The sequence below is a fragment of the Coregonus lavaretus genome (genome assembly GCF_964263955.1).
Source record: "Coregonus lavaretus genome assembly, contig: HAP1_SCAFFOLD_47, whole genome shotgun sequence".
Classification (NCBI taxonomy): Eukaryota; Metazoa; Chordata; class Actinopteri; order Salmoniformes; family Salmonidae; genus Coregonus; species Coregonus lavaretus.
This window is the reverse complement of record NW_028161510.1, coordinates 2,049,653-2,121,741: the sequence shown is the minus strand read 5'-3', so window position 1 is coordinate 2,121,741 and position 72,089 is coordinate 2,049,653. Positions and strand designations below refer to the sequence as shown.

General features: G+C 42.8%; 4 protein-coding genes across 4 annotated transcripts; 2 read left to right on the top strand and 2 right to left on the bottom strand.

The window, feature by feature from the left end:
* Positions 1–22,593: 22,593 nt before the first annotated feature.
* LOC311120515 (uncharacterized protein) lies at positions 22,594–24,147 on the bottom strand (the record flags this gene model as incomplete). Its single annotated transcript, XM_084195100.1, has 1 exon — positions 22,594–24,147. The coding sequence occupies exon 1, from the start codon at positions 24,136–24,138 to the stop codon at positions 22,594–22,596; it is 1,545 nt and encodes a 514-aa protein (XP_084051226.1). The 5' UTR covers positions 24,139–24,147.
* Positions 24,148–28,956: 4,809 nt separating this feature from the next.
* Positions 28,957–32,403, bottom strand: LOC311120568 (vascular cell adhesion protein 1-like). Its single transcript, XM_084195158.1, has 5 exons — positions 32,200–32,403; positions 30,853–31,113; positions 30,393–30,737; positions 29,939–30,178; positions 28,957–29,804 (listed from the first exon to the last, which is right to left on the bottom strand). The coding sequence occupies exons 1-5, from the start codon at positions 32,252–32,254 to the stop codon at positions 29,731–29,733; spliced, it is 975 nt and encodes a 324-aa protein (XP_084051284.1). The 5' UTR covers positions 32,255–32,403; the 3' UTR covers positions 28,957–29,730.
* Positions 32,404–33,412: 1,009 nt separating this feature from the next.
* On the top strand, positions 33,413–44,308 carry LOC311120514 (uncharacterized protein; the record flags this gene model as incomplete). The annotated part of the gene is made up of 2 exons (XM_084195099.1): positions 33,413–33,710; positions 40,909–44,308. 2 exons carry the CDS (start codon positions 33,413–33,415, stop codon positions 43,521–43,523), a joined length of 2,913 nt encoding a protein of 970 aa, XP_084051225.1. The 3' UTR covers positions 43,524–44,308.
* A 4,297-nt stretch (positions 44,309–48,605) lies between these two features.
* LOC311120539 (uncharacterized protein) lies at positions 48,606–69,332 on the top strand. The gene is made up of 3 exons (XM_084195122.1): positions 48,606–48,819; positions 65,956–66,164; positions 66,846–69,332. Exons 2-3 carry the CDS (start codon positions 65,972–65,974, stop codon positions 68,705–68,707), a joined length of 2,055 nt encoding a protein of 684 aa, XP_084051248.1. The 5' UTR covers positions 48,606–48,819; positions 65,956–65,971; the 3' UTR covers positions 68,708–69,332.
* Positions 69,333–72,089: the final 2,757 nt, after the last annotated feature.

Sequence of the window (72,089 nt, the reverse complement as noted above, 5' to 3'; positions counted from 1 at the left end):
CATCTGGATTTGGGGATTTTCTCCCTTTCTTCCTTGCATATCTTCTCAAGCTCTGTTAAGTTAGATGTGTTGCGGCTGTGAACAGCAATCTTTAAGTCTTTCCACAGATTTTCAAATGAGATTCAATTCTGGGCTTTGGCTGGGCCACTCAAGGACTTTCACATTCTTGTTCTGAAGCCATTCCAGCATTGCTTTGGCTGTATGCTTGGGGTCTTTGTCCTGTTGGAATGTAACTCTTCGCCCCAGCCTAAGGTCGTTTACACTCTGAAGCAGGTTCTCATTAAGGATTTGCCAGTATTTGGCTCCATTCATTGTTCCCTCTATCCTTACTAGTCTCCCAGTCCCTGCCGCTGAAAAGCATCCCCATAGCATGCTGCCACCACCACGCTTCAATAATAATAAATAATAATATGCCATTTAGCAGACGCTTTTATCCAAAGCGACTTACAGTCGTGCGTGCATACATTTTTGTGTATGGGTGGTCCCGGGGATCGAACCCACTACCTTGGCGTTACAAGCGCCGTGCTCTACCAGCTGAGCTACAGAGGACCACAAAGGTAGGGATGGTGTTAGATGGGTGATGAGCTGTGCCTGGTTTTCTCCAGACGTAGTGCTTTGCATTCAGGCCAAAGTGTTAAATTTGTCTCATCAGACCACTAATCTTTTGCCTTATGCTCTCAGAGTCTTTCACATGCCTTTTTGCAAACTCCAGGCGTACTGTCATGTGTCTTTTTCTCAGGAGTGGCTTCCGTCTGGCCACTCTCCCATAAAGCCCAGATTGGTGAAGTGCTGTAGAGACTGTTGTCCTTCTGACAGGTTCTCCCATCTCAACCAAGAAACTCTGTAGTTCTGTCAGAGTGGTCATTAGGTTCTTGGTCACCTCCCTGACCACATGAAAACGGGATATATTTTTTACATCACTGGTTAGAGGACAACCTGCAGAAGACAGCCAGACATGTTTCAGTGTGTTGCATTTTGATTCAGGTGGGTCGCCATCACGATAAGTGTAATGCAACACTTTTTGTTAATCCCTCCTATCGATATCACCTCGAATTGAGGTTAATTATACATCCTTTTTACCTCAGATTAGCGACATTAATGTAAAAGTTTATAGTTATCAAGATGGCACAATCTATTACTTAAAACAGATCAATATCTCTGGTTTTGGTCTGCGGATTTTGTCATACGCGCTTGGCGGTCGCAGGATTTAGAAAGCTGCTGTCATTTTCAAACTCAAATGGCATGAAAAATGCGGGACACTGTTGCTTTGTTAATTAACTTGTTGTTTAATTCTACATAGGATATCAACACCGACAAGGGTGGCTATTACTTGAGGCCAGTGACTTTTATACAGTGTCCCACATTTTTCATACCATTTGAGTTTGAAATTCACAGTAGCGTTCTGAAACCTGCGACCGCCAAGCGTGTGTGACAAAATCAGCAGACCAAAACCAGAGATATTGATCTGTTTTAAGTCATCGATTGTGTCATCGTGATAACTATAAACTTTTACATTAACGTCACCAATCTGAGGTAAAAAGGATGTCTAATTAACCTAAATTCGATGTGGTCAAAACATGAGCTTGCGTAATGTAGCTGTAACATATATATACACTGTCCACAAAAAGGAAAGTCAGCGCAATATGAAATAATCAAATATGTCAAAAATAAATCAAAATGTAAATTTAGGATGATAGTATATGTCATAAATGATTGCCACAATAACATATTTCTCACTAGTTTAACCATTTGCAGAGTAAAACAAATTTTTGTATGCCTAATTTAACCGGGCTCTCTAGAAAGAGCTCCCATAGTGACTGTGCAGCAGCCCGGTCATTAGTCTTCCTCAATAGGAGATAAAAAACTATTGTGTCTACATGGATGATGCTTCCTGTAACTAATCTTACTTCTGGTAAAACTTGATGCATTTTTTGTTGTTCTCTGAAGAATAAGGAATGCCAAAGTTCATAGGAGCTTTGTATTTAATATTATTAAAAGCAAAATAGGAGCTTTGTATTTAATCATATTAAAAGCAAAATACTGTGGAATGTATTAACAACATATGCATTCAATTTTTATTAAATTGAATAAAAGCATTAACTCTTACTATAACATTGAATTACAACATGAAAACTCTCACTATAACATTGCCAAAACATTCTAACATTATTTAATTGACAATAGAGGCCATTTTAAAGTGATTCTCTCAGCCATCTTAAGATGAATGCACTTACTGTAAGTCGCTCTGGATAAGCGCGTCAAACGACTAAAATGTTGAAGTAAATACAACCCATCACAAGTGTGTGAAACCCTCAACATGCCATCAAACACACACACACACACACACACACACACACCTTGGGCCGTTACTCTTCTCTATCTTTACAAATTATTTGCCATTTGTCTTACAAGAAGCTAAAATGACTATGTATGCTGATGACTGCAGACTCTACACATCAGCACCTACAGCCAGCGAGCTTGAGGAGATAATTACAGAATAAACTGGACTTAAATACATCTAAAACTAAAAGCATTGTATTTGGTTCAAACCATTCTCTAAGACCTAAACCACAACTGGAGTTGGGTGTGACCATTGAGCAAGTTGAGGAAGCTGAACTCCTAGGAGTAACATTGGATGGTCAGTTATCATGGTCAAGTCATATTGACAAAGTTGTTGTGAAGATGGGGAGGGGTATGTCTGTTATAAAAATATGTTCTGCATTTTTGACATAAAGATCAACTGTACTAGTTGTTCAGGCTCTGGTCTTGTCCCGTCTTGATTACTGTCTGGTAATATGATCAAGTGCATCAACGAAAGACCTAGCAAAGCTGCAGCTGGCTCAAAACAGAGCAGCACAACTTGACCTTAACTGCACATACAGAACTAACAACAACATGCATGATAGTCTTTCATGGTTGAAGCAGAAAACAGGTTTTTAGACATTTTTACTTTTTTTAAATAACGGAAATATCACATTGACATAAGTATTCAGACCCCTTTACTCAGTAGTTTGTTGAAGCACCTTTGGCAGCGATTACAGCCTTGAGTCTTCTTGGGTATGACGCTAACCTGTATTTGGGGAGTTTCTCCCATTCTTCTCTGTAGATCCTCTCAAGCTCTGTCAGGTTGGATGGGGAGCGTCACTGTACAGCTATTTTCAGGTCTCTCCAGAGATGTTCAATCGGGTTCAAGTCCGAGCTCTGGCTGGGCCACTCAAGGACATTCAGAGACTTGTCCCGAAGCCACTCCTGCGTTGTCTTGGCTGTGTTTTTAGGGTCGTTGTCCTGGAGCAGGTTTTCATCAAGGATCTCTCTGTACTTTGCTCCGTTCATCTTCCCCTCAATCCTAACTAGTCTCCCAGTCCCTGCCGCTGAAAAACAACCCCATAGCATGATGCTGCCACCACCATGCTTCACTGTAGGGATGGCGCCAGGTTTCTTCCAAACATGACGCTTGGCATTCAGGCCAAATAGTTCAAGCTTTGTTTCATCAGACCAGAGAATCTGAGAGTCCTTTAGGTGCTTTTTGGGAAACTCCAAGCGGGCTGTCATGTGCCTTTTACTGAGGAGTGGCTTCCGTCTGTCCACTCTACCATAAAGGCCTGATTGGTGGAGTGCTGCAGAGATGGTTGCCCTTCTGGAAGGTTCTCCCATCTCCACAGAGGAACTCTGGAGCTCTGTCAGAGTGACCATTGGGTTCTTGGTCACCGCCCTGACCAAGGCCCTTCTCCCCCGATTGCTCAGTTTGGCCAGCTCTAGGAAGAGTCTTGGTGGTTCCAAACTTCTTCCATTTAAGAATGATGGAGGCCACTGAGTTCTTGGGGACCTTCAATGTTGCAGACATTTTTTGGTACCCTTCCCCAGATCTGTGCCTCGACACAATCCTGTCTCGGAGCTCTACGGACAATTATTTCGACCTCATGACTTGGTTTTTGGTCTGACGTCAACTGTGGTATCTTATATAGACAGGTGTGTGCCTTTCCAAATCATGTCCAATCAATTTAATTTACAACAGTTGTACTCCAATCAAGTTGTAGAAATATTTCAAGGATGATCAATGGAAACCGGATGCACCTGAGCTCAATTTCGAGTCTCATAGCAAAGAGTCTGAATACTTATGTAAATAAGGTTCTGTTTCTAATTTGTAATAAATTTGCAAAAAAATCTAAAAACCTGTTTTCGCTTTGTCATTATGGGGTATTGTGTGTAGATTCATGAGGAATTGTTTGATTTTTTATGTCAATTTTGGAATAAGGCTGTAACGTAACAAAATGTGGAAAAAGTCAAGGGGTCCGAGTACTTTTCGAATGTACTGTACATACCACACCAGACACGCCACTATGGGTTTCTTCACGGTACCAAAACCAAAAACAGATGTAATGCGTTGCTCAGTGTATAGAGCAGGTCATTGTGGGATGCTACGATAAGACGCCACCAGAGGAAAAAGCATGTTTAGCTTTAAAAAAAAAAGAGAATAAAAAAACATATTGTATCACAGCGTCTCTCGTCTTTCTAAAGATCTCATTTACCTGTATATAAGAATATGTATATATGAAGTGTGTAAATAGTATGTTTGTTGTCTCTTGGTGTCTTATGTTCTAGTCTATTACTGTTCTATACTCTGTCATGCATTTGGAAGGAAGGGTAGCTGCTGAATATGCTGTAAATAATAGACCCCAGGAAGAGTAGCTGCTGAATATGCTGTAAATAATAGACCCCAGGAAGAGTATTTTTATATTTATTAGGGATCCCCATTAGCTACTCTTCTTGGGGTCCAAACATATTAAAACACATTACATATACATATAAAACAAAATATAAAACAGTACATCATATAACATTATTACACCACTACCTATCTACAATGCAAAATGTTCAACGCCACCATACAACAATATCACAATGTATGCGTATGCATGTGTCTGTACCTTTGTCTGTGTCTCTTCACAGTCCCCGCTGTTCCATAAGGTGTATTTTTACCTGTTTTTAAACAAACCTGATTCCACTGCTTGCATCAGATACCTGATGTGGAATAATGTTCCATGTAGTCATGGCTCTATGTAGTACTGTGCGCCTCCCATAGTCTGTTCTGGACTTGGGGACTGTGAAGAGACCTCTGGTGGCATGTCTTGTGGGGTATGCATGGGTGTCCGAGCTGTGTGCCAGTATTCCAAACAGACAGCGCGGTACATTCAGCTTGTCAACACCTCTTACAAAAACAAGCAGTGATGAAGTGAATCTGTCTTCCACTCTGAGCCAGGAGAGACTGCATGTGCTGTAGCTAATGGGGATCCTAATAAGCTAAACTCAAAGCAGACCCCACGGAGACCACACCTGTAATGTCTCTCTCCGGTGTGCGTTCGCTTGTGCATCTTCAACTGTGAGTTTGTGTGTGTTCAGTCAGGTACTCTGCTCGAGCAAAACTTTTCCCACATTGATCGCAGCCTGTGAGTTAGCTTGTGTCTAGTCAGTTGTACTGGCTGACGGAAACTGTTTCCACATATAAACACAGCCATATGGTTTCTCTCCTGCGATTTCAAAAGCCTCACGTTGTTATAACTCTTTCCACAGAGCATTGGAAAGGCTTCTCTCCCGTGTGTATGTATAGTCAGTGGGCGGATTGGGTTATGCCAAGCACCGGTCTATGGACCGTGACGTGAACGGGCAAAAGCGGTGAGGGTGGAGCGCCCTTCTCAAATCCAACAGTAATCTGCACCGCTCGCTCATGTTGTCAACAAGGCAGCATGGTGCATCGTCCAGAAAACATATATTTTCCATAAAATCTGTTTAAATGAGTTTTCAATGGGAAGGCAGATAGTGATTTTATCAAAAGCAATCACTTTTGCATGTGAAAACACAGAATTCTACTCATTACTCCATGAGCTACGTCACTTTTGTTTTGGGGCAACCCAGGCGAGATGATCGAATCCCCTCATTGATCAAAGCTATAAGATTTCTCTCCTGTGTGTGTTCTCTTGTGTCTAGTCAGTTGTACAGTTTGACGGAAACTCTTTCCACATATAGCACAGACATATGGTTTCTCTCCTGTGTGAATTCTCTGGTGTATAGTCAGTGTTCCTAAGGTGGTGAAACTCTTCCCACATTGCTCACAGACATATGGTTTCTCCCCTGTATGTGTTCGTTTGTGTTCAGTCAGGGAACCAGCTTCAGCAAAACTCTTCTCACATTGATCACAGTTATACGGTTTCTCTCCTGTGTGTGTTCGCTTGTGTATAGTCAGTTGTCCTGACTGACGGAACCTCTTTTCACATATTGCACAGACATATGGTTTCTCTCCTGTGTGTATTCTATGGTGTATAGTCAGCGCTCCTAAGGTAGTTAAACTCTTCCCACATTGATCACAGACATAAGGTTTCCCTCCTGTGTGTGTTCGCTTGTGTTCAGTCAGGGAATCAGCTCGGCCAAAACTCTTCCCACATTGATCACAGCGATAAGATTTCTCTCCAGTGTGGGTTAGCTTGTGTTTAGTCAGTTGTCCTGGCTGACGGAAACTCTTCCCACATTGAATACAGCCATATGGTTTCTCGCCTGTGTGTATTCTCTGGTGTCTCTTTAGGTCTCCTAAATGAGGGAAACTTTTCTCACATACGTCACAGCTATAAGGGCGCTGGATCACTTTCAACCCTGGAGCCTTCCCAGATGATAAGCCCCTCCCACTGAGCGAGCGACCGTTAGGGCTGTCCCCTGTGAAACAAAAGACATGAAGTTAAGGTTCCTCATATGTACCAAAGTATTTAACAATAAACTAGTGTTGAAGTATCTTCCCTATTCAACACAGATGAGCTGCTATACAACACTGAATAGAAACGTTTTGCAAATATGGGTCAATTAATAAATATATTGATAAATCAATGAACTGTTACAGAAGCAGATTGTAGTTAATCCACACACCATTGTTCCTACTTGATGACATCGAATCTGAATCTCCCTCTCCATCGTTGTCCTCCACGTCCCATTCTTCATCGCAGTCTGTAGCATCGTCATCAGACTGGCTGGGACTCATGGGTGCCACACTAGATTCTTCCTGTATCTTTCTGATGTCCTCTTTCAGTTGGAGTAACCAAGACATTCCCTGCTCTTCCGATTTCACTGAATCTGCATTTTCCCACATTTCCTCCATGATTTTACGTCGTAACGAGCGATGGTTCTTTCCTTTAACTTGGGAGCCATCTATTCCACAGCGTTCACACAGGTATCGTAAATTGCCCTCAGTTAGACGGTGTAAACTCTGTTCGATTTCTTCCAACAACGTTTCCTTCTCTCCACTCATGTTGTCCTGCTGGTGGGAACAATGACAATGCAGTCAATGGCAAGACAGCAGGAAGTCCATACACTTTAGATGACCTGTAGTAGAAGAAGACAGCAGGAAGTCCATACACTTTAGATGACCTGTAGTAGAAGAAGACAGCAGGAAGTCCATACACTTTAGATGACCTGTAGTAGAAGAAGACAGCAGGAAGTCCATACACTTTAGATGACCTGTAGAAGAAGAAGACAGCAGGAAGTCCATACACTTTAGATGACCTGTAGTAGAAGAAGACAGCAGGAAGTCCATACACTTTAGATGACCTGTAGTAGAAGAAGACAGCAGGAAGTCCATACACTTTAGATGACCTGTAGTAGAAGAAGACAGCAGGAAGTCCAATGTTAGTCTGGAACCCAGCGGGAAATGTTAGTCTGGAACCCTGCATTGTGGCACAAGGAGATGAGTTGATAAATGGCTGCTACAGGTTGTCATCTATCAACAGGAAGTTGATTCCCAAGCTCATTGTGGTTTGTCTTTTTAGAAGGGCTATTGTCCCCGTTTCATTGATTTCAATACAATATCGATGTGAGTGATTAATTTGCGCGCTATTTATTACAGTAGAACAAATTAATCAATTTCAGTCTGAAGTGACCGCTTAGTAAATATTGGCGCGTGAGCCGTTTTTAAAAAAGGTACTAATTTAGGAAAATACAAGTAATCTGAACAAGTGTGACACGTGTGAGTAGAGAGGAATTTGTATGTCTTGGTCTTCAACAGATCACCTTATTTCAGCATATTGAGGAATTTGGACATTTAAAACCGTAGCCCCAATATTAGACCTCTGATTACTTATTAATTAACGAGACGTGGTCTATAGCGACAGTGTTGGGGATATGGTCCAATGACTGATTAACGAGACGTGGTCTATAGCGATAGCGTTGGGGATATGGTCCAATGACTGATTAACGAGACGTGGTCTATAGCGACAGTGTTGGGGATATGGTCCAATGACTGTAGCCCGCCTGGTACACAAAAACACAAAAAAAAAAAAAAATAATGTATGCACGCATGACTGTAAGTCGCTTTGGATAAAAGCGTCTGCTAAATGGCATATTATTATTATTATTATTATATGGTCCAATGACTGATTAACGAGACGTGGTCTATAGCGACAGTGTTGGGGATATGGTCCAATGACTGATTAACGAGACGTGGTCTATAGCGACAGTGTTGGGGATATGGTCCAATGACTGTAGCCCGCCTGGTAGCGGCATGTGACCCGCTCCGAAGCTCATTTCTACACGGAGGGAGAAAGCATGAATTTGCACGTCCCATATAATGTGGGAACGATGAGTCGAAATCCACTTAGCCTATTGTTTTCTGGCACATTCATTTATTTTCTTTGTCGTGCAGGGTCTGACATTAACAATGGGCCAGTAAAAAAACGGGTCAGTTGGGCCAGTGTTCTGGTCAGGGGGTGCTCTGGTCAGGGGGTGCTCTGGTCAGGGGGTGTTCTGGTCAGGGGGTGCTCTGGTCAGGGGGTGCTCTGGTCAGGGGGTGCTCTGGTCAGGGGGTGCTCGCGCCCCCACTCGCCCCGAGACGTTGGCAAGGCCCCGCCCAGGTCCAAATACATTTTCCAAGGGCTGGAAAAACCAAGTCCTGCCCGTCACCTGGACGGACATGGAAGTGACCGCACCCATAACTACCAGGACCAGCACACACCGCTAATAGCATGAAACTACCAGGACCAGGACACACCACTAATAGCATGAAACTACCAGGACCAGGACACACCACTAACAGCATGAAACCAAAACATAAATAGTGAAAAGCAAAACATACATGAATCCCATCTCTACCCCTGATTGTAGGATGCTGTGACACCAAGCCCCTCCTCCTGACACCAAGCCCCTCCTCCTGACACCAAGCCCCTCCTCCTGACACCAAGCCCCTCCTCCTGACACCAAGCCCCTCCTCCTGACACCAAGCCCCTCCTCCTGACACCAAGCCCCTCCTCCTGTGTGCACTTCCCCATTTACACCAGAGATCTGTATATAATGATGAGATGCTCATGTCTCCGCCATAACAATGGGAGTCGTTGTCCCAAAGGTGTTAAGACAGGCGACAAGCTTAGGTTCAAAATAAACCCATAGAAACGTATTGGGCTTATTTTGGACAGATTTTGGCGAATGTGAAACCGTCTCCCAAGCCCCTTCTCCTACCACTCACAACAACAAAGATGAGATCACTTCTTTGTCTCTGACAAGCGGTTTCAACTCGCTATTTGCATTTGAGCTTTGGTCCAACAGACTCGGTCATATGGACACAGAAACACATTATTTTACTGTAATAGAGGAGAAGCTAACCTTTTGAACCATAACCTGTTTATGTTTTAACTCAAATGTCGAGCAGAGCAGACACTACTAAAACAGATTTACCAATGAACATTCATTCTGGAAAATGAATGCTCAGTTTATCGCACGCGCCTTACCGTACCACGTATCGCTAGCAGCATTTTAGTAAAATAAAGATTGTTATACTAGCTGTTTAGTCTGTGTTTTATAAATGTGCAATAAGCATAAAACACAATTATATAAAGGAACTGGAAGCTCGTTCTCATTCTGAGAAATAAGGTAGGCCTCTTGATTTCAACATCTGAACAAAGTGGACAGGCTAGCATGTTGTTCAAACAGTTGGCGATGGACAGAAGGGTGTGTTCATATCAATTCAACTGTTCAACCTTGTTCTAGCAAATAGATTCAAGTTGGCTAAACTTGAAATATAAATATTAGCTGGCTACTCACTAGCACGTGGCTTGTGCTTGAGAGAGAGTTTATGAGACTTGTGTCTATTTTCTATAATGCCTGCTACCAGAAGTTAGTCATTACTAGTGAATGTGCATTATGCATGGTTCTGGTTAAAGTTGTAACAAAACCTGCATTTTTATAGACAGACCTGAAAGCCAGATCAGTGACTGCAAAAAAAAGCAGGTACAACTATTTTGATAAAATAATTAAATTATTAGAGGGTCTTATGGTTGTGGAAGGCATATATTCAGCCTGATCGTTTTAAATACACTGTATTTTACCTTTAATTGTACAACAAAGCTTATTTTAGAGAAAAACATTTTTTTTAAATATCAAGATATATTGTGAATCGGCCATAAGTTTGAGGGGGAAAAAATAGAGATATGAGTTTTAGGCCTCATCGCCCAGCACTAATGGACAGTACCAAATAGATCCTCTATTGATTCTGTGTCCGCATGGCGGAGTACCAAATAGATACTCTATTGATTCTGTGTCCGCATGGCGGAGTACCAAATAGATCCTCTATTGATTCTGTGTCCGCATGGCGGAGTACCAAATAGATCCTCTATTGATTCTGTGTCCGCATGGCGGAGTACCAAATAGATCCTCTATTGATTCTGTGTCCGCATGGCGGAGTACCAAATAGATCCTCTATTGATTCTGTGTCCGCATGGCGGAGTATGCACAGGTCTGACTGTTGAATACCCCATATATTGAGCATTCTTTTTGGAGCAATAATTTTATATAATAGCTTAAATTGAAAAGAACGAATTTATGCATTTATTTATTTTTATTTAACTAGGTTAAGTCAATGCATCAATTGTTGTTTTGTATATCAGTTCATAAACCTGATTCCATGATATTGGGTCGTCCAAGATCTGTTCCCAACGATCTTGAATTTTATGCGGCATAGTTGTCAACCCTCTTGACTGTAAGTGAAACTGATACATTTTACGATTTATATTAGTCATTTATGATTTTTTTTTTTTTTTTTTTTTTTTTTTATAGGTGGCAGACAAACATTCATTATTTTCGCAAAATACTTAGCTGGTCCGTGCCCAGCGTGCTGTTGGAGAGATGCGTCGCTGCGGCGCTCCATCAACTTTCCGTCAAAAAACAATCTACATAAATCATGTAGCCTAGCCTACGGAATAAAGAGTAAGTGGCGTTTTACGTAGCCTACACACTGGAGATTTAATCTATGACAATGTCATGAAACACACTTTAACATTATGCATACACGCTTCTCCGATCAAATAGCCTATCATAAAATGGGGCCAATAAAAAAAAGCTATTCGATGTGAATTACTACATCCTAAAAATCAGGGTACTCACACCTGCTGTCCAGGAGTTTCACCCAGTGGGCGAAATAGTCATGATAATCAGTGGTTTCAAGTTTATATTCGTAAAATGTTTTTGACGAACTGATCATAGCAAAAAAAAAAAAAAAAACTTCAGCATTTCCTACTGTGTAAATACATTGACTTCCATTGCAAATAGGCTCACTGATAAAGTTGGGTAGCTGATATTCAGAGCTTAAATAGCCAAAATGATTAGTCACAGGAATCAGGACTAATAAAGCAATGCAACTCTATTTTACAAACGGTATCACATGGATGGGCATTCATAACATTCCACTGTGGGCAGACACTGGCTACACTATTCTAGTTTTGCGGAGGGCGGCTTTTTTGTTGTTGTTACGCCTAGGGCGGCAGAACCGCCAGGGAAGGGCCTGCACTGCCGTGTTGGTTTATGCTTCACAAAACTGGAATTATTAACGATATCGTCATATCTAGACTGTCAACATTCGTCGTTCTGAAGTGCACAAAAAACATTAATCCGCCTACAGCTGTTGTTGAACAGAAGCTAGCTAGTCAACTCACCAAATTCCTTGTAGAAAAGCCAGCTAGCTAGCAAGCTAACGTAGCTAACAAGTCCTTGTCCTCCTTTTTTTTTCCACGTGGAAAAAGAGGTAGCAAGCTAGCTTTATCTCTTCCGTTTTGGCTAACGATCCTTTACGACTTCCAAACAAAGTTGTCCTGTGGCTGTTGCATTTTGGAGATTGAGAAGAGGATATATTTATTGAATGCTTCTAGCACGAATGTTTCAGATACTATCTTGCAATGTAGCAACTTCCGCTTTGACTGGCGTTGTTCTTCTACTTCTACGGTATTAAGCCGGTCTGCAAACAAGTGTTGGCTGCATGCCGCCACCTACTGTACGGGTGGTAAACGATAGAAAAAAAACATTCATTGTTGGAAAGGGGGAAAAACCGACATCATACAAAATAAAATAAAAAGAGATGAAAAACCCATCCCACTCAGTCCAATTCAAGTCACATTCCTAAACAGGCTAAGGGGCCTGTGAGGGCGGCACATTCTTTGACAGGATATCTTGCAAGGCCTCGGCTGTAAACTCAGTTACAAAAAGCGTTCGGCTGCACTAACAATGATTAACATGTTCTCTGATTTCTCCTTTGTTTGTGCTGTGCAGTTTATGACCATTGCAATAAATACTACAAAAGTCCACCTTTTTAACAATATATCAGGATCCCTTGGTTGCCGAGAAACATGCTCTGGTGCAGGCTCCACTACCATCGCGTCTTCAACGCCACTCGATCCTTCCACTCTCCTCACCGCCTCCAGATAGGGGACGCGCTGGACAGCCCTTACTCTGGCCACCTCTGTCTCCTTCCCCCTGTGGTGTCGAGAAACCGATGCTAATTATGCTGTGAAAACAAGGAAATCCGCTGACACTGTACTTTGATTATAAAGGTTTATTTATATCAGAGTATTCCAGCGTCAATTTACAGATATCTGCCGATATCTGGAGAATAACTGCCTCCAATCTGTAATATGTTATTCTGTCCTCCTTTGTTTTAACCGTGGTATTTATATCCTATGCTCTATGTAACATAATATGGGTGTTTTCCCCTACAGACCAATCCCAGGACTCCACCTAACAGACTTCCTCGGCTTTAGGGTGCCCCTATAGAACTACTCCCCAGATGCTCCCTTTAAGCTGAGTCAACATCCTCTAAAACCATTTGAAACCATTAGCAAAGTCATAAATTCCTCAGATACCATACCCCTAACAGGGCAATCCGGGAAATCGGGCGCATGTTCGCCACCACAGTTGCAGCGTAACCTCAGCTGGCATACGATATTCTCCCCGTCTGCATACACTTGACGCATGACCACATCTTTTGCATTTATGACACTAGAGGGGTTTGTGCACAAAAGCTCTTATAGGAGGGTATTTCACAAATCCTAACTTTACATGAGAAAGGAGAGACTTTTCATCAAAGAACAGTAGTATGGATGAAGTGAATTTCATTACTCATTCCACAATACCCGTCAGTTGACGTGCACCAATCACTTCACCTACTTCCTCGGGTATATCATCCGCATCCACTTCATGCGCCACCCCAGCGATAACCTCCTTGGAAACAAACACAAAACATCACATTCAAATGTCTTTTTGAGGCGCAAAGCACGCTTCTTCCGCCCCGCGGACACGCCCCAAAATCTGAATAAGACCAGGAGGTCACTCCTCGGTTCGCCTACTAACACTCTCCTCGACTACTTATCGGTTTCCAGATCTATCAAAAAGGCTCTGATCTTACATTGAGCCTCACCTCTACCCAGTGGAGCGTGAAGATCTATTGTATCACGTTTTAGCACCCTTTTGGCTATTTGATCTACAAGTTCACAGAATCATTCAACCGCAGAGTTTTACCTTTGTTCTGTCATCAGCACAAACAATGTCACTTTCATATGGTAATTAGTTTATTTAAGAACAAACTCTTATTTACAGTGACTGCCTGGCAAAAAAAAAAAAAAGGAAACCTTCAAAATGAAAGCCTGTATTTCAACAAATTGCAATATAAACTAGATGGTAATTTTACCTGAAGTAAAATTGTGGGCGTTGCTTTAGCTCAAAAGTGAATACATACTGTGTTCAGTTTGTCATGTTGAACTGACGAAAATATCCACGCTTGGGTGTGCATGCTAATCGATTAGCATGCTAACCAAAACACATGCTAAGTCAATGGGACAAACAGGCTAAGTCGCTAGCTAGCTAGACATGTAGATTTTACATTTCGTTTTAGATTGTTTTTTTTTGTATGTTCAACTAGCTGGCTGGCTAGCTGGATGAATAACACTTACACTTCCTAGCTTAGAATTGTGAGGTAAAACATTTGCTAAATCTAGTTATCCTCATGTCTGCATTGCCACTGACTTGACTGGCTGTAGGTTGAGTGGATGCCCAGGGCAGGGGCAACACCTCTTTGCTGCTTATTTGTTAGCTGATGAATTCCAGTACAGATGTGGCAGTCAACACAAGCTATAGGAGATACGCTTCATATGACATCTATTAGTCATGTCCATCTTGATCATTGCTCCAGTGTCTCATACCCCACTCAGGGCCATAACTAGGGTTTGGGTTTTAGTGAGGCAGGTAGCTTAGTGGGTAAGAGCGTTGTGCCAGTAACCGAAAGGTCGCTGGTTCTAATCCCCGAGATGTGCCCTTAAGCAAGGCACTTAACCCTAATTGCTCCTGTAAGTCGCTCTGGATAAGAGCGTCTGCTAAATGACAATAAAAAATAAAATAAAATAGTGAATGTTATAAGCAATTTGCGACACCTGCTGATGTAAAAAGGGCTTTATAAAATACATTTGATTGAATTATTAATATACCCCACCACTGGTAGCAACATGTATTAGAGCTAACGTTTGCTTTCAATCAAATGTATTTATAAAGCCCTTTTTACATCAGCAGGTGTCGCAAATTGCTATACAGACCCCAGGCTTAAAACCCCAGAGAGCAAAGCAGATGCAGAAGCACGGTGCTTTGCCCTGGCTAGTGCATTTCGCTAAAGGGCATTTAGCTAGCCAGCTAACTAGTTAGCAATTAGCATCAGCTTCAGGCACACGCCAGCTTCCTTAGGACTAACTCGTGTTTAGCAGAGAGCAAAGATACACAAACTAATATTATATAAAATGGAGAAAACATGTGGACTCGTATTCAAAAGCAACGTGGAAAGCAGCATCGTTGTTGTTCTGGAAGAATCTAAGCTGACATACGGAATTGTTTTAAGACGGTCATACTATGGATTTTTTTTAGCAATATTCGATTTGGAATTTTAGGACCCCTAAAATTATATATTAAAAAACTATATAAAAATATAATTGAATAAAATAGTGAATTTGGCATTTACTACTAAAGCCCATAGAAACACATTGAATAACACATTCAGAAATGGCAAAAAGGACAGTCAAAAAATAAATCATAAGAAACAAGGTTTTGAAGTGTCTGTCCTAAATCTAGGAGATATTTTTTTTTTAACTCAGGAAATATATACAGTGCATTCGGAAAGTATTCAGACCCCTTGTCTATTTCCACATTTTGTTACGTTACAGCCTTATTCTAAAATGGATTAAAGAAAGAAAAAACTAATGAATCTACACACAATACCCCATAATGCGAAAACAGATTGCTAGAAATGTGTACAAATGTATAAAAAATCAAAAACTGAAATACCTTATTTACATAAGTATTCAGACCCTTTGCTATGAAACTCGAAATTGAGCTCAGGTGCCATCCTGTCTCCATTGATCATCCTTGAGATGTTTCTACAACTTGATTGGAGTCCACCTGTCGTAAATTCAATTGATTGGACATTATTTGGAAAGGCACACAACTGTCTATATAAAAAGGTCCCACAGTTGACAGTGGATGTCAGAGCAAAAACCAAGCCATGAGGTGGAAGGACTAGTCAGGATCGAGGGAAAGATGAACGGAGCAAAGTACAGAGAGATTATTGATGAAAACCTGCTCCAGAGCGATCAAGACCTCAGACTGGGGCGAAGGTTCACCTTCCAACAGGACAACGACCCTAAGCACACAGCCAAGACAACGCAGGAGTGGCTTCCGGACATTTCTCTGAATGTCCATGAGTGGCCCAGCCAGAGCCCTGACATGAACCCGATCGAACATCTCTGGAGAGACCTGGAAATAGCTGTGCAGTGACGCTCCCCATCCAACCTGACAGAGCTTGAGAGGATCTGCAGAGAAGAATGGGAGAAACTCCCCAAATACAGGTGTGCCAAGCTTGTAGCGTCATCCCCAAGAAGACTTGAGGCTGTAATTGCTGCCAAAGGTGCTTCAACAAAGTACTGATAAAGGGTCTGAATACTTATGTAAATGTGATATTTCCGGTTTATTTATTTTATAAATGTGCTAACAAATCTAAAAACCTGTTTTTGCTTTGTCATTATGGGGTATTGTGTGTAGATTGATGAGGGATAAAAACAATTTAATCCATTTTAGAATAAGGCTATAACGTAACAAAACGTGGAAAAAGTCTAAGGGTCTGAATACTTTCCCGAATGCACTGTATTGTTATATCAATAATGATTAATCAACTAACTGTAACAGAAGCAGATTGTAGTCTAATACACACCATTCTTCTTACTCGATGACATTGAATCTGAATCTTCCTGTTTTCCTTCTCTCACAGTTCCACTCAGCCCCGGTGTTTTCCTGCAGTCCACCAGCCGCACAGACACCCTCTTCAGACCCCACAGTAAGGCGCTACTGGGAGAGGCACGACCTGGGTACTCCGGGAGCGGGGAGGGGGGCGGGAGAGACGTGTCCTGAAAACCACACAAATAAAGACAATCAATTTAGGGTGGGAAACCCTCTGCTACCTGACAAAGGATTTTTTAATTCTCAAAAGGTGATCTCAATTCTCAGAAGTCTTTCCTTGATTCCATATGTAAAAATATAATGCACACATGACTGTAAGTCGCTTTGGATAAAAGCGTCTGCTAAATGGCATATTATATTATTCCTCTCATTCTCTGGACCTCCTGCTATAAATGCATTGGAGGAGAGAAAGTCCAAGAGGAGGAATCTCAGATCTCCTCCAAGGAGGTCGAGGAATCAGGAAGGAGAGAAATCAAGGAAGGACTGCTGAGACACCCTTTCTAACTGGGAGATACTCACACCACTCTCCCTCTGCTCTGGGGTGTGCTTCACTGGAGCTGACTCCGCCTCCAGTCCGTTGCTCCTCCCGCTTTGTTCGATTCGTCGCAGTCTGCAGCATCATCATCACCATCAGATTGCCTGGGACTCAAAGGCTCTGCCTTCAGTCCGTTGCTAGGCAACAAAACGATGTCTTCCACGTGGCAGTCTACAGCGTCATCAGCATTATCATCACCACCATCAGACTGGTTGGGACTCGGGACCATACCACTAGGATCGTCCTGTATCGTTCTGACGTCGTCTTTTAGTTGGACTAACCCTAACCCAGGTTTATCTACAGGGAGTATTCGCTGATGTATTGCCAGGGTAAAAGATAGAGCAAACCTCGCCCCACACTGATCACAGCTGAAAGGTTTCTCTCCAGTGTGTTCACTCATGTTGTCCTGCTTGTGTGACAACAAGGACAATTAATTAAATCAAAGGCAAGACAGCAGGAAGTCCATAGATTTTAGATGGCCTGTAGTAGAAGAAGACAGCAGGAAGTCCATAGATTTTAGATGACCTGTAGTAGAAGAAGACAGCAGGAAGTCCATACACTTTAGATGACCTGTAGTAGAAGAAGACAGCAGGAAGTCCATACACTTGTGTCAAAATATGCACATTCAATACTTTGTTAATGCTTGCTGATCACACATTACCGATTTTATATATTTTAATGTAATTTCAACTTTTGATGTTAAACCAACATGCTGTTGTAATATCTATTAATAATTGAAATATTTGAAACAATAACAAAGTGGTCAAAAGCTGAGAGATGGGCCTGCCGAAATGTAACCACTCAAAAATGCATAGACAGAGCTATGGATGCAAGGACTGACCAAAAACGATACCAAAACTATCGTTTTAACCATGTTTTAAGGCTGTTTGTTTACATTTACAATGTTCAGTATAATCAGCATTCTAATTCACCCTTAGCGGTGGTCTGGCGCAATGACGCAATGTAACATACCATATCACAACATACCTCAATGTGCCGCAGCATAACCTCTAAACTGTAAATGGGCCTTGGATCTTATGCTGTGTTCGTAACCAAATGGGAAGTGGGAATTCAAAATACAATTTTATTAGTCACATACACATATTTAGTAGATGTTATGCGGGTATAGCAAAATGCTTACCACATATGCCTACCTCTTTAAGGAATACCTGGAATAGTATAAAGTAATCCTTCTACCCCCCCCCCCCCCCATAAAAAAAGAAGGAAAAAAGTGGTTGTCCCACTTGCTATCATAAGTTGAATGCACCAATTTGTAAGTCGCTCTGGATAAGAGTGTCTGCTAAATGATGTAAATGTAAAATGTAAATGTCAATATGCCTGGGAAAAATCCACTTGAATGGCCCTCCAACTGGTAATTACTGGTGGGAAACTCGTCTCTCATTCCTGAGCTCCGACTTCTCCCACATGCTGACCTCTGACATCACCTACTAAGGAAATTATCTCCATAACAGAATTTCCAGCAGTTAAATGTAACAAAACATTACTTCTAAAAAGTAATGTTTTTTTAACTATAATTTGTTTACAAGCATGGTAGCTGTACTTTGAGTTGATGGTTGACGCAGCTTGTTGACCATTAACCAATCTGCGTTTCTCAATGAGTTCAAATCACGTGAACGCATCCAACTGGTATTTAGAACTTCACAACTGGTAAATTCCCACCTCCTAGTTGGTTAGGAACCAAGCATTATTTTGTCTGGAGGGGAACCATTTCAGGGAAACACATCTCGTGACGTCATTTGAACAAGTCCGCTAGAAAAAAAATAAAAAAGACGGAAAATCTCTCGAACATGGATGGGTGTATCAGAAATTATATAGAAAACGGAGTATGACACAAATAACACTTCCAACATTCAAATGACACATTCAGAACATTTACATAACTGTTTGACGCAGATAGAGTTGGCTCTGCATATCGAACAGCCCGTTAGCTAGCTAGCATTATGCGAACTCACCACAGACGAGTTGGAAGTCCAACGTTTCCACATGATGACCGTTCCTTTCGCTTAATGGCATTCTTATTAAATCGAAGTTCAGCTTGGCGACCTAAACTTTGTAGCTAGATTGAGGGTAGAATATTTCAGTGATACCGCTGGTGTAAACTCTACCCCGCCGGAGTAGGTCTGGAGCGAGACAACTTCCGTTCCGTCTTCTACGAAGCGTTGCCTAGACCAGAGCAATCGAGTATCGCTTGTAGTGCTAAAACACTGAAGCTTACTGCCAGATTGATATACACAGTATGTGAACTTAAGTTTTACTATTGCTATTAGCAGTTTTAATTAGCTGCTGTAGGCTAATTAGTAATTGTAGAACAACTTTTTTTGCTGTTCATGTAAGTTGTTGTTATTATTATTTGATTGTTATTATTATTAGACAGTAGTTGCCATATTACTCTAGTATTGTTTATCTAATTTTTTCATTTGGACACAATCGCATTTGAAGAGATTTAATCTTGCAAAATGTCAAATAAACAATATACCTGGTGCATAAAAGCCAACTCACTGACCTAAAACAGCATTAGCCTGTTACCTTTTTTTTTATGAACATCTCTACCAAGAGAACTTAACAAGAACTGTGTTATTAGCATAAGTCATGAACACGTAGAAATGGCATGGGCATTAATAATAACAATAACTAAAGGGGGGGGGGGGGGGGGTTGGGGGGTGGAAGAGCCATATATTGTATTATTGAGTTGGTCCAACGCAGTTCTGTCTGATCGTACCGTGAGCACCACCTTCTCCTCCATAGCCGAATAAACGCACTAACATGGTAGCTGTTCTAAAGCCGAACTCTCTATATGGCTCTGGGTGGTGGTAGTTGATGATGCAATCTCGAACAGGTATCTAGTCCTCTGTAGCTCAGCTGGTAGAGCACGGCGCTTGTAACGCCAAGGTAGTGGGTTCGATCCCCGGGACCACCCATACACAAAAAAAAAAATATGCACGCATGACTGTAAGTCGCTTTGGATAAAAGCGTCTGCTAAATGGCATATTATATTATATTATAGTCTTCACATAGAATGATGTGGTTCTTTACAACAACGGTGTGATTCACACAGGAAATGTACAAGTATAAAATGCTTCAATAATATTAGGTGTGGTAACAAGATTTTATGTGACTGAACTGAGGATGCAAAACAATAAAGGTCACACACACTCCATGTAACTCAATGATTTAATGAACCAATGTTTCGGCACAGTGTCTTAAGTAATCTTAAAGCAGATAAAAGTACATGAGGCTATTCTATTACATTTCTGATCACACCTCAATTTAAAAAGCCATTTTCTATGGAAAACAAAAAAAAAAAGGTTAGTATTTAATCTATCAAAACTGAATTCAGAATCTGTAGAACTGGACTCAGGCACAGATGCGGTGAAGAGTTCAATAGAACACAGGACGCTGTGACTGCGTCATTGGCGCACATTCAACAATTATGATCTAACAAAGTGGATAGTCGTCAAATCCGTCATATGATTTACGTATCGTAACAGGCCCACAAGGTGGTTACTAAAGTCCGATTTGGATATATTTGGCTGTTTCCGCTGCATAACATTTAGAAGCTGTCCCGTTTCCTGTTTAGAAGAAGTGACTGCTAAACGCTACCTCCGGTTCTTAGGCGCTTGTAGCTAGAGTACAGAAAATCGGTGGTGGTAATCAAAATAATTTTTTAAACTGTAATGAAGTTGATTGGTGACGATGACATGAACATATATATTGGGGTTGACATCCACACAAGCATTATACTCTGATTTTTACCTCAACATATTGTGGGGGGGCCAATGAGGAGATTGGGGATCTTTCCCCCCCACAACATCTTTCTCCCACTTGTCCATGGCGTTTCTATTGTTTTTGGTCGAGTTCCATTGACCTCTTTACCCATATACACTACCAGTCAAAAGTTTGGGCACACCTACTCATTCAAGGGTTTTTCTTTAATTTTACTATTTTCTACATTGTAGAATAATAGTGAAGACATCAAAACTATAAAATAACCACATATGGAATCATGTAGTAACCAGTGAGACGCACAGCAAGCGGTACCGGAGCGCCAAGTCTAGGTCCAAAAGACTTCTCAACAGCTTCTACCCACAAGCCATAAGACTCCTGAACAGCTAATCATGGCTACCCAGACTTTTTGCACTGCCCCCCCCCCCCCTCTTTTACGCTGCTGCTACTCTGTTTATTATTTATGCATAGTCACTTTAACTCTACCCACATGTACATATTACCTCGACCAGCCGGTGCCCCCGCACATTGACTCTGTACCGGTACCCCCCTGTACATAGCCTCCCTACTGTTATTTTATTTTACTGCTGCTCTTTAGTAATTTGCTTTTATTTTTTTACTTAACACTTTTAATTGTAATTTTACTTTTTCTTTTAAAAAAACGGCATTGTTGTTTAAGGGCTTGTAAGTAAGCATTTCACTGTCTACACCTGTTGTGTTCGGCGCATGTGGCAAATACAATTAGATAGGTATAAAACAAATCAAAATATATTTTATATTTGAGATTCTTCAAAGTAGCCACCCTTTGCCTTGATGACAGCTTTGCACACTCTTGGTATTCTCTCAACCAGCTTCATGAGGTAGTCACCTGGAATGCATTTCAATTAACATGTGTACCATGTTCAAAGTTAATTTGTGGAATTTCTTTCCTTCTTAATGCATTTGAGCCAATCAGTTGTGTTGTGACAAGGTAGGGGTGGTATACAGAAGATAGCCCTATTTGGTAAAAGACCAAGTCCATATTATGGCAAGAACAGCTCAAATACGCAAAGAGAAACGACAGTCCATCATTACTTTCAGACACGAAGGTCAGTCAATCTGGAAAATTTCAAGAACTTTGAAAGTTTCTTCAAGTGCAGTCGCAAAAACCATCAAGCGCTATGATGAAACTGGCTCTCATGAGGACCGCCACAGGAATGGAAGACCCAGAGTTACCTCTGCTGCAGAGGATACGTTCATTAGAGTTAACTGCACCTCAGATTGCAGCCCAAATAAATGCTTCACATAGTTGCTGCAAAGAAACCACTACTAAAAGGACACCAATAAGAAGAGACTTGCTTGGGCCAAGAAACACGAGCAATGGACATTAGACCGGTGGAAATCTGTCTTTTGGTCTGATGAGTCCAAATTTGAGATTTTTGGTTCCAACCGCAGTGTCTTCGTGAGACGCAGAGGCGGTGAACGGATGACTTTGAAGAATCTCAAATATAACATTTTGATTTGTTTAACACTTTTTTTGGTTACTACATGATTCCATATGTGTTGCTGTCTTCACTATTATTCTACAATGTAGAAAATAGTAAAAAAAATAAAGAAAAACCCTTGAATGAGTAGGTGTGTCCAAACTTTTGACTGGTACTGTATAACAGATAGGTGTCATTATTGCCTAGTGTTATATGAGTTTATAGAGGGTTCTGGAACTGATACCAGGGAGGGAGATGAATCTAGAACTTTGGGCTGTTCAGAGTTTATCGAGGGTTCTGTAACTCTGGGCACCGGCTATTCAGATTTAATTGAGAGTTCTGGAACTGCTGCTTGGGAGGCGGATCTGGACACACTTCACCTGCTGTGTGTGATTTCTGGTGCACTTTCAATGTTCCTGATCTAGCAAAGCTCTTCCCACACTCACCACAGATGTATGGCTTCTCTCCTGTGTGTGTTCGCATGTGATCTTTCAGGTGTTGTGAATGAGAAAATTTCTTCCCACACTGATCACAGCCATAAGGTTTCTCTCCAGTGTGCATTCGCAGGTGTGCTTTGAGTTGTTGTGAATGAGCAAATCGCTTCTCACACTGATCACAGACAAATGGCTTCTCTCCAGTGTGTGTTCTCATGTGAGATTTCAGGTGTTGTGGTTGATTGAATTTCCTGTCACACTCATCACAGCTAAATGGCTTCTCTCCTGTGTGCGTTCGCAGGTGGTCTTTCAGGTGTTGCGAATGACCAAATTTCTTCCCACACTGATCACAGCCATAAGGTTTCTCTCCAGTGTGCATCCTCTGGTGAACTTTCAACCTTCCTGATTCACGGAAGCTCTTCCCACACTGGTCACAACAGTACGGTTTCTCTCCTGTATGAGTCAGCTTGTGTTTAATCAGGGTTCCTGACAGAGCGAAACTTTTCCCACATAGATCACAGCTATAAGGCTTCTCTCCTGTGTGTGTCCTCCGATGGTTAGCCAGGGTATGTGATTCAAAGAAACTCTTCCCACAATCCGCACAGCTGTAAGGCTTCTCTCCTGCATGTTGTTTTCGCTTGTGCTTTGCCAGGGATCCCGGATTGACAAAGCTCTGCAAACACTGATCACAGACGTAGGGTTTCTCTCCTGTGTGCGAACGACGGTGGCTGACCAGTAGACCTGACTGAGCAAAGCTCTTCCCACACTCCTCACAGCTGTAGGGTTTCTCTCCAGTGTGTGTTCGCCGGTGTCGGATCAGATTGAAGGCTACGTTAAAAGCCCTCCCACATACATCACAGCTATGAGGCCTCTCTCCAGTGTGTGTTCTCAGATGAGTTGCCAGGCTTCCTGACTGAGTGAATGTCTTCCCACACCGACTACAGCTGTAAGGCTTCTCTCCAGTGTGTGTTCGCCGAGTCCCTTCCAACTGTGGAGGCTTACAGGCTTCATGGCAGGCTGCAGCGTCCTCGTCGCCGTCAGACTGGCTGGGACTCGAGGCCACGCTGCTTGATGCGCTGGAGCTCATGGCTACACCCCTAGCATCCTCCTGTATCCCTCGGATGTCCTCTTTCAGTTGGAGTAACCAAGACTTGGAATCCTCATTTACCCAGATTTCCTCCATGATTTGACGCCGCAGCGTGCGTTCACTGTTTCCTTTCCCTTTGAAACCATCCCTGGCGCCTATTCCACAACGAACACACAGGTAACATAAGTTATCCTTGGTTAGAGTGTATAAGCTCTGTTCCAGTCCGTCCAACAGCTTGTCCCTCTTTCGACTCATGTCGTCCTGCTCACGTGGAAACAACGGCAATGCAGTCAATGGCAGGAAGTCCATACACTTTAGATGACCTGTAATAAAAATAAAGTATAGTTTCAAAATATGTACATCCAATACCTTTGTTGATGCTTGCTGATCACACGTTACAGATGTAATATTTCCATGTCATTTCAACTTTTTTATGTGAAACCAACATGCTGTTGTAATATCAATGAATGCTTAGCATGTACAGTGCCTTCGGAAAGTATTCAGACCCCTTTACTTTTTCCACATTGTTACATCACAGCCTTATTCTAAAATTGAATAAATTGAGATTTTTTTGCCTCAATCTACACACAATACCACATAATGACAAAGCAAAGTGGCTGTACAGTAACATTATATACATGATGTCAGAGCTCAGTGGCTGTACAGTAACATTCTATACATGATGTCAGAGCTCAGTGGCTGTACAGTAACATTCTATACATGATGTCAGAGGTCAGTGGCTGTACAGTAACACTCTATACATGATGTCAGAGCTCAGTGGCTGTACAGTAACATTCTATACATGATGTCAGAGATCAGTGGCTGTACAGTAACATTCTATACATGATGTCAGAGCTCAGTGGCTGTACAGTAACATTCTATACATGATGTCAGAGATCAGTGGCTGTACAGTAACACTATACATGATGTCAGAGCTCAGTGGCTGTACAGTAACATTCTATACATGATGTCAGAGCTCAGTGGCTGTACAGTAACATTCTATACATGATGTCAGAGCTCAGTGGCTGTACATTAACATTCTATACATGATGTCATTCATACAAGCAAACCACACACCTGTGTTTTCAAATGTCCACTTCACATTTCTATATATAAAACTCATGTCATTTACAGTATCAATGTTTATGAAGGATATGTTTGATGTACAGTTACAAGGATGATATGGCGTCATACCCTGGGTTGTTCTGAACAGAATGAGCCTGTTTGTCGCACCAAAATTGCCATCTGTTTCTCTGAAGTGAGTGGTGAAAGCTTAACACGGTATGGTCGTATTTCATAACTTAGCTAGTCATGTTGGCCATAAAATAGGCTTTCAAATGATGCCCACCTGACCCAGATTGCGATTTAAAATGGGTCGTTTTTGGATTGAGTAAACAACAGTAATTGTGGGATGGTGAAGATGCATGGCTGCGTTCCAAACAGAAAACTACAAGCACTTGCTTCAGTTCCTCAACAGCAAAGCTAGGAGAGCTCAGAAAAGCACATTAAAAAGTTGAAGGCTCTTTCCTTGAGTCAAAGTGCAATGAGATTACTTTCACTGTGCACACATTGAAGAGGTGTGTGGCCACTTGGAGACACCAGTTAGTCCTCTCACTCAAACCCTTGTATTTTGTTTTTGTCTTAGTTGCACCTACCCTGGCCCTCGATCACGACTCTCAGTTCCATTACACATAAGAGTCATTGGAAGAAGGCAGTTTTGTTAATAGCGCCGATGCTTGGTCTGAACATTAACACCCATCGCTTGGGGTAAGGGTTTTGGAAGCATAAGGACCTTATCTTTCATATGAGCAAGAAATAATAACAATAATAATATATATTTTTCTTTTTAAAGGTTAAATTGATGCACACCTTTATAGGGTTAGTGTTCCCACACGGCCATATCTCCACGTTACAGCAGGTAACCCGAAAACAGACGGAAGACAGCGTGGACTACATGCACTAATTAGTTATCTGCATCTCCGAACACCCGTGTGTGTCAACGGAAGACGGACGCCACAAACGTAACCGGTTAAAACAGTGTACAGTAAGTGTGTATTTTGCATTTGTGAAATTATTGTGACGTGATATGAAAGTCGAGAGACATGTGTTTCTAGAACCGTGCAGCAATTGAGAATCGATTCACATTTATAAAGGAGTATTTGGCAGTTTTGGCTTCCAGAGCCAATTCACCCTTTAAAAACAGAACATGTAAGGTCCTTGGACTACTGAGTAACATTAGACTCCTTTAGTCCAATATTGGGCTACACCTACCCCAAATTGACCATGAATATTCTAGATATGTTACTGAATGTATCCAGAGTATTTTTGGGTGTTAAAGAGAGGCCCATATATATATATATTTATATAAATAACATATAGATTTACATAAATAACATCTCCTTTATTCTGTGTAGCTACGTTCTAATCATAGATTATAATATCTAAAAGGTTATGTGTCTGGAGGGAACCATTATAGGGGAATGCATCTCGTGACGTAATTTCATAATAAAATCGTCTCCAGAACATTACTGTATCATAAATGTGTATAAAAAACGTTGAGAAGCTTTGCTTTAATAAGACACAAATAAACCTTCCACTATTCTATACAGACGCGTCCAGCAGTCACATGAGTTTGCCGCACCTATTCATTGAGTTGGTGCTGCCTAATGAATTTACAGCTAGCTAACGATAGCATGCTAACTCACCAGAGGTAGAACGCCAGGTCCAACGTTTCCACGGGATGACAGTTACTTTCGTTGACGTTCAGATTGAAATTTTAGTTGCTCTTAGGTCAGTTTGTCGATGTACTTTGTAGATCGAGAGTATAAAGTACGCCCAGCACAGAATGTTTGGTGAAGAATCGCTGGAGTATGCCGGAAGCGAGGTGACTTCCTCTTTCCCATGGCCGCTTCTTCTTCTGTGGATTTTAAATGGCGGTAGGCAGCCAACTTTAAGGTGCATTACCGCCACCAACTGGACTGGAGTGTGGACCAGAGACAGTGAAGGTCTAAATCCTACCCAATAATCTCGTCTCCCTAAGGAAACGAAATACATAATTAAATACTACATCCCCTTAAGATTTCCCCATCAGTTCACTTAATCCTGGCTCTTCAACCCCATTACTCCTCAGATCTAAAAACAATCGCTCCCTTTCCCTCACATATTTCTGGCACTGAAATAGAACATGTTCCACCATCTCCATCTCCTCCTGACAATGACAATGATCACACCTCCCAGTCAGATGTTTCCCCACCACTTTCAATGTACTATTTAGCCTTGTGTGTCCCAGTCAATGGCCACTTCTTCTAGGTTTCCACTAGTTAACAAAGTCAAAATTAGCTATATCTAAAACAATTCATGAAAACAAACATTTGCTTTTTGGTATTAATTTAGGGTTAGGCATAACGTTAGCAGTATGGTTAAGGTGAAGGTTAGAGTTAGGTTTAAAATCAGATTTTAAGAAGAGAATTGTAGAAATAGGCGGGGTTTATGATTTTAAGGCTGTGGTAACGGTCCATGCTATCTGGGATCATTGGGACGTCCCTATCACACTACCACATTGAAGTAGAAATTTTAAATGGTAGTGGTTTAGGGTCGGGACATTCCAAGGATCCCAGATAGCACTAACCCTGTGGTAACTAGTGACAACCTTTCTCCTGCGGATCTAGTTGAAAATGCATAACAATACATCCGCCACGCCGATCCTCAACACGGGGGCCCCTCAGGGGTGCATGCTCAGTCCCCTCCTGTACTCCCTGTTCACTCATGACTGCATGGCCAGGCACGACTCCAACACCATCATTAAGTTTGCCGATGACACAACAGTGGTAGGCCTGATCACCGACAATGACGAGACAGTCTATAGGGAGGAGGTCAGAGACCTGGCCGTGTGGTGCCAGGATAACAACCTCTCCCTCAACGTGATCAAGACAAAATAGATGATTGTGGACTACAGGAAAAAAAAGAGGACTGAGCACGCCCCCATTCTTATCGACGGGGCTGTTGTGGAACAGGTTGAGAGCTTCAAGTTCCTTGGTGTCCACATCACCAACTAACTATCATGGTTCAAACACACCAAGACAGTCGTGAAGAGGGCACGACAAAGCCTATTCCCCCTCAGGAGACTGAAAATATTTGGCATGGGTCCTCAGAAAGTTCTACAGCTGCACCATCGAGAGCATCCTGACTGGTTGCATCACTGCCTGGTATGGCAACTGCTCAGCCTCCGACCGCAAGGCACTACAGAGGGTAGTGCGTACGGCCCAGTACATCACTGGGGCCAAGCTTCCTGCCATCCAGGACCTCTATACCAGGTGGTGTCAGAGGAAGGCCCTAAAAATGGTCAAAGACTCCAGCCACCCTAGTCATAGACTGTTCTCTCTGCTACCACACGGCAAGTGATACCGGAGCGCCAAGTCTAGGTCCAAGAGGCTTCTAAACAGCTTCTACCCCCAAGCCATAAGACTCTTGAACATCTAATCAAATGGCTACCTAGACTATTTGCATTGCCCCCCCCTTTACGCTGCTGCTACTCTCTGTTTATTATCTATGCATAGTCACTTTAATAACTCTACCTACATGTACATATTACCTCAATTACCTCGACTAACCGGTGCCCCCGCACATTGACTCTGTACCGGTACCCCCTGTATATAGCCTCACTACTGTTATTTCACATTGACTCGGTACCGGTACCCCCTGTATATAGCCTCGCTACTGTTATTTCACATTGACTCGGTACCGGTACCCCCTGTATATAGCCTCACTACTGTTATTTCACATTGACTCGGTACCGGTACCCCCTGTATATAGCCTCGTTACTGTTATTTTTACTGCTGCTCTTTAATTATTTGTTACTTTTATTTTGTATTATTTTATATTGTATTTTTTTGTGTGATTTTTTTTGTGTATTCTTTCTGAAAACTGTATTGTTGGTTAAGGGCTTGTAAGTAAGCAATACACTGTAAGGTCTACACCGGTTGTTATTCGGCACATGTGACAAATACAATTTGATTTGATTTGACTATGTCATCTACCGTGGGTGCCCCACAAACACATCTACACACACACTCATCATCATCATCATCATCATCATTCAACCTGATAACAAATGTTATTTTCAACAAATGACCGTTTGTGGATCAACTTTTATGAGTCACGAAAGAAATTGACAACACATTGCAATGAGGAGAATGGCAGTTCTGTTGCTAGAGAGGGTTAGGATTAGGACTAAACATTTATACAGTTTATACGTAATAAACATTTAGGGTTAGGTTTTGTAATAAACATTTCTATACACTACCGGTCAAAAGTTTGACAGTGTGCAAAGCTGTCATCAATGCAAAGGGTGGCTATTTGAAGAATCTCAAATATAAAATATATTTTGATTTGTTCAACACTTTTTTGGTTACTACATGATTCAATGTGTTATTTCATCGTTTTGATGTCTTCACTATTATTCTACAATGTAGAAAATAGTAAAAAATAAAGAATAACCCTTGAATGAATAGGTGTTCTAAATCTTTTGACCGGTAGTGTAGTTTGTGAGTTTAATAAACTAATCAAATGTATTAGTAAAAAAAAGACATTGAATACACTGTGCAATGAGGATAATGGCGTATCTGTAGCTGGACACTGAAGAGGGCGTCTCCCTCTGTGTACCAACACTCTGATTATACACATGTTCAATAGCACTACTTCAAAACAACACATTTCAACAGCTCATTTCACGTTTAGGCAAAAAGGGTTTTCTACTAACTCAGATCTGATTCTAGATCTATTGAAGACTGCCTTCACAGATCACTGTCAAATCACAAAAGCTCCAGCACAGAGATCGGTGTCCTGATTGGTCAATTAGTAACTCAACCGTTCCATCAATCAATAAATCAATAAAATAATCAATCAATATAGCCAACGAATGAGCTGGTGGAGCAGCACAGCCACCGTGGCACTCCCAGCAGCCTGACAGGAAGCTCCTGCGGAGGGAAACAGACATTGAACAACACCTTAAAAAGCAGTTTCTTTCTCTCTCTGTTTCTCTCTCTCTCACACACACACACACACACACACACACACACACACACACACACACACACACACACACACCTACCTCTAGCAGCAGGGCCAGGTAGGACCTCCACCTCCACTGTGTGATTGGCTTTTCCGATACGGTTCAAAGCAATGAGGGTGTAATTCCCAGCATCCTCTCTTCTCAGGTGTGTGGGTGGGGTCAGCACCTGTCCGTCTCTCAGCCATGTGACCGATGGGAGGGGATTGCCTCTTACATCACAAGTTATCCCCTCCCCCTCTCCCACCTGCAGCTTGGCAGAACAGGAGAACTCAGGAGCGACTGGGGGGGGGGGGGGGGGGGGGGGGGGGGGGGGGGGGGGGGGGGGGGGGGGGGAGAAAGGATACAAAATCTCAGTGAAACAACCATCATATAATCATCATCATCATGACCTCATAATTACATCCCCATCTTTATAAAACCATCATAACCACAATACTGATCTGTACAGATAGACATGACCAATCAAGTCACAAAAATCACCAGATGGACTCACAGTGCACAGTGGTGTTGAGGCATTCTGATTCCATTACAGGAGGAGGTTGGGGTCCCTCTGGACCCAGATCCAACATGGCTGAACAACACAACTGGGCCCCATCATCAACGCTAGTGGGGGAGAACTGCAGGGAAAAGCTCTCATTCACTGGTTCCCTAATGTCATTGTTTAGTTGTTGTGTGTATAACACCGTCTGTTCGCCACTGGTAGAGACTTTGTAGAAGGTCACAGTGAGGTGCTTAATAGGAGCGATGTTCTGGACAACACAATGCAGAGAGTAGTGATGCCCCTCAACCATCGGATCAGAGTGGCTTAAATATCTGATGTATACTCTATCTGGAAGCTCTGTGGAGGAATGGAAACACACACCATTGAAATGAACAGAGTGTGTCTGCACAGACTAAAGATACTGGGAGACACGAGAGAGTCAGAGAGCAAACGTAAGAGGGAAGTTACTCACTGTACACAGTAACGTCCAGCGCTCTGGCACACTGGCCTCCCACCTCAGAGATCTCATAGCATTGAGGCTTTATTTTCCAGTCAGTCAGGCTGTCTACTCGCCAAGTCCGCTCTTTCACCCCCATGCTGAAGCCTTTTCCCTGGCTCGCCTCCCAGCCCATAGAGGTGACCGTATCTGAGGTGCAGTTGGCCGAAGCAGGGGCTCCATACTTCACCACCAACCCAGCAGGACTGACCACCAGGGAACAGGACTCACACACTCCTGGAGAGAGAGACGGACGGGGGGGAGGAGAAAGATATATGTATGTGAGGGGAGAGCCTGGAAGTGTCAGGAAATAAATGTCTTAACAATTAGGCCAATAGGAAACTCTGTCTTGGTCCGAGGGTGACACTGATTTTGAAGTCAGGGCTGCCTCATCAAAACAGCATAAGTCTGACTCACCTCCGGTACAGAAGCACAACTACACACTTTTAGAGAGAGAGCGAGAGAGAGGGAGAAGGTGGAGAGGTGGGGAGGAGGGTGCTGGTGAGACAGGAGGAAATGGAAGTGACCTCATCTTTGTCATTGACAGAGAATGTTGACGACGCCAACATCCAAACACAGCAACAGCGCACGTACACACACACACACACACACACACACACACACACTTACTTTTCAAAAATAAGGAGAGGAAAGGAGTTCCCGACAGGAAGGAAGGAGTCCCTGACCTAGCCAATCACCTCTCTGTGACCGTTTTTCAGCCAATCACCTCCCTCCTCTCTATGAACATTGTTCAGTGGAACTAGGTGGTCCTCCTGGATATTATGATCTCATTTACCTTCACTGACATAGACGATACATGTACAGTCATGATAGTGCTGTGTGTGTGTATGTGTGTGTGTGTGTGTGTGTGTTTGTTCAACCGCCCGTCTCTATGGCTCTATCTCTATCTGTCTCAACCTCAATCTTAGTGTAATCTAATCCTAACATACGTGACATTAGAAATCTGAAATCAAGTTTCAAAGTTTATTTGCCACGTGCAAAGGATACAACAGCTGTAAAACAGTACAGTGAAAGTCTTACCTTGAGAGCTCCTTCCCATCAATGCAGTGATAATAATACTAATAATATAGCTAATAATATAAAATATAAATAAAAAAAATACAAGAGGTACAATATACGTTATTTTTTAAAACAATTGTTTCCTGGTGATCTAATTGTCACCGTTCTAAATACTAAATCTATTTTATGATCTACCTCTGTATCACACCTCTCTCCCTCGCACTCATTTTCTCTCTCTCTCTCTCTCACACACACACACACACACACACACACAAACACACACACACACACACACACACTCACCTGGCTTCAGAAGGGGGAGGAGGAGGAGGAGGAGAAGAAGAGTGTGTGTGTACATGCTGCGTCTGTCACTTCACTGAGAGATCAGTAGCTGCACATGCTCTCCTCAGAGTTCTCTTAGTAACTGAGACGGAGATCACCTCCGCTGTGTGTGTGTGTGTGCGTGTTCAGCTCATTGTCCCTTTTCTTTAGTCTTTGGGTTTGTCCTCTGACCACCCTGGGTGTTCCTACTGTTCTGACTACGTGTACGTTCCAAACGGCACCCTATTCCCTAAAAAGTGCACTACTTAGGGAGTAGGGAGCCATTTAGGATGCAGCCTGTGAGAGGAAGGAAGGGAGGAGAGAGTGCTAGTCTTTAGGGCTAGTCTCTCTAAACACAATGTGGAGTATGTGAGCAGTACACACACCATTCACAGTACACACACACACACACACTAAAGTAACAGATACTATGTCTGCTAATGAGTTGAATAGTAGGCGATTCCAAAATAATAGGAGAAGGCGACACACATAAAACACATTGCTGATCAGAAATGCAGAAATACATGTTTGATAACCAGTATACGATACCATTTCCAATCGTTTATTTCGCTTTCCTAATCCATTTACAAGGTTTAAAGGACAGGACTCTTATTTTGAAGGATTTCCCCCAAATTACGTGACCCGGAAGTTATTGCTAGCTGGCGTCAAATAGTTCTCCATCGATATTCTCATCCAAACAAACAATTGAATAACAATTATTTCAGGTAGCTAGGAAGTTCTTTTAAATGTTTTTACATTTTTATTTCGAACTTTAATGAGTCGTTTAACTAACGCATGTTTCAGCCAATCTCTTGAGTCTTTTACAGCTCATGTTGTTATCCTAGCTTGCAAGCTAGCTAACATCAACGTTACACTAGCCATTGTCATGGGTTGGAAAGTGACGGCCGCTAAATAGGTAGGTAGCTTTCTAGCTAGCTAACACTTTGTTTTGTCCAGAATGTAGTATTTAGCTATTGTTGGTGGCTACGAAAAATTACGAAAATGTATGCACTCATAAATCGCTCTGGATAAGAGCGTCTGCTAAATGACTGAAATGTAAATGGCTATGTTTACTACCACGTCAGTGTACACACGTTTGCATTGTATCCCTTTCCAAATTTGGTATAACCTCTTTCTGTTTGTGAAAGTCACCTTTATACCGCCTCTGGTTCTACTGACTCACCTCTAGCCCACCATGTCTGAACCGAGTTCTGGCTGTGGCGTTCCCGTCCAGAGAAGCTCACAGCCTGGTCCAGAGACTGTGTCAGTGAAGCTGGAGGACTGCTGTCAGACACTGGAACTCAGTGTGATTGTCAAAAAGGAGGAGGACAAGGGAGAAGTTAAAGAAGAAAAGGAGAAGAGAGAAATCAAAGAAGAAGAAGAGGGGGAGAAGAGAGAGGTCCAAGTAGAAGAGGGGGAGAAGAGAGAGGTCCAAGTAGAAGAGGGGGAGAAGAGAGAGGTCCAAGTAGAAGAGGAGATAAATGCTGATCCAGGTAAGTTGTAATGGAGAGACGTCAATGTCAAAACAATCAAGTTGACCTAAAATCAAACATTCCCCAAGTAATTCCATACATTGAATCTAGTTAGGTGGAGTTTGCCTTGTCTCCCTGCAGTCTAGAACTGGAACGCTGCTAAAAGGGTCACATGACTCATGAAGTGTATGTGCACTGCTAGCTCTGCTCCTTTGTCAGTCAAAGAGCGATTGAGAAATCTGTCAATTGCAGACAAATTATTTGTTTTCTTGAAAGCGTACGGAAGAATGAGCTATTTTAATAAAAGTGCTATCGGTTTTGAGTCAGAGGAAATGTGAACTTTTCCACCTAAAACAATTGTGATTATTTTATATAATTTTATGTGGGTGACTGCAACAGCAGCAGAACTAGGTAATTGCACATGTGCGCTCTCGTGGGGGAATCCTTTTACGTAAGAACTGCACGTAAGGCCCTTATTCACTATCACAGATGCGTTAAAAAACTGTATAGACCGTAGTTATTCGAAGCAAACAACTACCTACAAACATGTCTGACAATGAAATACTCGCGAGTGACGAAGAAAACCACTGGAGGGACACCAATGTTTATAATCTGTAATACATTTTTTATGGCCATGGGGCTAAATATAAATACCGCTTGCCGTGCGGTAGCAGAGAGAACAGTCTATGACTAGGGTGGCTGGACACTTCAGCAATTTTTAGGGCCTTCCTCTGACACCGCTTGGTATAGAGGTCCTGGATGGCAGGAAGCTTGGCCCCGGTGATGTACTGGGCCGTACGCACTACCCTCTGTAGTGCATTGCAGTCGGAGGCCGAGCAGTTGCCATACCAGGCAGTGATGCAACCAGTCAGGATGCTCTCGATGGTGCAGCTGTAGAACCTTTTGAGGATCTGAGGACCCATGCATGGCAGCAACACATGACAACACAGCATGGTAGCAACACAACATGGCAGCAGCACAAAACATGGTAGCAGCACAAAACATGGTGCAAACATTATTGGGCACAGACAACAGCACAAAGGTCAAGAAGGTAGAGACAACAATACATCACGCGAAGCAGCCACAACTGTCAGTAAGAGTGTCCATGATTGAGTCTTTGGATGAAGAGATGGAGATAAAACTGTCCAGTTTGAGTGTTTCGTGCAGCTAGCTGCAGGGAACTGAAAAGAGGAGCGACCCAGGGATGTGTGTGCTTTGGGGACCTTTAACAGAATGTGACTGACCTAAGACGGTTTTATAAATAAGCATAGCATCAACCAGTGGGTCTTGCGACGGGTATACAGAGGTGACCAGTTTACAGAGGAGTATAGAGTGCAGTGATGTGTCCTATGAGGAGCATTGGTGGCAAATCTGATGGCCGAATGGTAAAGAACATCTAGCCGCTCGAGAGCACCCTTACCTGCCGATCTATAAATTACGTCTCCATAATCTAGCATGGGTAGGATGGTCATCTGAATCAGGGTTAGTTTGGCAGCTGGGGTGAAAGAGGAGCGATTACGATAGAGGAAACCAAGTCTAGATTTAACCTTAGCCTGCAGCTTTGATATGTGCTGAGAGAAGGACCGTCTAGCCATACTCCCAAGTACTTGTATGAGGTGACTACCTCAAGCTCTAAACCCTCAGAGGTAGTAATCACACCGGACATTCTTCTTACCAACCCACATTACCTTTGTTTTGGAGGTATTCAGAACAAGGTTAAGGGCAGAGAAAGCTTGTTGGACACTAAGAAAGCTTTGTGTCGGATGCAGTGGATTGAGACGCAGCCCATGAAAAAAAAAAAAAAAAAACACTATCTCTATCTTAAAGAGATGGATTTTGATGGGGAATTTTTGTATTATGCAAAGAACATTTTCACAGGGACACGGACATCGACTCTAGGGGGTTAAAGAGTATATGCATTGATTTTAATCTGACTCAAGTGATCCTAAATGTGAAAAACCCTGTTAACTCCTCATTGATTTATACAATTCTTACTAATAACATCCATAAATATATGTCTAGTGGAGTATTTGCATATGATCTCAGTGGTCATTGTCCCATTGTATGTATTAGAGATACCAAACGGCAAAATACTAATCCTCGTTTAATTAAAGAAGATGCATTTTAAAACGTTTTCTCAAGGGATTTTTTTCATGACATGTTCTTACTCTGATTTAGCCACTGACCACGTTAACATTCACACCCATATCCCGTTTATTATTCGTGATACTCAAGTATTCTGTTTTTTGAGTTGACGCATATAAACATCATATCCCGTTTACAATAACCTGAAAAAGCTTCCATCCCTGTTATGAGAAACCCAGATAAAATGCCTGGCATACGCTGATCTAAGACGGGATACTGTGGCATGTAAACATCTTATTCTGTTTACTGTAGTTATGTTCTGCGCAGGCTGTTTCACATATCATGGGTGTTGTGTGATGCTGTTTTCATCTGATTTTCAAACAAATCACTTCAAAAAAAAGTAGGTTACCTTCGCAGTTAGATCCACCATAATAATTCCCTAATAATTTAGCCTATCATAATTAATTTACTATAATTTACTACTGGCTACTTTCACCCCTAATTTAGACACGTTTCTGCTTATAATTTCCGACATTTGGTAGGCCATATTATAATTTCCGACATTTGGTAGGCCATATTATAATTTCCGACATTTGGTAGGCCATATTATAATTTCCGACATTTGGTAGGCCATATTATAATTTCTGACATTTGGTAGGCCATATTATAATTTCTGACATTTGGTAGGCCATATTATAATTTCCGACATTTGGTAGGCCATATTATAATTTCTGACATTTGGTAGGCCATATTATAATTTCTGACATTTGGTAGGCCATATTATAATTTCCGATATTTGGTAGGCCATATTATAATTTCCGATATTTGGTAGGCCATATTATAATTTCTGACATTTGGTAGGCCATATTATAATTTCCGATATTTGGTAGGCCATATTATAATTTCCGATATTTGGTAGGCCATATTATAATTTCCGATATTTGGTAGGCCATATTATAATTTCCGATATTTGGTAGGCCATATTATAATTTCTGATATTTGGTAGGCCATATTATAATTTCCGATATTTGGTAGGCCATATTATAATTTCCGATATTTGGTAGGCCATATTATAATTTCTGACATTTGGTAGGCCATATTATAATTTCCGATATTTGGTAGGCCATGTTATAATTTCTGACATTTGGTAGGCCATTTGTTTGTCAACTATAGTTAGATACATGCAGCTTCTCTTCTGTCATAACTTGTTGCCCCAGAAGACTAAATAAACTAGTGCTCAGCAGCATAATGTCTTACATTGATAGAATGAATGCATTAGTAATCTAGTCAACACCGGTAAAGTTGTCTGTTTTGTTTAGGGACCGGGGAGGAAACGCAATAACTCCAAAACAGAGGAAAGATTGGTCCTGTGCAAAATGTCCAAAATGTCATCCGTTTCACCAGTTTTAAGGAAATGATAAGCTGAGAAAACAATGAAACACTTCAGTTACTATTCCATTTAAACCATATACTTAAATGAGAATATTCTGTTTAATCAAGGTTAAGTGGTAATATTAGCCATAGTGAGGAAAACAGACTCTGTAGCGGACTGCCAATCTTTCAGACAACTGAGAAACAGATTTACTATCTCGATTTAAGAAAGTTAAATCAAGCTACTTTTTAAGCTCTGACTCTGCTGGTGATCCTTGTAAATGTTGGAAAACAGTAAATGCACTGAAGCCTACAAATTCCTCTTCTTCCCTGCCTATGCAAGTTCTGTCTGACTGACATCATAACAGGAGAATAAGGAGGATAAGGGATGCTTTTAATCATCATTTTATCTCGGCAGGCTTTTTATTTGAGAGAAACGGTGGTTTAATCGACCCTGGTCAGTCAATCGACTGCTCTTCCCTCTGCCAGCCTATAGCTGACTCGATGGTTAACCTGTCAATGTAAAAATTTGTTTTAGTCATTTAGCAGACGCTCTTATCCAGAGCCAGTATGAAAATGAGTGCATGCATTTTCATACTGGCCCCCCGTGGGAAACGAACCCACAACCCTGGCGTTGCAAACGCCATGCTCTACCAACTGAGCTACAGGGGACTATTTCTAGTGAATCTTTGTTTTTATTTCAACAATTTACTCCCTGTGATGTGCTAGATGCTCACTGGGGCTGATATGCTTCATCCATTTTTGCTGCAGTTCTCTAACCCCCTGATTGCTGAATCATTAACCCATATTTTTAACCTGACGATTATATCTGGTACCTAAGGTTTGGAAAGCGGCCCATGTACTCCCCCTTCACCAAGGTGATGACCCTTATGACCTAAATAATTTCTAGCCTAGCTAAAATATTAGAATCCTTGATTAATTTCTTATCTTTGAAATCTATTCTAAATGTACAGTACCAGTCAAAAGTTTGGACACAACTACTCATTCCTGGGTTTTTCTTTATTTTTACTATTTTCTATATTGTAGAATAATAGTGAAGACATCAAAACTATGAAATAACACATATGGAATCATGTAGTAACCAAAAAGTGTTAAACAAATCCAAATATATTTTATATTTGAGATTCTTCAAAGTAGCCACCCTTTGCCTTGATAACAGCTTTGCACACTGTTGGCATTCTCTCAACCAGCTTCATGAGGTAGTCACCTGGAATGCATTTCAATTAACAGGTGTGCCTTGTAAAAAGTTAATTTGTGGAATTTATTTCCTTCTTAATGCGTTTGAGCCAATCAGTTGTGTTGTGACAAGGTAGGGGGGTATACAGAATATAGCCATATTTGGTAAAAGACGAAGTCCATATTATGGCAAGAACAGCTCAAATAAGTAAAGAGAAACGACAGTCCATCATTACTTTAAGACATGAAGGTCAGTCAATCTGGAAAATGTCAAGAAATTTGAAAAGTTTGTTCAAGTGCAGTCGCAAAAACCATCAAGCGCTATGATGAAACTGGCTCTCATGAGGACCGCCACAGGAAAGGAAGACCCAGAGTTACCAGCCTCAGAAATTGCCCAAATAAATGCTTCACAGAGTTCAAGTAACAGACACATCTCAACATCAACTGTTCAGAGGAGACTGTGTGAATCAGGCCTTCATGGTCGAATTGCTGCAAAGAAACCACTACTAAAGGACACCATAAGAAGAAGAGACTTGCTTGGGCCAAGAAACACGAGCAATGGACATTAGACCGGTGGAAATCTGTCCATTAGTCTGATGAGTCCAAATGTGAGATTTTTGGTTCCAACCGCTGTGTCTTTGTGAGACGCAGAGTAGGTGAACAGATGATCTCCGCATGTGTGGTTCCCACTGTGAAGCATGGAGAAGGAGGTGTGATGGTGTGGGGGTGCTTTGCTGGTGACACTGTCTGTGATTTACTTAAGGCACACTTAACCAGCATGGCTACCACAGCATTCTGCAGCGATACGCCATCCCATCTGGTTTGCGCTTAGTGGGACTATAATTTGTTTTTCAACAGGACAATGACCCAAAACACCTCCAGGCTGTGTAAGGGCTATTTGACCAAGAAGGAGAGTGATGGAGTGCTGCATCAGATTACCTGGCCTCCACAATCACCCGACCTCAACCCAATTGAGATGGTTTGGGATGAGTTGGACCGCAGAGTGAAGGAAAAGCAGCCAACAAGTGCTCAGCATATGTGGGAACTCCTTCAATACTGTTGGAAAAGCATTCCTCATGAAGCTGGTTGAGAGAATGCCAAGACTGTGCAAAGCTGTCATCAAGCCAAAAGGTGGCTCACTTTGAAGAATCTAAAATATAAAATATATTTTGTTTTGTTTATCACTTTTTTTGGTTACTACATGATTCCATATGTGTTATTTAATAGTTTTGATGTCTTCACTATTATTCTACAATGTAGAAAATAGCAAAAATAAAGAAAAACCCTTGAATGTGTAGGTGTGTCCAGACTTTTGACTGGTACTGTACATCATTCGGGTTTAAGACTTTTAGCATTACCTCTGCTGCATCCCTAGTTATAAATGATGTGGTTAACTGTATGGATAAAAGGCAACATTGTGCTGCCCTCTAAAATGTGCCGTTTTGCCACAACACAATGCCACAGGAATGTCCACCAGAGCTGTTGCCAGATAATTGAATGTTGTTTTAGAAAATTTGGCAGTACGTCCATCCGGCCTCACAATCGCAGACCACGTGTATGGCGTTGTGTGGGAGAGCGGTTTGCTGATGTCAACGTTGTGAACGGAGTGCCCCATGGTGGCAGTGGGGTTATGGTACGGGCAGGCATAAGCTACGGACAACAAACACAATGGCATTTTATCGACTGCAATTTGAATGCACATAGATACCGTGACGAGATCCTGAGGCCCATTGTTGAGCCATTCATCTGCCGCCATCACCTCCATGTTTCAGCACGATAATAAAGGGCCTCATGTCGCAAGGATCTGTACACAATTCCTTGAAGCTGAAAATGTCCCAGTTCTTCCATGGCCTGCATACTCATTGAGCATGTTTGGGATGTTCTGGATCGACGTGTATGACAGCGTGTAATGGTTGGAAACCACACGTTTGACTCAGTTCCATTTATTCCATTCCAGCCATTACAATGAGCCCGTCCTCCTATAGCTCCTCCCACCAGCCTCCACTGGTCACAGAGTTTGCCCCACGAGAGCGCACATGCACAGTTGTTACCGATCTCCGCTGTTGTTGCAGTCGGACACATAAAATAATCGCAATCGTTTTAGGTGGGAAAGTACACATTCCCTGACTCAAAACCGATAGCAATTTTGATAAAAATAGCTGATTTTGGCTGTACGCTTTCAATAAATAAAATAATCTGTCCACAATTCGCAGATTACACAATTGCTCTTTGACTGACAACAGAGCAGAGTTAGCAGTACAGAAAGACACGTCACGGGTCACTTGACCCTTTTAGCAGCTTTCCAGTTCTAGACTGCAGGGAGAGAGAGGGGGAGAAGGCAAACTCCACCTAACTAGTTTCAATGTATGGAATCACTTGGGAAATTGGGGATTTTAGGTCAACTTCCACTTTAACCTCATACATTCTGATAGGTGCTGTAATTTAATTGGGGAGATGCCTTTGTGTTAATTGGTGTTTTATCACACCTGAAATCTAAATAATCAATGTATTTTTATTTTTTTACTTTTCTGATTCTAATCCCAAATCTGTTCATATATTCCCACAGGCGAGAGCTCCAACTCCGGCTCACTCAGCGAGCCCAGTTCCACATCACCAGGAAACCAAGAACAACACAGAGAGAGGAACTCAAGACGGAAACATCACCATTGCATGGACTGCTTCACTAGTTTCTATGAGCCAGAGGAGTTGAGAAGGCACACTTGTAAGGCGTGCAGCCATGGTGTGACTTGTCCTCCCAAACGGAAAAAGACTTCCAGCTCCTTCTCACCAATCCTCCCACCAATCCTCCCACCAATCCTCCCACAATTAGCTTTCATCATCGTGTCAGCTAATGGGGATCCTAGTAAACATAAAGATACATGTGATGAGAGCTTGAACCAGGCCAGAAACCCAACAGCAATCAGTAACCATGTGGACTTTCTCCTTGCTAACCGTTACACTTTGTCGCAGAAGGAGAAACTCCAGATAAAGCGTCTCGGTCCCCACCAGCCACCCGATGTAGAAATAACAGCACTTCCCAAACACCGGAGAAAGGGAAAGGACACGAACCGTGCGTTCAACCCCTCGTGGTTCGATAAGAAACCGTGGCTGACGTCCAGCGTCTCCAAAAAAGCGCTTTACTGCTTCCCTTGCCTTTTATTCGGCAAGGAGGGCGCTTGGTCAACGGTGGGTTTCAAGGACCTGAAGCACCTCTCCGAAAGGATTTTCAAACACGAGAGTTGTAGTGCTCATCTGGAAAGCAGCATGAAACTGGGACTTCTAGGGAAGACTAACACCGCTGGTCAGCTGGTCAGCGTAAACCCAAGCTCCATGGAGATACACAACAGGCAGACAGAGGACAACAGGTACGTGCTGGGTAGAATGATCAAATGCTACACACTGTGTGGGAGACACATGGCTGCGACGTGGCGGAGCGGCCGGGTTGAGTCGGACTCCCTGAACACATCCATGTTTAAGTGCATCTTTGAGACGATGTGCGAGGGAGACTCGAGGCTCCAGAGGCATTACGACGCTCACGGCTTCTTTAAGCACCCAAGAGGTTATGTACAAAACACACTGTTTAACTGTATGCACGATGTGTACAGAGAGGCGATTGCCAAGGAGGTGTGGGCTTCTAGCTTCGTAGCGGTGCAGGTGGACGGCACGCCGTGGACAGGGGAGGTCTCCTCCAGGTTGACCTTACCCCTAGGTACAGATCTAGGATCAGCGTCCCCTCCCCCAATCCCGACCTTAACCATTAGTGGGGAAAATGCCAAACTGGCCGAAGATCAGCGTCTAGGGGCAACAAACTACTCCTGTACGCCACGACGGGTCTCTGTCGTGCTACGGTACATGCTTCCAGACAATACCGTCACCGAGAGGTTTTGGGAGTTTGTGGACCTGAAGGATAGAACGGCCGCCGGTCTCACCGACGCAGTCAAGGACTCGCTGGAGCCACTGAAACTGGAGCACAAGCTGATTGCTCAGACGTACGACGGGGTCGCGGCGGCAGCAGTGGACGGGGCTGACGTGCGCGACTTGGAAACTCACCTGAAACACACCTATCCCAATGCTAACTTTGTGCACTGCTACGCTCACCCGCTCCGTGTCACACTCCAGCAGATCTGCTCGGCGACAGCGACCCAACTCAAAGTGTTTTTTGCGGATTTGTCTTCGTTCGAGACCTTCTTCAAGGATTGCCCTAAGAGAGCTATGGCCGCAGGGTGGAATTGTGAGCGGGAAACGGTCAGTGTGGTTTGGGAGAATCGCGTTGCTCTTCAGAAGTGTGTGGAGGATATTAGAACACAGCCGGTGTGGGACCAGGACTCTATCAGAGAGGCTTACGGCCTGTCAGCCAAACTCAGGGACACCACGTTCCTACGACTGCTGGAATTATTCTATCTGGTCATGCAAGAGGTGGATGTTCTCACTGTCAACATACACAAAAGGGACATTGTCGCGGCGGACATCGAACAGGCAGTCGATCGTTTCAAGAAGTACGTTCAAGACCAACAGGGGAGAGCTGAGGCCCTGGCCACAGCACACGTAGTAGGCCCCGCCTCTGACAACGACAAGAGAGAGACAAAGACGACTGCAGCGGTCATGAGGAAGGCATGTGACATCGTCATCACACATGTGCGTCACAGGTTTTCTCAAAGTAGTGACCATTTAATCGCAGCCAAACTGGTGAATCCCACGCTCTTCTCTAAGTTCGTCGGTTTAGATTGTTTCCCGTGCTCAGCCCTACAGTGTGCTGCCAAGCTATGGCCGGTGGGTAACACTGGGAAGCTGAAAAGTGAATTGACCTCCCTGTACCGACACACGGAGCTCCACAGTGGTACAACAGCGCTGTCTTTATTGAAAACAATCAGCGAGCACAACCTCCAGGATGTTTTGTCAGAGACGGTCTCTCTTCTCAAAATCGTCATCACCACTCCCATGCAGACCTCCGAGTCTGATAGAAGGTTCCCCACTCTGAAAAGAATCCAGGCGTTGCCGTGTTCTCGGAACGCCTCAGGATCCGCGGTCGCTTGGCAACAGAACAACGGCAGACTGAATGCACTGTCCGTGCTCTCTGTTGAGAAGGACTTCATTCAAGGACTTGGGTCAGACTTTCACGACAAGGTCGTCGATAGGTTTGTCCAAAATGAAACCTGCCCTGGAGCCTTCCTGTTTAAATGAGCAGTACTGCATCTGAGAAGGCTGGGGCTGTGTCCCAAATGTAAAACCGTAGCATATTCTATATAGGCCTTGAGCTGAATACTTGGGCTGAGTGTCCCAAATGGCACCCTATTCCCTCTGTAGGGCACTACTTTAGACCTTGAGCCCTATGGAGTATTCTATTGAATACAAAGTAAGTCCATAGACTCAGTATGAAAGAATTCAGTTATAAATATTTATAAAGTTAACACAATACAGTTATAAAGTCCATAGAATCAGTATGACAGAATTCAGGAGTGAATATTTTTTATACATAATTCAACTCCGTAGAAGGGCTGGTTTGTATTGTCATTAGAGGTCTTCACGGGTCCAAAAAGTTGGACCCCGTACCCGAGGACAACGAGTCTGGGTCTAGACCGCTCCGAGTGACCAAACAATAATGTTTATCAGCCAAGTTGCTCTTCTGGGTAACTAATAGGTCTTTATGGATTTTTGTTCAGTGTATGTTGGCTAGGCCTTCTATAAATCAATCGTTTCACCTTATTAGCGTAAAATAAATATGCTATAGGCTATGCAGAGCCGTGGTCGGGTCCATTCTGGTCTATCAGCTGTAGTTACATAGACCTGAGATCCAATGACAATCAAATAGGACACACAACCTATATTGGGTCCACCCGGACAGTGAAGACCGCTAACTGACATCCAAAGTTAACAATATGAGTGTATTGTTATGTCATGATCTGCTTGTAAACTGTGAAAATATTGTCAACTATCCTTCAACAGAATTGTAAATACAAACATTTCAAACTGTGTAACGCCTTTTCATTGAAAGTGTATTATGTTGGTAGATTGTCTTTATCGATGACAAGTCAGTATAGTAGCATGGTGATAAATGATAAGGATAACAGATGTTATACACTGCACTGTTGGAATAATATAACATCACACTGCAGATAGAAATAGACTGTAATGACAGCTGTCTTGTGTTGGTTGAAAAATCTACACTGAACAAAAGTATAAACGCAACATGTAAAGTTTGGTCCCATGTTTCATGAGCTGAAATAAAAGATCCCAGAAATGTTCCAATACGCACAAAAAGCTTATTTCTCTAAAATGTTGTGCACAAATTTGTTTACATCCCTGTTAGTGAGCATTTCTCCTTTGCCAAGATAATCCATCCACCTGACAGGTGTGTCATATCAATAAGCTGATGTGGTCCTCTGTAGCTCAATTGGTAGTGCATGGCGCTTGTAACACCAGGGTAGTGGGTTCGATCCCCGGGACCACACATACGTAAAAATGTATGCACACATGACTAAGTCGCTTTGGATAAAAGCGTCTGCTAAATGGCATATTATATTATATTATATTAAACAGCATGATCATTACACAGGTGCAGCTTGTGCTGGGGACAATAAAAGGCCAGTCTAAAATGTGTCATTTTGTCACACAACACAATGCCACAGATGTCTAAAATGTTGAGGGATCGTGCAATTGGCATGCTGACAGCAGGAATGTCCACCAGAGCTGTTGCCAGAGAATTAAATGTTAATTTCTCTACCAATGTCATTTTTGAGAATTTGGCAGTATGTCCAACCGGCCTCATAACCGCAGACCACGTGTATGGCATTGGGTGGGCGAGCGGTTTGCTGATGTCAACGTTGTGAACAGAGTGCCCCATGGTGACGGTGGGGTTATAGTATGGGCAGGCATAAGCTACAGACAACGATCACAATTGCATTTTATCGATGGCAATTTGAATGCTCAGAGATACCGTGATGAGATCCTGAGGCCCATTTATTTTAAGGTATCTGTGACCAACAGATGCATATCTGTATTCCCAGTCATGTGAAATCCATCGATTAGGGCCTAATGAGTATATTTTAATTGACTGATTTCCTCATAAGAACTGTAACTCAGTAAAATCGTTGAAGTTGTTGCATGTTGCGTTTATATTTTTGTTCAGTATATTTGCATTTGTTTTGCCTGACTTCTTTCCGGTGAGCGGTGGTAGCAGAGCGATCTGACTCTGAGCTCGGAGAGAAGTGAAGGAGAGGCTGAAAGCTGTGGCTAGCGATCAATCGTTGATAAACAAACAATCAAACTTTACTCGGTGTGGCGGCGGTTCGGCCAGTATGGAGCATAGTGGTACAAATAAAGGAGGGAGTAGGAAAGAGAAGCCAGTATGGAGCATAGTGGTACAAATAAAGGAGGGAGTAGGAAAGAGAAGCCAGTATGGAGCATAGTGGTACAAATAAAGGAGGGAGCAAGAAAGAGAAGCCAGTATGGAGCATAGTGGTACAAATAAAGGAGGGAGCAAGAAAGAGAAGCCAGTATGGAGCATAGTGGTACAAATAAAGGAGGGAGTAGGAAAAAGAGAGCGGGAGAGAGAGGGAGGGGGGGTTTGAAGGGGAGAGAGAGAGAGGGGGGAGGGGTTTGAAGGGGAGAGAGAGAGAGAGAGAGAGAGAGAGAGAGAGAGAGAGAGAGAGAGAGAGAGAGAGAGAGAGAGAGAGGGAGGATGGGTTTGAAGGGGAGAGAGGGAGGAGGGGACTGATGAGGCACTGGATAAGGTATTGATGTTGTACAACAGAGTGTGGGCAGTAGTGGTACCAATCCGGAAGCCAGGGAAGGACCCAACGAGGCCAACAAGCTATCAGCCAACAGCTTTAATATCACATGTATGTAAGATTATGGAACGTATGATTACGGAGAGGGTAACTTACTTCCTGTAGAGCAGGGGGCTAGTATCGCCACATCAGAGTGGATTCAGGAAGGGTAGGAGAACTATGGATCCAGTGCTCTGCTTAGAAGCAGAGGTCAGGAATGCTCAGGTGAACAAGGAGACCGTTGTAGCTGTCTTTTTTGATGTGGAGAAGGTGTATGATATGATGTGGAAGGAGGGGTTGTTAATCAAGCTTGATATTATGGGGGTAGGAGGAAGAACGTACAACTGAATAAAGGATTTCCTGTTTGGAAGGTCTATCCAGGTGAGGGTGGACAATGGTACACCACAGGGGAGTGTGATTAGTCCTCTGTTGTTCTCAATCATTATCAATGATGTTACTCTCAGGTACAGCCGGATATTGGGAGGTCGTTATTTGCAGATGATGGGGCCTTCTGGAAGAGGGGAAGAAATGTGCCATACATAGTCAGGAAGGTACAGGAAGCAATTGATGAGGTAGAGCAGTAGGCATTCATGTGGGGATTCAGGTTCTCTGTAGAGAAAACTCAGACAGTGTTCTTTACCAGGAGGAAGGTGGGAGATGAGGTATGGTTGAGGTTATACGGGAAAAACTTGGAGAGGGTGGGGGCCTTCAGGTTCCTTGGGGTATACTTTGACACTAGACTGACCTGGGCAGAACACATTGAGAGAGTGGTGGGAAAGTGTAAGATGGGGCTAAATGTAATGTGCTGTCTGACGGGGAAGGAGTGGGGGGCTGGGCGTTCCTCATTGAGGACCATGAATGTTGCATTGATCCGATCTGTAATAGACCATGGCAGTATAGCGTATGGTTCGGCAGCCCTCATTGGAAAAGCTAGATGTCATACAGGGGCAAGGACTGTAGTGGGGGGGGACGTCCCCAGTGGCTGCACTACAGGTGGAGATGGGCGATATGCCATTGCAGATTAGGAGACGGCAGCTGTCAATGAATTATTGGGTCAACCTACAGGGACATGGGGTGTCTCATCCTGCGAAAGGGATTTTGCAGGCATGCTGGGAACATGAGCGAAGACAGAATGCGAGCTTTGGGTGGGTGGGTAATACCCAGGCGAAGGTGATGGGACTGTATGGAAGGGAGTTTAGTCCAACGGTAGTTATTCCTGTAAATCCACCATGGCTACTCCCGCCTCCAGTAGTTGATCTAGAAGTGTTGGAGAGACTCCAGAAAGATAGGGAGGGTGTTGATCCAGCTGATTTCTTTAAGAGACATCTGGAAACTGTGTATCAGGATTTTGTGGTCATTTACACAGATGGTTCAAAAGATCCAAGGACAGGACGTACTGGGTCAGCATTTGTAGTGCAGGAATGTGGGGTGGAAGTCAGGAAACTTATTACAGATCATCTGGCTGTATATACGGCGGAGCTGATGGCCGTACTGTTGGCCTTGCAGTGGGTGGAGGAAGTCAAACAAGACAGAGTAGTTATTTGCTCTGATTCATGTGCAGTGTTAATGAGTCTCCAGTCCTTTAGCTCACGTAGCAGACAAGACCTGCTTTAGGAGGTGCTACAAACCCATGGCATGATTAAACAGATTGCTATTCAGATAAGATTTACTTGGGTCCCAGCCCATGTGGGGGTGGAGGGGAATGAGGCAGTAGATGTACTGGCTAAACAAGCACTTAGTAGTGGGGATGTTGACGTTGAAGTTTCAATGAGCAAGGCAGAGACAAAAAGACTGATATATACAGTGATGGTGCAGAGATGGCAGGAGCAGTGGAATAGAGATAATAAGGGAAGGCATTTATTTCAAGTACAGAGAAAAGTCGGGGAGGGCGGCAAGAAGGAACAGAAGAGAAGAGGCTATTTTTTTACAAGATTAAGGGTGAATAAGACATTAAATGTGATAGGAGAGCATCCATCAGGAAAGTGTGATTATTGTCAGGAAATAGAGAAAGTGGAGCATGTATTGCTACAGTGTTGGCAGTATCAGAGGGAGGCTGAGATCTAGTATAAGGAAGAAGAGGATACAGAAAATTAGTTTAAAGAGTATATTGAGTAGAACGTCATTAGATATAGTCTCAAATATTTTGTTATCTTTTTAAAGAGAAACGGGGTTGGCAGGTAGGATACACCCATGGGGCAGTGCACAATTGGCCCAGCGTCGTCCAGGGTAGGGGAGGGAATGGCCGGCAGGGATGTAGCTCAGTTGGTAGAGCATGGCGTTTGCAATGCCAGGGTTGTGTGTTCGATTCCCACGGGGGGCCAGTATGAAAAATAAAAAAAATAATGTATGCACTCACTCTGGATAAGAGCGTCTGCTAAATGACTAAAATGTAAATGTAAATGTAGGATTTAGTTTCTCCCTGTCTCTGGCCCACATTCCGGTACAGTAGGTGGCGGTAATGTACCATCACGTTGAATGCCAACCAACGATAAACCCCACCAAAGAAGACTTCTTTCCGTCAGAGGCCAGCAAAACATGCACAATGATAGGACTAACCTGATAGGACGCTCACGAACATTTACCGCAGCATTTTATAATCCAGACCAAATGCCCTCCGAAAGTGGATACATTTTTTCCGCTTGCTCTACGAGACCTCACCATTTCCCAAGTTCTTCTCAGCCAAACAATTAGCTACAGGAAATCACCTCAAGGTAACCAATTACTAATTTAAAAAATGTTAAATGTGTGCTTGTTACACGGTCTGTAAACTAACAAATTCCACGATAAAACGGCAGTGGATGCGGCGGCCTGGCTTTGTTGTTATCCCAGCTAACTAGCCGTTAGCGATAAGCCAGTTAGCCGTTAGCTAGCTACACATCTCCCGTCCAACACGTTTGTGTCGATAACTAGTTAGCTAACAAACTAACTTAATTTCAGGTTAACGGTTGAAGTGACTTTTACTTAATAGTTAGCCAGCTGTCGTCTAATTGTGTGCTAACCGCCAGCTCATTGTTTAGCCACAGATAGCTAAACGAAATATGTTTTATCTAGCTACTGTAGTTAGCTAAATTGGCTGGACTAGCCGTTGCTAAACCAGCTGGAGACCGGTTTATGCAAACAACTAATGCCTAACCCATTTTCCATAACGTTTTAAAGCAAATTAATGAATGTCGATATAACTTGTAGCAATTTAATAAGCAAAATGAGTGCTTCCATCCAAATAAACCGCTGTGAAGCAGGCAAGAATATCTAAATACTTCCGGGTCACGGATTCTTTGGAATCCTTAAGAATAAGATCCGTCGTTTATACTCATGCAATAAGGCCAGGGAGGTGTGGTATATATCCAATATACCACGGCTAAGGGCTGTTCTTAGGCCCGTGTAGCTCAGTTGGTAGAGCATGGCGTTTGCAACGCCAGGGTTGTGGGTTCGTTTCCCACGTGGGACCAGTATGAAAAAAAATGTATGCATTCACTAATTGTAAGTCACTCTGGATAAGAGTGTCTGCTAAATGACTAAAATATAATGTAAAAAATGTTCTTAAGCACGACGCAGAGTGCCTGGATATAGTGGTGGGCAGTGACTCCAAAATAATATATTCCGTGTCGACTCCCATTTTCTGGGTGTCGAGCTTTGATTCCACTAGGAATCGACTCCGAAGGAAACTATTTGCCGTAGTCAACTTCGAAAACACAAACTCTTGCATCTTTCACAGCAAAGAGCGAGGGGGGACAGCCAGGCGTAGGTAGGCCACCAGGCAGATAGTCAGAACCGTGCATCAGTAATCAAAAGATGAAGGCTATCGCAATGCTGTATTTCGCAATTACTTGGCATGCAAAGTCTCGCTCAAGTTCACTAAAGTAGGGGCTATCGATGAGTAGCCTGAGCTATTCTACAAGCAACAGACCGATGACCAAACACAGCGTTTTCCATAGTGAAGAGAAAGAGGAGAGTGGATCGCCGCAGACAGACAGAACCGCGTAACTCTAACTCTACATAGAGGGAAAATGTACTTTCTATGCCTGTGATATGTGGTTGTCCCACCTAGCTATCTTACGATGAATGCACTAACTGTAAGTCGCTCTGGATAAGAGCGTCTGCTAAATGACTAAAATGTATAATGTCTACAGTAGTTGCTGTGGTAACCAAACAAACAGACTTGCTAGTTTATCTAACCAAACCACCAGTCCTAGCTTGCTATTATGAAAATCGAATTCACCAATACTGTTTTCAATTCGACGTTTGCTTTCAAAAGCAGCTCAAACAAAACTTTACAAAAATTAACAATAGCAATTTTATTCTAAGAGTTAATATTATAAATCATATTAGTCGCCAATCAGCTTAAATCCACTAGTTTTTTCATATTGGACATAAATATTGCACCGTACATAATAGATTGTGTGTCCATAAAACCAGGGTCCAGCCTACTCACTAGAGTCTATAACATACAAAACAGATGAGTTTGAACCAAAAAGCTTGCGTGTCTAATTCGGGGGGAAAACTATTGGACTTCCGCTGATTGGCCACTCTTTAAAGGGCCACAAAATGGGTGTAAACGCTGTGTGTTTGGAAACTAGAGGTGCTCCTGAGTAGAATGGAACCCCCCCCCCCCCCCCCCTTACTGTGACACAACGTACAGGCAATTATGTACGGTGAAATATGCATGTCCAATATATAAAAAAAAAAAATACTGGACATCGTGCAATACCAATGGGCTAAATAACTGTGGGATTTAAATGTGTTTTCTAACGTTTATTATTTGTGCTGGCTTCTCAGAGGTCCAAATAATCATTCTTGCAGGCTCATGGGACGTTGCATGATGTTGTGAGGTTTAAGTTCTGGTATAAACGATCCAGTCGGACTCCATTAAAAGCTCATGTTAGATTTATTAAACCACGCTGGGTCATACAGCTGCAAAGATAATTTTAAAGAATTTCGGCACATATATTTATCCCCTCGGTCCATGCCCTCTTCCCAAACATTCTGTTTCAGAGAGAGGCCCCCTTTGTACTTTGCCCCTGGCCAAATACTATTGCACATAACACTTTTCCATCTAACCCATAAAACGTTAATCACTATTGCTACGCTACTTATATGATTCTAAACATACTAAAACGTGCTCAAGTCAATTAGCCAGTTTCCAACAATTTAAAGATATTTTTTTGCTTATGACGCAAGATAAAAGATTATTCGACTTTATTCAACTCGTCGGCTCATTTTCCAGCAATGGATGTCGATTTAACTTGTTTCCACTGCTTAATGAATTATAGTGTAAATAAATCCCTTCTGTGCATGTGCATAACTATAGATACATCCAACAGGAGAGTTTGAGTGATGAAAGTTGGACAGATGATTTGTATGTAAAGGCATCCGCATACTAGGTTCGGTTTGCTGCTAGCAGAACTCGGCTAGGCGACGCAAATGTCTGTGCCTCGCATGCGCCCTTGAAAATACATTTGCTTGATAAACTAGGAAAAAAACATCCATCTTTCCATGACAGACTGACCAGGTGAAAGCTATGATCCCTTATTGATGTAATCTGTTAAATCCTCTTCAATCAGTGTAGGTGAAGGGGAGGAGACGGGTTAAAGAAGGATTTTTAAGACTTCAGACAATTGAGTCATGGATTGTTTGTGTGCCATTCAGAGGGTGAATGGGCAAGACAAAATATTTAAGTGCCTTTGATATGGTATGGTAGTAGGTACCAGGTGCACCGGTTTGTGTCAAGAACTGAAACGCTGCTGGGTTTTTCACGCTCAACAGTTTCCTGTGTGTACCAAGAATGGTCCTCCACCCAAAGGACATCCAGTCAACTTGACACAACTGTGGGAAGCATCAGAGTCAACATGGGCCAACGAATAGAGGCTGTTCTGAGGTTAAAAGGTGTAACTCAATATTATGAATGTGTTCCTCAATTCCTCAAAATAGTCAGAATCAATCTAAGATAAATCAAGAAATCTGTTATTAATTTGGAAGTTTTTGCTGAGGAGGTAGGTTTTAGTCATGCAATATTACATCTAACTAAGATGTTTGGAGCAGTATTTCTCAAGTGAAAAAAATGTGATCAATCACCGACAAAGGGGCGTAGACTTCGGCTACCAAACTTGAGCTTGCCTCAAGAAAATGATTTGTGCGCTCGAACAGCTGGGGGAAAAAATGCTGCAGAACACCAAAACTCATAAAATACTGTATGCACAAATTGTTTTGACTGGGAAACATGCGGTAAGCTTAAGGGATAGTTGATTGGTCACGAGCATGGTCTCCGCTGACCCAGTCAATCAGTTAACAGAACCAAAACGTTCTAAGGAAGGTCCAATAAACCTTTTTATTCAGAAAAGGAGGGACTGTTAGTGAGTTCTGTGCGACGTGGAAGCAGTGTTGCCAATTTAGCCACTTTGTTGCTGTATTTAGAGTCCTGTTTTTTAAATAATGTTTTTATTTGAAATGAAATGCCGTCCAACTGGCGACCGAAGTCAGCTTGCAGGCGCCCGGCCCGCCACAAGGAGTCGCTAGAGAGCGATGGGACAAGGAAATCCCGGCCGGCCAAACCCGCCCCCTAACAACGCTGTGCGAATTGTGCGCCGCCTCATGGGTGTCACGGCCGGCTGTGACACCCCCGGGATCGAACACGGGTATGTAGTGACGCCTCAAGCACGGCTATGCAGTGCCTTAGACCGCTGCGTCATTTGGGAGGCTTTAGAGAGTTTTTAGACCCCTCACTATTGGTCTAGCGACAAATTCAGCTACTTTTCCGGCTGCCATTGGGGTGTTTTCTATGGTTTTGATAGCATTTTAGCGACTTTTCCCACTCAATTCTGCCGCAAAAGAGAGTGGGGGAAGCTGTCTGTGTAACAGAAGTCACAGCAACGGCACAAGGGGGGGGGGGGTGATAACGCTACGGCGGGGACTGCGGCAAGTTGGTGCTGTGACGTCAATGCGGCAATGGAAAACGTAATCTAGCGACAAATCAAGGAGCCAATAGTGATTCTCACTGAAAAATTGTTTGATTTAAATAATTAAGACCACAAATGACTAGAGGGAGTCCGACCAGCAATTTATTTGATTGTGACGGGCTGAGCTCAGACTTGCTGCGCTCTGTTTATTAAAAAAGACTGCAAGTGACAGAAATGGCTGTAATTATGTTGCAGCCTAAGCAACACGGACAGTGCGATAAACACTGATGTTCTGTGGTGGTCACTGACCACTGTCCGTGTTGCTTAAGCTGCAACATAATTACAGCCATTTCTGACTGAAAGGTTCTGTTACCGAAATCAGTCATTTGTTTAGGAAAAACATTCCCTATTCCCTTGCTCTCTTTATGTGACTTGTAAGCATTGCATGCATGTGACCAATAGGGCCTGACCTATAGCCTATCATAATCACATCAATAAATTGGTTATTACAAACTCCAAACACCATAACCGCAAAATGGATGCACAGGACGTTACGAACTCGAAATGGGGAAATGTTTACTGGTTGCTCAGGAGGCAAAGGGGAAGATGTGTGGAATAAATGTGACTAGTTGTGGAAAATACTAGAGATCAAGAAAAATAAGGTAAGGAGCAAGCGCTGCAATGCCTATTGTGTGTGCGCCAAACAGGTGCTGTATACAATAAAACATTTCAGACCGTTTAGAACAATGTAAACACCACTAAATACATTAGAAGCGTACCAGAGTCTGTTGTAAAACATTTTTTGGTCAAGCCTTTATTACATCATAGACTAAAAACGGTCACATTCATTCGTGAATGCAATTTCCGAAATGGAACGGTTTATTTATTGTTTAAGCTAATTATTCAAGGCTCGCTTTATTTTATTTTAAAACTAAAATGCTTGATTTGCATTTCTAATCATGAATGACTCGCATGCTGTGTGATGACGTGAACGAATTAATGATTACTTGACACAGTAGCCTATAAAAGTATTGAAATATATGCCTAAGTAAGTTACGTTAAGACTAAACAGGATGCGCTCTTAGGCCTACCGCTCAATCAATGGTGGTTATACAAGGCTGCTTTCCTAAGCCTACTAATGATAATGACGTTACTTATTATAATAATGATCATGATAATAACAAGAAGGAGATCAAGAAAAATAGTTATTATTATTATTAAAAATATGATTTGTTTTTTTAAAGTTTTGAGTGACAAGTATTGGTCTTCACAAAGTTTGCTGCTGCAGTGTTATGATATATTTTTGTCAGATGTTACTATGGTATACTGAAGTATAATTACAAGCATTCCATAAGTGTCAAAGGCTTTTATTGACAATTACATTAAGTTTATGCAAAGAGTCAATATTTGCAGTGTTGACCCTTCTTTTTCAAGACCTCTGCAATCCGCCCTGGCATGCTGTCAATTAACTTCTGGGCCACATCCTGACTGATGGCAGCCCATTCTTGCATAATCAATGCTTGGAGTTTGTCAGAATTTGTGGGGTTTTGTTTGTCCACCCACCTCTTGAGGATTGACCACAAGTTCTCAATGGGATTAAGGTCTGGGGAGTTTCCTGGCCATGGACCCACATTTTCGATGTTTTGTTCCCCGAGCCACTTATTTATCACTTTTGCCTTATGGCAAGGTGCTCCATCATGCTGGAAAAGGCATTGGTCGTCACCAAACTGTTCTTGGATGGTTGGGAGAAGTTGCTCTCGGAGGATGTGTTGGTACCATTCTTTATTTTATGGCTGTGTTCTTAGGCAAAATTGTGAGTGAGCCCACTCCCTTGGCTGAGAAGCAACCACACACATGAATGGTCTCAGGATGCTTTACTGTTGGCATGACACAGGACTGATGGTAGCGCTCACCTTGTCTTCTCCGGACAAGGTGTTTTCCGGATGCCCCAAACAATCGGAAAGGGGATTCATCAGAGAAAATGACTTTACCCCAGTCCTCAGCAGTCCAATCCCTGTACCTTTTGCAGAATATTAGTCTGTCCCTGATGTTTTTCCTGGAGAGTAGTTGCTTCTTTGCTGCCCTTCTTGACACCAGGCCATCCTCCAAAAGTCTTTGCCTCACTGTGCGTGCAGATGCACTCACACCTGCCTGCTGCCATTCCTGAGCAAGCTCTGCACTGGTGGTGCCCCGATCCCGCAGCTGAATCAACTTTAGGAGACGGTCCTGGCGCTTGCTGGACTTTCTTGGGCGCCCTGACACCTTCTTCACAACAATTGAACCTCTCTCCTTGAAGTTCTTGATGATCCGATAAATGGTTGATTTAGGTGCAATCTTACTAGCAGCAATATCCTTGCCTGTGAAGGCCTTTTTGTGCAAAGCAATGATGACGGCACGTGTTTCCTTGCAGGTAACCATGGTTAATAGAGGAAGAACAATGATTTCAAGCACCACCCTCCTTTTAAAGCTTCCAGTCTGTTATTCTAACTCAATCAGCATGACAGAGTGATCTCCAGCCTTGTCCTCATCAACATTCTCACCTGTGTTAACGAGAGAATCACTGACATGATGGCAGATGGTCCTTTTGTGGCAGGGCTGAAATGCAGTGGAAATGTTTTTTGGGGAATAAGTTAATTTTCATGGCAAAGAGGGGACTTTGCAATTAATTGCAATTCATCTGATCACTCTTCATGACATTCTGTAGTATATGCAAATTGCCATAATCAAAACTGAGGCAGCAGACTTTGTGAAAATTAGAATTTGTGTCATTCTCAAACCTTTTGACCACGACTGTAGTTGGTGCTAACAGAATCAGTAGGCTATTAAACACTCCAAACAGGCAACAGAAGCAGGATCTGCCTTATTTCTGTAGATTGATTATTTATAAAGCCAGGCACATATAACAGTTAGGCCATTGATTACAGACCTACTTAAGTTAGGGTTTCCTCTCTCCTCACTATTCTTAGACAATAAGGCGAGGGCTGTTTTCTCACCTCCTCATTCTACTGCTGCCTCCGCCGCATTGTTCTCAACACCAATATGCTGGTTAACTTTGCTATTATTCACATAGCAACATGGTCTACATGGCAACATGGTCTACATCATAGGTCACTAAAAGGCGGACCGCGGTCCGGATCCGGACCCAGAAGCCGTCCCATACGGACCCGGACCAAAACAAAAGATTATGAATTAAAACCTGACGGGTTAGGTGTCACTCCCCTTCAGACCAGTACAAGAGGAGAGGATATCTACCTGGCCATTAAGGAGATGTTAACAAAAAGAGGAATAGAGCCAAAACAAGTGGTTTCAATAACCACAGATGGAGCCCCTTCTATGATAGGGAAAGAAAAAGGAGCTGTAGCAAGACTGAAAGGGGACAATCCTGAGCTTTTATCTTACCATTGCATCATTCATCAATCTGTCCTCTGTGCCTCCCTGTCAGATGAGCATGCTAAGGTGATGAATACAATGATGAAAATGATAAATTTTCTCAGGGCATCCTCTTCCTACCAGCATCGCATGCTTAGGGAATTCCTCAGAGAAGTTGATGCCAATGCTGATGATCTTTTGCTGCACAACAATGTGAGATGGCTCAGCAAAGGCAGGGTGCTAGAGCGCTTTTGGTCCATCAGGAGGGAATTAGCATCTTTTTTGGCAGAGCTAAGCAGTCAGAAGGCAACACAGTTTTCTCTCTTTTTAGAAAATGAGAAATGGATGGATAATGTGGCCTTTTTGGTTGACATCACGTCACATCTGAATGAACTGAATTTGAGGCTACAGGACAAGGACAATTCAATTTGTGAACTGATGACAGCTGTTCGCTCCTTTCAGAGGAAACTTGAAGTGTTCAAGGAAGACCTGCAGGGAGACTGTGTACACTTCCCAGCAGTGCAGGAACAGGTTCAGGGACAGAGAGATTTGTCTTCTTTTGTTGATTTTATTGATAAGCTGATTGTAAACTTCAGCAACCGTTTTGACAGCTTCAGCTTTGGAGAGCAGCTCACCATGTTCATTCAGAACCCATTTCTGATCACAGATGTCAGGGGGTTCTCAAAGGAAGTCACACAGCACTTTAAATGGGTAAATGCTGGGTCTCTCCAGATGCAATTGGTTGATCTCCAAGCAGATGTGGCCCTGAAAGAGCAGTTTGTAAGAACTGACCCTTCCACTTTCTGGTTCCAAATGGTCCCTGAGACTGCTTTCCCGGGTCTGAGGAAAGTAGCCCTATACATCTTGACCATGTTTGGCTCCACATACAACTGCGAGGCAGCTTTCTCCACAATGAACATAATTAAAACTAAATATCGTTCCAGGCTCACCAATGAGCACCTTCACATGTGTATGAGAATGGCCCTGACTCCATTCAAGCCCAGGTTTAAAATTCTGGCAAGACAGGCTAAAGCTCAATTCTCTCACTGAGCAAAAACATGGTGGAGTGGGATATGAGGGGAAGAAAGTGATACTCTAAAACTGTTCAATTGTTAAGATCTGTTGAGATTTATTATTTGTAAAATTGGTTGAGACTGTTGAGTCAAGATGTGAAACAGAAAAGGGGAAATTCAAACTTATATTATTTTTCTGAAGTTAAGCACTTTTTTTGAAAATGCACAATTTTCACATTTTATTTATTTTCTCTTATTTTGACATGCAGCCCTAGTTTTATTTAGTTAATTAATGAGAGCACATTGTACATATCTACAGTCATACATATATGTTCAGTAGGGCTGCCCCTATTAGTCGATTAGTCGACTAATCGGTCGTTTTGGTCTTAGTCGACTAAGATTTCTTTAGTCGATAAGTCATTTTTTATGCTTATTCATGCTTAATTACTCATTTCCAAGTAACTTATGAGAACATTTCTGGTGAACACGAGATTTAAAGTGGTGCTTTTGCAGGATTAATTTCGGAGAAACTCAGTTTTACAGATGGTTAATTAACTACATTTATATTGCGCTTTTCTAGTCTTGCACAGCTCTGTCGATTAAATCAACTAATCGATTAGTCGACAAACTCATATAAGTGTTAGTCGACTAAGAATTTCTTTAGTCGAGGACAACCCTAATGTTCAGTTCTATGTTTCGTGATAATAAATATTGTCAACAAGTTTTTGAATTGTACTGAATTAATTTGATTAGACGGTCAGTTATTGATTACATTCAGAACTACTAGGCTACTTAAATATATATACCACTAAATTGTTAGACATTATGATCTTCTGGACCTTTGCTTCAAAACATTTTCTCTAACTGGACCTTTTTTAAATTTTGTTGAATACCCCTGGTCTACATGGTAACATGGAAAAGGCGCCAATTCAATAGTGCACTGATGTGTTTCAGAACTGCGGATAGTGACCACTATGCAACGCAGGAGAAAGCAAATTTTTTATAATGCTTTTTTTTCACCATTGATCTTATGTAATATAACCATTTACAATTTCAGTAGCACATGTCTTAGATTGATGGGCTGTGCCATCCACACGGCCTCCACAATGGATTAGTCCACTCAGACAGGCGCAAATCAGACCGGTGTCTTGTACACCATGATATATACAGTGAGGGAAAAAGTATTTGATCCCCTGCTGATTTTGTACGTTTGTCCACTGACAAAGAAATGATCAGTCTATAATTTTAATGGTAGGTTTATTTGAACAGTGAGAGACAGAATAACAACAACAAAATCCAGAAAAAAGCATGTCAATGTTATAAATTAATTTGCATTTTAATGAGGGAAATAAGTATTTGACCCCCTCTCAATCAGAAAGATTTCTGGTTCTCAGGTGTCTTTTTATACAGGTAACGAGCTGAGATTAGGAGCACACTCTTAAAGGGAGTGCTCCTAATCTCAGCTTGTTACCTGTATAAAAGATACCTGTCCACAGAAGCAATCAATCAATCAGATTCCAAACTCTCCACCATGGCCAAGGCCAAAGAGCTCTCCAAGGATGTCAGGGACAAGATTGTAGACCTACACAAGGCTGGAATGGGCTACAAGACCATCTCCAAGCAGCTTGGTGAGAAGGTGACAACAGTTGGTGCGATTATTCGCAAATGGAAGAAAAACAAAAGAACTGTCAATCTCCCTCGGCCTGGGGCTCCATGCAAGATCTCACCTTGTGGAGTTGCAATGATCATGAGAACGGTGAGGAATCAGCCCAGAACTACACGGGAGGATCTTGTCAATGATCTCAAGGCAGCTGGGACCATAGTCACCAAGAAAACAATTGGTAACACACTATGCCTTGAAGGACTGAAATCCTGCAGCGCCTGCAAGGTCCCCCTGCTCAAGAAAGCACATATACATGCCCGTCTGAAGTTTGCCAATGAACATCTGAATGATTCAGAAGAGAACTGGGTGAAAGTGTTGTGGTAAGATGAGACCAAAATTGAGCTCTTTGGCATCAACTCAACTCGCCATGTTTGGAGGAGGAGGAATGCTGCCTATGACCCCAAGAACACCATCCCCACCGTCAAACATGGAGGTGGAAACATTATGCTTTGGGGGTGTTTTTCTGCTAATGGAACAGGACAACTTGGACGATGGACGGGGCCATGTACCGTCAAATATTGGGTGAGAACCTCCTTCCCTCAGCCAGGGCATTAAAAATGGGTCGTGGATGGGTATTCCAGCATGACAATGACCCAAAACACACGGCCAAGGCAACAAAGGAGTGGCTCAAGAAGAGCACATTAAGGTCCTGGAGTGGCCTAGCCAGTCTCCAGACCTTAATCCCATAGAAGATCTGTGGAGGGAGCTGAAGGTTCGAGTTGCCAAACGTCAGCCTCAACCTTAATGACTTGGAGAAGATCTGCAAAGAGGAGTGGGAGAAAATCCCTCCTGAGATGTGTGCAAACCTGGTGGCCAACTACAAGAAACGTCTGACCTCTGTGATTGCCAACAAGGGTTTTGCCACCAAGTACTAGGTCATGTTTTGCAGAGGGGTCAAATACTTATTTCCCTCATTAAAATGCAAATCAATTTATAACATTTTTGACGTGCGTTTTTCTGGATTTTTCTGGATTTTTTTGTTGTTATTCTGTCTCTCACTGTTCAAATAAACCTACCATTCAAATTATAGACTGATCATTTCTTTGTCAGTGGGCAAATGTACAAAATCAGCAGGGGATCAAATACTTTTTTCCCTCACTGTGTATATATATATATATATATAAGTATTCAGACCCTTGACTTTTTCAGCAAAAACCAAGCCATAAGGTTGAAGGAATTGTCCGTAGAGCTCCGAGACAGGATTGTGTCGAGGCACAGATCTGGGGAAGGTTACCAAAAAATGTCTGCAGTATTGAAGGTCCCCAAGAACACAGTGGCCTCCATCGTTCTTAAATGGAAGAAGTTTGGAACCACCAAGACTCTTCCTAGAGCTGGCCGCCCGGCCAAACTGAGCAATCAGGGGAGAAGGGCCTTGGTCAGGGAGGTGACCAAGAATCCGATGGTCACTCTGACAGAGCTCCAGAGTTCCTCTGTGGAGATGGGAAAACCTTCCAGAAGGACAACAATCTCTGCAGCACTTCACCAATCAGGCCTTTATGGTAGAGTGGCCAGATGGAAGCCACTCCTCAGTAAATGGCACATGACAGCCCGCTTGGAGTTTGCCAAAAGGCACCTAAAGGACTGTCAGACCATGAGAAACAAGATTCTCTGGTCTGATGAAACCAAGATTGAAATCTTTGGCCTGAATGCCAAGCGTCACTCAATGCACCAAGTGCACATGTCGATCAGGAGCTCCCAAGGGGCAGTCCCGTTAGTTCTCTTGTATACTGGTTACAGACCCGTTACATAGGCATGGTTCATTCGGTTGGTTCCTGCATGTGTCTGGCACCGTCTCCTATCTTACCTTATAGAACATATTCTGGGTGTTCTGCCAGATGGTCCTAAGGAGGAGGTCATGTCCCCCCCCATATCTTTACCAGGCACAGGCAGGAACCAAATATTTATTTATGACACTAACACAAGATGAACATTTTCAAGGTTGTCTCTAAACATGATAAAAAATGTCCGTCACAATCTATTTTAGAATAAGGCTGTAACGTAACAAAATGTGGAAAAAGTGAAGGGGTCTGTATTTGACAGTATACACATTCTGGTAACACTGGTGTTATTGTTTGGAGAATACAAGCTAACTAGTCATTTTCCATACATATCTGGATGAAGTTTGGTGTTTATTTTTAATAAACTTGCAAAAAATTCTAAAAACCTGTTTTCGCATTGTCATTATAGGGTATTGTGTGTAGATTAGAGATTATTTTTTCATCCACTTTAGAATAAGGCTGTAATGTAACAATGTGGAAAAAGTGAAGGGGTCTGAATACTCAAACTGTATTTTACACTTTCTGGTACAGGAACACTGGTGTTATTGTTTGGAGATATAACTAGTAATTTTGTACACATCTGGATGAAGTTTGATAATACGAAGTAAATAATGAAGGAACAGTAGAATTACATGATATGTTTACATTGTAAGATGTTAATTGATAGGCAATGCATTTGGTACAGAGTATGATTTATGATTTGACCAAGTGACCGCCTTTATTCTAACTGGTCATCAAAACAATGTGCAAGAAGTTGGGGTATTGTATGAGTAGCTAGCTATATTGCTATACAAGTATTGATCCACATTCTAGCTAGTGCCGATCACTGATACAGGCAATAGTTGCTTTCCTTTCCTCCCTACAAAAAGCTTTAAGGCCAACTGTTAAATTGGTTGTCTAGTAACCAGCTAGTGGGCATACTTGTAAACATTGCAGCTAGAAGTTGGTTAGCTAGCTAGCCTGGTAGCTAACAAGTTAGCTAAATGTCGAGTACAGTAGCTAGCTACTAACTACCTAACCTGTACTCTTAAACAGCTAAATGGTAGCTAGCTAGCATAATTACAGGTACTTAAATGCTTGAAACAACTTTGGAACCAATTATCCACAGTTGCTAATAATTACCGGTAGCTACCTGGCTAGCAAGCTAGCTTTATTTGGTCCAGGGAGTAGGTTAGCTAGCATCTAGCGTCACGGTAAAACTCCTGTATTACCGTTAAACTCTGTATTCATCCTTGATCATTAAATTCTGTTGCAAAAGAGGGAGGAGGAGAGTGGAGGGTCATCCTCCTTGTCATAGCTAGCTGTGCTCCGTAATGATTAGTGAAGCTACCCTGACTCTGGCTTTTTGGTTTGTTTACAATTCGCTGAGTCTGGAATGTGCCGGAGACAGTGTGGGCTGTGCACGTGGAGGAAGGTGGAAACGTGAACTTCCGATTTTTAATCAATATTTATAAGGAGCCATACCTCGGTGTTTGGAGGGTGAAACTAAACGTGCATTTCCGCACTACAACAGGAAATACTTTGAAATAGTGGCGGCAACTTCCTCTGGAGGGGTCCTTTTTAACTTGCAGATAAAACCACCTCTTCCGAGCAAATGTATCTAGTGCGCCTAAAGTCGGATTACTCCAGATATGTTGGTCATTACTGAGACGTGGTTAAGAGAGTGTTTTGAACACTGATGTTAACCTTTCTGGTTATAACCTTTTTCGGCAAGACAGATCTTCCAAAGGTGGTGGAGTGGTAATCTATACCAAGGAGCACCTTCAGTGCTCGGTTGTCCCCACCAAGTCTGTCCCCAAACAATTTGATTTGCTGGTTTTAAGCATTAAACTTTCAAATAGTTCTTTGTTGACTGTTGCTGGGTGTTATCGTCCTCCATCAGCACCGGCCTGTACCCTACCTGCCCTAAGCTCTCTCCTGGCCCCTTACACTAAGTCTGAATTTGTCCTGCTAGTTGACCTAAACTGGGACATGCTTAAACTACCTGACCAAATCCTAAAGCAATGGGACTCCCTAAATCTTTCTCAGATGATTACCAATCCCACAAGGTATGACTCCAAACACCCAGAAAATGCTACTCTCCTTGATGTTATCCTCACAAATAATCCTGATGGGTATCAGTCTGGTGTTTTCTGTAATGACCTTAGTGATCACTGTTTTACAGCCTGTGTTCGTAATGGCTGCTCAGTGACACGACCGGTCCTGATTTGTCATAGACTCTTGCTACAAAACTTTAATGAGCAAGCCTTCCTTCATGACCTGGCCTCTGTAAATTGGTATAGAATCAGCTTGATCCCCTCTGTTGAAGACGCTTGGACCTTATTTTTTTATTGTTAACCAACATGCCCCCATAAAGAAAATGATAATTTAAAACCGGTTCAGCCCCTTGTTCAACCGTGATCTGGCAGAGTTACTCCACCTCAAGAATTTCATTTGGCGAAAGGCTCGGCATACTCAGGCAGACTGGCTCTCGTTCAGGCAAATGAGAAATAACTCAGGTTATATGGAAGGCCAAAGTCAGGTACTTTAAGGAGCGGTTCTCTATCTGTGGGTCTAACCCCAAGAAGTTAAAGACCTGGAGAATAAACCCTCCTCCTCACAGCTGCCCATGTCCCTTAATGTTGATGATGTGGTTGTTACTGACAAAGAGCACATGGCTGAGCTCTTTAATCACCACTTCATAAAGTCAGGATTCCTATTTGACTCAGCCATACCTCCTTGCCCGTCCAACATTTCCTCATCTCTCAGCCCTTCTAATGTGACCTGATGCTCCTCCCTCTTTTCCCTCCCACCCCTTCTAATGTGACCTGATGCTCCTCCCTCTTTTCCCCTGCCCCTCCTACAAAGTTTCTCCCTGCAGGCAGTCACTGAGTCAGAGGTGCTGAAGGAGCTCCTTAAACTTGACCCCAAAAAAACATTTGGGTCAGATGGTTTAGACCCTTTCTTCTTTAAGGTTGCTGCCCCTATCATCGCCAAGCCCATCTCTGACCTTTTTAACCTCTCTCTCCTCTCTGGGGAGGTTCCCATTGTTTGGAAGGCAGCCACGGTGTGTCCTTTATTTAAAGGGGGAGATCAAGCTGATCCTAACTGTTATAGGCTAATTTCTATTTTTCCCTGTTTATCAAAAGTGTTGGAAAAAGTTGTCAATAATCAACTGACTGGCTTTCTTGATGTCTATAGTATTCTCTCTGGAATGCAATCTGGTTTCCGTTCAGGTTATTGATGTATCACTGCAACCTTAAAGGTTCTAAATGATGTCACAATTGCCCTTGATTCTGAGCAATGTTGTGCTGCTATTTTTATTGACTTGGCCAAAGCCTTTGATAAAGTAGACCATTCCATTCTTGTGGGCCGGCTAAGGAGTATTGGTGTCTCTGAGGGGTCTTTGGCCTGGTTTGCTAACTACCTCACTCAAAGAGTGCAGTGTATAAAGTCAGAACATCTGCTGTCTCAGCCACCGCCTGTCACCAAGGGAGTACCCCAAGGCTCGATCCTAGGCCCCACACTCTTCTCAATTTACATCAACAACATAGCTGAGGAAGTAGGAAGCTCTCTCATCCATTTATATGCAGATGATAGTCTTCTACTCAGCTGGCCCCTCCCCGGATTTTGTGTTAAACGCTCTACAACAAAGCTTTCTTAGTGTCCAACAAGCTTTCTCTGCCCTTAACCTTGTTCTGAACATCACCAAAACAACGGTCAATTTGTTTGGTAAGAAGAATGCCCCTCTCCCCACCGGTGTGATTACTACCTCCTGAAGGTTTAGAGCTTGAGGTAGTCACCTCATACAAGTACTTGGGAGTATGGCTAGACGGTCCTTCTCTCAGCACATATCAAAGCTACAGGCTAAGGTTAAATCTAGACTTGGTTTCCTCTATCGTAATCGCTCCTCTTTCACCCCAGCTGCCAAACTAACCCTGATTCAGATGACCATCCTACCCATGCTAGATTATGGAGATGTAATTTATAGATCGGCAGGTAAGGGTGCTCTCGAGCGGCTAGATGTTTTTTACCATTCGACCATCAGATTTGCCACCAATGCTCCTTATAGGACACATCACTGCACTCTATACTCCTCTGTAAACTGGTCATCTCTGTATACCCGTCACAAGACCCACTGGTTGATGCTTATTTATAAAACCCTCTTAGGCCTCACTCCCCCTATCTGAGATACCTACTGCAGCCCTCATCCTCCACATACAACATCCGTTCTGCCAGTCGCATTCTGTTAAAGGTTCCCAAAGCACACACATCCCTGGGTCGCTCTTCTTTTCAGTTCGCTGCAGCTAGCGACTGGAATGAGCTGCAAAAAAACACTCAAACTGGACAGTTTTATCTCCATCTCTTCATTCAAAGACTCAATCATGGACACGCTTACTGACAGTTGTGGCTCCTTCGCGTGATATATTGTTGTCTCTACCTTCTTGCCCTTTGTGCTGTTGTCTGTGCCCAGTAATGTTTGTACCATGTTTTGTGCTGCTGCCATGTTGTGTTGCTACCATGTTGTCATGCTGTGTTGCTACCATGTTGTCATGCTGTGTTGCTGCCATGCTGTGTTGTTGTCTTAGGTCTCTCTTTATGTTGTGGTGTTTCTATCATCATGTGTGTTTTTGTCCTATATTTTTATTTTGTTTTTAATCCCAGCCTTTTTGCCTTTTGGTAGGCCATCATTGTAAATAAGAATTTGTTCTTAACTGACTTGCCTAGTTAAATAAAGGTTTAATAAAATAAATAAAACATTTTAACTGGTTTACATTTATATTTTAGTCATTTAGCAGACGCTCTTATCCAGAGCGACTTACAGGAGCAATTAGGGTTAAGTGCTTTGCTCAAGGGCACATCGACAGATTTTTTCACCTAGTCAGCTCGAGGATTAGAACCAGCGACCTTTCGGTTACTGGCACAACGCTCTTAACCACTAAGCTACCTGCCGTTTTCCAGTGAACTTGTCACCTTTATTTTTTGATGTGCATCAATTCTAGCGATTCTATATTTTTATATTGCAAAAAGGGTTTCTGCTGGACGGGATGTGGTTAGCTAGCTTAGATACCCATTGTTGTCTTTTCTGGAGCTATACCACAATCTAGGTTTGTGAAAATCACCCTGAACTCTTTGGGTCTCCTCTTTTTAGATCTACCCAGCCTACCATGTCTGAACCGGGTTCTGGCTGTGGTGTTCCAGCCCAGAGGAGCTCACAGCGGGGTCCAGAGATGATGTCAGTGAAGCTGAGGGACTGCAGTCAAACAGTGGAACTCAATGTGATTGTCAAAGAGGAGGAGGAGGAGAGAGAGATCGATGAGGGGGAGGAGGGAAAGGAGGACAGGGACTCAGTTGATTCAGGTAAATTCAGGCTAACATCCTCTTTGGTTCAGAGGTAAACTACAAAGCAGGATCAATGAGCTACATTTACATTTACGTCATTTAGCAGACGCTCTTATCCAGAGCGACTTACATTATCTTTTTATTTTTCATACTGGCCCCCCGTGGGAATCGAACCCACAACCCTAGCGTTGCAAACGCCATGCTCTACATCCCTGCCGGCCATTCCCTCCCCTACCCTGGACGACGCTGGGCCAATTGTGCGCTAGCCAGCTAACTTTGATAAACAACCCAAATAACTAGATTTTCTGGTTCATTAAGAAATGTTAACTTAGAAATGTTTTTGGTTGTTGAGTCAATTAGTCAAGCTTACCTTTCTAAACAATAAAAAGTTATTTCAGAATATTTAGGGAAGTTAGCTGGCTAACTCATTGATTCTGCTTTGTAGTTTACCCCTCAGGCTTCTGTATGTGTAAGAGGGAAGGAGAGTGACAAGACAAAAATGGCTACCGACCATTGCGCAATGCATTGTAATTTGACAATGGCATTCTCTATGTGTGATGCAATGCAACACGCCCCTTGCAAAGTCTTTCTTTCAATACTTTGTTAATCCAAATGAATGTTGACTCCTGAATTATTAAGCTTAAAGCTTTTGTTCCTCTCGGTCTGTTTCTTACCCCTTATCTGTTCATATTCTTACAGAAGAGAGCCCCAACCCAGACAACGAGTCCAGTTCCACAGCATCAAGACTATCTGGACAGAATCATCAAAGAATACACACTAGAGAGAAACCTTTCCACTGCTCAGCATTTGGGAAGAGTTTCAGTGAGAAAGTAAACCTTAAGAGACATGAGACAGTGCATAGTGGAGAGAAGCCTTATTACTGCATCACATCTAGGAAGAGCTTCAATCATTCAGGAAGCCTTAAGGAACATCAGCGAATACATAAAGGGGAGAAATCTTACCACTGCTCTCTATGCGGGAAGAGTTTCAGTCGAGCAGGAGACATGAAGACTCATCAGAGGTCACATAGTGGAGAGAAGCCTGCCTGTATTTTCAATGTGATTGTCAAAGAGGAGGAGGATGAGAAGGAAATTGATGAGAATGAAAGGAGAGAAGTTGAGGAAACTAGTGGTGTGGTTGACCCAGATACCTCAAGACTACCTGGTCGTGGGAGTTACCCCTGTCCTCAATGTGGAAAGAGTTTCAGTTATTCAGGTAATCTAACAAATCATCAAAGAGTACACACTGGAGAGAAACCATTCCACAGCGCCACATGTGGGAAGAGTTTCAATCGTTCTGGAAGCCTTGAGAAACATCAAAGAGTACATACAGGGGAGAAGCCTTTTCACTGCTCTCAGTGTGGGGAGGGATTCACTCAGCTAAGAAGTCTTAAAAGTCATGAGAGGATATCCATTGGAGGGAAGCCTGCCTGTGGTTTCAATGTAATTGCCCAAGAAGAGGAGGGTGAGAGGGAAATCAATGTGGATGAAAAGCGAGAAGTTGAGGAAGAGGAGGACAATAGTGGTGCAGTTGACAGTGCATGTCAGAGCAAAAACCAAGCCACAAGGTCCAAGGAATTGTCCGTAGAGCTCCGAGACAGGATTGTGTCGAGGCACAGATCTGGGGAAGGGTACCAAAAAATTTCTGTAGCATTGAAGGTCCCCAAGAACACAGTGGCTTCCATCATTCTTAAATGGAAGAAGTTTGGAACCACCAAGACCCTTCCTAGAGCTGGCCGCCCAACCAAACTGAGCAATTGGGGGAGAAGGGCCTTGGTCAAGGAGGTGACCAAGAACCCGATGGTCACTCTGACAGAGCTCCAGAGTTCCTCTGTGGAGATGGGAAAACCTTCCAGAAGGACAACAATCTCAGCAGCACTCCACCAATCAGGCTTTTATGGTAGAGTGGCCAGACGGAAGCTACTTCTCAGTAAAAAGCACATGACAGCCCGCTTGGAGTTTGCTAAAAGGCACCTAAAGGACTCACAGACCATGATAAACAAGATTCTCTGGTCTGATGAAACCAAGATTGAACTCTTTGGCCTGAATGCCAAGCGTCATGTCTGGAAGAAATCTGGCACCATCCCTACGGTGAAGCATGATGGTGGCAGCATCATGCTGTGGGGATGTTTTTCAGCGGCAGGGACTGGGAAACTAGTCAGGATCGAGGGAGAGATGAATGGAGCAAAGTACAGAGAGATCCTTGATGAAAACCTGCTCCAGAGCGCTCAGGACCTCAGACTGGGGAGAAGGTTCACCTTCCAACAGGACAACGACCCTAAACACACAGCCAAGACAACGCAGGAGTGGCTTCGGGACAAGTCTCTGAATGTCCTTGAGTGGCCCAGCCAGAGCCCGGACTTGAACCCAATCGAACATCTCTGGAGAGACCTGAAAATAGCTGTGCAGCGACGCTCCCCATCCAACCTGGCAGAGCTTGAGAGGATCTGCAGAGAAGAATGGGAGAAACTCCCCAAATACAGGTGTGCCATGCTTGTAGAGTCATACCCAAGAAGACTCAAGGCAATAATTGCTGCCAAAGGTGCTTCAACAAAGTATTGAGTAAAGGGTCTGAATACTTATGCAATGTGATATTTCAGTTTTTTTTTATAAATGTGTAAACATTTCTAAACCTGTTTTTGCTTTGTCATTATGGGGGTATTGTGTGTAGATTGATGAGGGGGAAAAAACTATTTAATCCATTTTAGAATAAGGCTATAACGTAATAAAATGTGGAAAAAGTCAAGGGGTCTGAATACTTTCCCAATGCGCTGTATATGAACGCAGCTGCCACTTCATTAAAGCTGTTAGATGCAGTTTATCATATAGCACTGCTCTTTTATTACGGGTGACAGTTTTAGTACTCATCACTGCATTCTCTACCAGGAAGTTGGTTGGCCGTCTTTGACGTCACGTAGGTTGATACATTGCTATGTTTTCATTTAAAAAGCCCTTTTACAAAAACTCCCACAATTGTTACGTTATAGCCATCATTCCTAAACTTTAGACTTATGAGTTACCACACCAGGTCTCAGGGATGGTTAACTCTGGAAATTCCTTTGGTCTGTACTGAGTTAGGTAAATCAGCTTTTAGTTTTCTTGCAACTTACTTGTGGAACAATCTTCTAAATGTTCTTAAATGTTTTGGTGCCTCTATGGGCAATTCATAAAGCTGATTGAGGACCTTATTACTGATGGATGTGTTTATTTTTGCTTGCATTTTGTATTTATACTGACAAAAAAAAAAAATATATATATATATATACGCAACATGCAACAATTTTAAAAGATTTTACTGAGTTACAGTTCAAATGAGGAAATTAGTCAATTGAAATACATTCATTAGGCCCTAATCTATAGATTTCATATGACTGGGAACTGGAACAGGCTGTCGTACACGTCGATCCAGAACATCCCAAACATGCACAATGGGTGACATGTCTGGTGAGTATGCAGGCCATGGAAGAACAGACATTTTCAGCTTCCAAGAATTGTGTACAGCTCCTTGCGCTGTGCATTATCATGCTGAAACATGAGGTGATGGCGGCGGAAGAATGGCTCAACAATGGGCCCCAGGATCTCGTCACGGTATCTCTGCATTCAAATTGCCATCTATAAAATGCAATAGTGTTCGTTGTCCGTAGCACTCCGTTCACAACGTTGACATCAACAAACCGCTCGCCCACACGATACCATACGTGGTCTGCGGTTGTGAGGCTGGTTGGACGTACTGCCAAATTCTCTAAAACAATGTTGGAGGCTGCTTATGGTATATAAATTAACATTCACTTCCTGCAGTCAGCATACCAATTGCACGCTACCTCAAAATATGAGACATCTGTGACATTGTGTTGTGTGACAAAACTGCACATTTTAGAGTGGCCTTTTATTGTCCCCAGCACAAGTTGCACCTGTGTATTGATCATGCTGTTTAAACAGCTTCTTGATATGCCACACCTGCCAGGTGGATGGATTATCTTGGCAAAGGAGAAATGCTCACTAACAGGGATCAAAACAAATTTGTGCACAACATTTGAGAGAAATAAGCTTTTTGTGCATATGGAACATTTCTGGGGTCTTTTATTTCAGCTCATGAATCATGGGACCAACGGTTTTTACATGTTGCGTTTATACACTGCTCAAAAAAATAAAGGGAACACTTAAACAACACAATGTAACTCCAAGTCAATCACACTTCTGTGAAATCAAACTGTCCACTTAGGAAGCAACACTGATTGACAATAAATTTCACATGCTGTTGTGCAAATGGAATAGACAACAGGTATAAATTATAGGCAATTAGCAAGACACCCCCAATAAAGGACTGGTTCTGCAGGTGGTGACCACAGACCACTTCTCAGTTCCTATGCTTCCTGGCTGATGTTTTGGTCACTTTTGAATGCTGGCGGTGCTTTCACTCTAGTGGTAGCATGAGACGGAGTCTACAACCCACACAAGTGGCTCAGGTAGTGCAGCTCATCCAGGATGGCACATCAATGCGAGCTGTGGCAAGAAGGTTTGCTGTGTCTGTCAGCGTAGTGTCCAGAGCATGGAGGCGCTACCAGGAGACAACCCAGTACATCAGGAGACGTGGAGGAGGCCGTAGGAGGGCAACAACCCAGCAGCAGGACTGCTACCTCTGCCTTTGTGCAAGGAGGAGCAGGAGCAGTCGGTCAAAAACAGACTCCATGAGGGTAGTATGAGGGCCCGACGTCCACAGGTGGGGGTTGGCTTACAGCCCAACACCGTGCAGGACGTTTGGCATTTGCCAGAGAACACCAAGATTGGCAAATTCGCCACTGGCGCCCTGTGCTCTTCACAGATGAAAGCAGGTTCACACTGAGCATGTGACAGACGTGACAGAGTCTGGAGACGCCGTGGAGAACGTTCTGCTGCCTGCAACATCCTCCAGCATGACCGGTTTGGCGGTGGGTCAGTCATGGTATGGAGTGGCATTTCTTTGGGGGGCCGCACAGCCCTCCATGTGCTCGCCAGAGGTAGCCTGACTGCCATTAGGTGCCGAGATGAGATCCTCAGACCCCTTGTGAGACCATATGCTGGTGCGGTTGGCCCTGGGTTCCTCCTAATGCAAGACAATGCTAGACCTCATGTGGCTGGAGTGTGTCAGCAGTTCCTGCAAGAGGAAGGCATTGATGCTATGGACTGGCCCGCCCGTTCCCCAGACCTGAATCCAATTGAGCACATCTGGGACATCATGTCTCGCTCCATCCACCAACGCCACGTTGCACCACAGACTGTCCAGGAGTTGGCGGATGCTTTAGTCCAGGTCTGGGAGGAGATCCCTCAGGAGACCATCCGCCACTTCATCAGGAGCATGCCCAGGCGTTGTAGGGAGGTCATACAGGCACGTGGAGGCCACACACACTACTGAGCCTCATTTTGACTTGTTTTAAGGACATTACATCAATGTTGGATCAGCCTGTAGTGTGGTTTTCCACTTTAATTTTGAGGGTGACTCCAAATCCAGATCTCCATGGGTTGATACATTTGATTTCCATTGATAATTTTTGTGTGATTTTGTTGTCAGCACATTCAACTATGTAAAGAAAAAAGTATTTAATAAGATTATTTCATTCATTCAGATCTAGGATGTGTTATTTTAGTGTTCCCTTTATTTTTTTGAGCAGTGTATTTTTGTTCAGTGTATGGTGGCTAGGCCTTCTATAAATCAATCGTTTCACCTTATTAGCGTAAAATAAATATGCTATAGGCTATGCAGAGCCATGGTCGGGTCCATTCTGGTCTATCAGCTGTAGTTACATAGACCTGAGATCCAATGACAATCAAATAGGACACACCCTATATTGGGTCCACCCGGACCGTGAAGACCTCTGACATCCAAAGTTAACAATATGAGTGTATTGTTAGGTCATGATCTGCTTGTAAACTGTGAAAATATTGTCAACTATCCTTCAACAGAATT

Bases quoted from the DNA above. Each gene is read 5' to 3' on its own strand.
- LOC311120568 (XM_084195158.1), bottom strand. From the start codon at position 32,254: ATGTACACACACACTCTTCTTCTCCTCCTCCTCCTCCTCCCCCTTCTG. The intron at 30,738-30,852 runs GTGAGTAACTTC...ATTCCTCCACAG, and splicing joins GCTGGACGTTACTGTGTACA to AGCTTCCAGATAGAGTATAC. The intron at 30,179-30,392 runs GTGAGTCCATCT...CCCCCCCCCCAG, and splicing joins CCTCAACACCACTGTGCACT to TCGCTCCTGAGTTCTCCTGT.
- LOC311120539 (XM_084195122.1), top strand. From the start codon at position 65,972: ATGTCTGAACCGGGTTCTGGCTGTGGTGTTCCAGCCCAGAGGAGCTCA. The intron at 66,165-66,845 runs GTAAATTCAGGC...ATATTCTTACAG, and splicing joins CAGGGACTCAGTTGATTCAG to AAGAGAGCCCCAACCCAGAC.